Below are 68,677 nucleotides of genomic sequence, written 5' to 3'. Positions count from 1 at the left end.
TTCTCTTCCCCTGCTCTGATGCTATCTTGAAATAAAAACATCAGAGCAGGGCTCCTAAGCAGCCCTGAGTCCCTTGGTTCTTTCTAATCTCAAATTTGATTTCAATTCCTCAGCATCAGTCCCTGGTCATTCTTGATAATAACCATAGCCATATTACATGGGTAGGAGAGAAGACAGTGATCCAAGGACTAATACTTTATTTGTGTAAACAGTATGTGTGTGTAAGGGGGGTGCATGCTTGCCTGGCATTCATGTGGAGATTGCAACAGGCCCCCACACCTTAGCACACCTAACTCCATGATGGAAAAAAATGTCATTCTCATTTGGGCCATAAAATTCAGTGCATAGACAGCAACAACAGGCAAAATGAAAACAGGCCTAATGCATCAAAGTCCATAGTTCTGGGAAAGTCTCTAAACGCACTGACTTCTGCTTCTGGCTAACTGTTCCTGTTAGCTGGAGTGTGTTAACCCAGAACATGGTTTTCTGTGTTTACATACTCACCCTGGGAATGGGATGGTGCTGCCCTGAGATCCCACGTACTCAGCGTGTTTGCCAGCTGGCTAGCGAAGGCTTTCCCCTGGCTTAAACCGTGTCTGAGCAGCCCTCGGCAGGAGATCACAGCACAACTCCGAGGAGGACTTGAGGGAGCCTCGTCTCTCCTTCCACTGTGTGCAGTCCAAGAACGGAACTCAGGACTGGCAGCAAGTGTCTCTGCCCACTGAGCCATCTCGCTGACCCACCGTCTGAGTTTTCCACGAAGGTATCTTAGTCTTCCTCCTGAGTGCCGGGACTCCAGGTATGAGCCCATCCTGGTGTGCGTGTGTGGTGCTGGGGACCAAACCCAGGGCTCCGTGCACGCCAGGCAAGCACTCTATCAATGGAGCTTCTTTTGATGAGTTTTTTTCCTAAGACAGGGTCTCTCCGTGTACTTCTGATTGGCCTGGAACTCGCTCTGTAGACCAGGGTGGCCTCAAACTCACAAGAGAGTGGCCTGTCTCCCCAGTACTTAAAATTGAAGGTGTGTAACACAGCGCTGGGTTCTATTTTTATTTAGATTTCAATACTTTAGTATTTTTGTGTTTTGCCTGCATTTAAATAGGTGCACCATGTGTGTGCCTGGTGCCTGAGGAAGTCAGAAGAGGGCTTCAGATTCCCGGGACTGGAGCTACAGCGGGCTGCCAGCTGTCACGTGGGTGCTGGGAATTGAAGCTGGGTCCTCTGAAAGAGCCACACAGTTTTTAATTGCTGAGCTCACTCTCCAGCTCTCTTTTTTATTTTTTTCTCTATTTATTTGTTTGTTTTTCCAGAGTTTCTCTGTGTAACAGTGCCCTGGCTGTCCTGGAACTCACTTTGTAGACCAGGCTGGCCTCAAAATCACAGAGACTCTCCTGCCTCTACCTCCTGAGTGCTGGGATTAAAGGCGTGTGCTACCATGCCTGGCTCTCCCTCCACCCCGGGGCCCCAACAGAGTTTCTCTGTATATAACCCTGGCCATCCTGGAACTTGCTCTGTAAACAAGGCTGGCCTCTACCTTCCAAATGCTGGGATTAAAGGTGTGTGCCACCACTGCCCCGCCCTCTTTTCTGTTATTTATTTTTTGAGACAGGGTCTTAACTCACACTGTAAGCCCAGGCTCTTTTAGAATTTGAAGCAATCCTCCTGCCTCAGCCCCCAGAGTGCTGGGATTACAGGTACCCCCACCACTGTGCCTCTCTTCTTCCTGAGGCAATTCTAAGTGAACAAGACAACAGTAAATCACAGCCTGGAACAGGAAGTTGGAGTTTGGAGGGAGAGATTTTGTGAAGCTGGCACAAGGCATCTCATGCAACAGGACAGAGGCAGCTGGGCCCCATTTGAAATCTCAGCACGACGGTGTCCAAACGTGTTATGACCCAACGTTCAAGGCAAACACGTGACTCTTAGCTAGCTTTGGCATGGGATCCCCGTCATCCCAGCACTCAGGAGGCTGAAACCGGAGATCAAGAACTACGAGACCCTATTTCAAAACAGAACAAAGCTGGGTATGGAAGCACTCGCCTTCAATGCCAGCATTTGGAGAGGCAGAGGCAGGCAGATCTCTGTGAGTCTGAGTTCCAGGACAGCCAGGACTACATAGTAAGACACTGTCCACACACACACACACACACACACACACACACACACACACACACAAAGGCACGCACACACAGATAGACATACTACCGCCACCAAAAACGTCTCACAGAGACATGTGGACAATGACTTAACACATCAGAAGGTTCCTGCACAGTGAAGACACTGACGCAAATAGAACATAAAGCAAAAAGTTCTTAGAGTCACTTAAAAAAGTGCTGGGGGCTGGAGGGATGGCCCAGTCAAGAGAACTTGCTGCTCTCCCGGAGGACAGTTCAGCTTGCGGCATCCATGCCAAGACCACGACCAGCTCACGACCACATGGAACTCCAAGACACACACGATCCAACGCCCTCTTCTGGTCTCTGAGGGCACTTACAAGCCCAAAGCCACACTCAGACACAAATGCATATACAGAAATAGAAGTAAAGTCTTTTTGTAAGTGCTAGAAAGCCAAATTACATACAAAGAATAACAACAACAAAAAGCTGCTGTCACACCCTGACAAACCCCTGACCTCGGGTCACCTTTTCTGCTTGACAGGGCTGTTTGTATTCCACTGGTCCCCCTGTCATGACATGGGCTCCTCAGTGGCGAATCAATCAGTGAGATACCTTCCCTCCCGTCTCAAAGATCTCCTTTTGGCCAGCCATGAGACTGGCACTCATCTTTTTGCCTTTTTTTTTTTACTCCCCCACCCCAGGGTCTCAAGACCAAGTAGACCTTGAACTCACAGAGATCTGTCTGCTTCTGCCTCTCCAGTGTTGGGATTAAAGGAATTCTAAAATTTATGTTATGTGTGTGTGTATACGCACACCCATGCCTTCACCAGCCACGGTGCGTGTGTGGAAGAAGTCAGTTCCAGGACAACTCGGGGAACTCTGTTTTCTCTGTCTACCATGAGGTCCTGGGAAACTCAAGTTGGAGGGAAGTGGCTTTATTCACCCGGGGGCTCCCCAGTCCTCTTCCATCTTTTTTTTAAAACCTTTTTTCCAAAACAAGCTGGTCTCTAACTGGGACTGCTGTTTGGCTCCTTGGCCAGAGTGTAAGTTTCAGGGAGGCAGCAGCCTTAGCTCCCTCCCGCCTCAGTCTTAGCCGCTGTGCCTCTTGAGGAGCTCTGTTCTGATTCATCTAAAGCACGTAAAGAGCTGAATAGGAGAGATGGCTCAGCAGTTAAGAGCAGTTGCTGCTCTTGCAGAAGACCTGGGTTCTGATGCCAGCACCCACAGGGTGACTCACAAACATCTCTAGGGCCAGTTCCAGGGGATCAGGGGCCATATTCTGGCTTTCTCAGGCCTTGCATGCACATGGTACATACACATGCAGTCAGTGAAAACAGGCCTAGAGGCACGGCTCTCCCCATCTTTAAAGAAAAAGCACCCCAGTGCCGCAGGACCCAGCTTCATCCTTGCAGGTTTAAGTAGGAAACCCTGGAATTTGTCTCCACATGGGGGTTCCGATGGCTGTCGGTCACTGACAGCAGCTTTGGTAGGGAGCCCTTGTCCTTGTTGACATCAGCGGATCAGCACTGAGCAGGAAGCCAGGGGCAGGGCCTGGCTCCAGGCTGTGGTGGCTCTGAGGTCTGAGATGCTCTCTCAGCTCTGGCTACGCCCGACGACAGAGCAGAAGGATGCTTTGGGAGCCGGTCAGAGGGGTGTGGTCCTACTTTTGGCTTCCAGGGCTGGTGACTGCTTTGTGGTCTTTGTAATGCTAGTGCTGGAACACAGCCTCACCTATGCTGAGTAAACTCTGCCAGGAGTCACACCCCAGGCCATTACCTGTATTTACTTATGTCTGACAAGGTCTTTTTGTAGCAGCCCCAGCACTGTCCTGGAACCAACGACACAGACCAGGACTGGTGGCTGTCCTGAACCTCACTGTGATCCACCTGCCTCTGCCTCCCAAGAGCAGGGATTAAAGGTGTGTATTCCATGACTGACCTAGGTCTATCATTCATATTTTGAAGGATTTTTTTGTTTGATTGCTTTTGAGAAAGGGTCTTCTATAGCCCAGACTGGTCTAGCACTGGCTACGTAGCTGAGGCTGCCCTTGAAGAGGTCCTCCTACCTCAGTCTCCTGAGTGCTGGGTCTGCAGGCAGGAGCTGCCATGCCTGGCTTTAGAAGATATTAATTTTTCAAAGGAGAGGGCTTGAACTAGATCCAAATTCCTGCAGCAATCGCTTGTTTACAAGAGGTACAGAAAGGGCATGTGTCAGCAGAATATTTTATAACGTGGAAAATTCCAAGACAAAAGCACCCGGTTCTTCAGCAAGAGCCCAGAGGGAGGCATTAGTCAGAGAGCTGTGGGCACTGTTCGCATCCTGATGAAACAACCTGGCTATAAATGTTTTTGACTAATAAGGTACTTGAAGATTCGTTTTGGGACCTGGGGAGATGGCCACCTGGTCTGCAGAGTGAATTCCAAGACAGCCAGGGCCATGCAGAGAGACAGATGCTGTCTCAAAATAAATAAATAAAGATAACAGCCAACCAGTTGTTCAATCAATTGACCTACTAACTGAAGATCTGCCTGTGATTTTTTTTTTTTTTCCTGAGATAGGGTTTCTCTGTGTAGCCCTGGCTGTCATGGAACTCGCTCTGTAGAACAGGTGGCCTTGAACTCAGAGATCCACCTGCCTCTGCCTCCCAAGTGCTGGGATTGAAAGCACGTGCCACCATGTCTGGCCTCTTGTTGTTTGAGACAGAGGCCCCAGGGACTTCCATTTCTTTTGACCCTCCTGCCAGCTCTCAGTGCTTAGGACTACAGACGTCCACCATTGCACTCAGCCTTAAATCAGGAGTACAGCGTGTTAAAGCTAGAACGAACCTCCAAAGATACACAAAGAGGAATCATTTTTCCCCTGGGAGAACAATGAGTTCGCGTTGGCTGTGGTGGCTGCTGACTGTCCCGGGTGCATTAGGTGACAGAGCAGGCATGAAACTTTTCACAGGGTTTCCCAGATCCTGAGGCTCTGCCTTTGTTGAAAATGACAGTTATCCTGACTCTCCACTTCACAGGCCGTGAATCCGCCTGAGTCTGAAACCAGGGCTGCTCACTGAAGAGCAAGCCTGTCGTTTATAAACTGGCAAACTTGCACCCTAAAAGGGCGTGAGGCTGGGAATGAACATCTCTTTTGGCAGAAAGATGGCAAAGCTCCCACGGGGTGGGCAGGTAATCAAAGCGCCCCTTGACCACTGTGGAGCATGAAGGAAGTTAGCCTTCAAAGTCAGGGCCGGCCAGAACTAGCCAGCGTCTTCCGGCTAGGAAGAGTACTTCAAGTACAAAGAAGGCAACTCCCAACTCCCAGCGGGGTCAGAAAGGAAAGCAGTTCCTACGGCAACGTCTTTGGCCAAACGTCCCTATCTTCCTCAGCCCAGAAAGTCGGCTTCCAGGGCGTCCCAGTCCTGGACCAATTCTCTGTCAGCTCTCGGTGGTGAGAGCAGGGACAGCCAATGAAAGAGCCAGGAGCCTGTGGGATGGTCCCTGAACCAGGCCGGAATAACCAGACGTCAGGCACACGTGAATGTTTCCATGGTGACCGCCCTTAGCAACCCTAACTGATCCTGCTTAGGAACTCAGGAAAATTCCACTCAGCCTCTAGCCTGGATTTTCATCTTGCCTCCTGCTCCAAGACAGAAATAAAGCAACTTGAAATGTTTAACCCTTTCTTGAGGCGGCTCCAGTCAGCTCTGGGAATCTAGGGGGGACTGGCGTCTCTTGGTGATCCATGGCTGTAGCCAGCTCCGTAGCCTACTGCTGGGATCAGCGGTGTGCCCCACACCGATTCTTGCTGGGAGAGGGTGGGCAGACGGCAGGAGACAGGAGTGACAGCTCATCCCCTGAGCCGGGGTCTGTGCTCAGCAGCTCACAGCTTCATAGCTCCGTCCATCAGGGAGGAGGCGAAGCTTAGTGCAGAGCTCCCTGAGGGGGACCCTGGGACCACGTGTGTGGGGCCCTTAGGGGACTCTGGGACAGCCAGGGTGGGATGGACAGATCTCAAGTGTGGAGGATGGTGACATTCAGGCTGAGTAGAAGGAAGAGCTGATATTCCTACTGGCTCCAGGACACCCAAGCCCCCAGGCCTGTCTGGGGCTCAGAACCCATCATTCAGCCTGTAGAACTGGCCACACCGGAATGATACTGTCTATAAACATTCCTGTCTGGCCTCTGCAGGACACGGTGCTTGCTGGCACTGGGCGATCTGTGGGAAACCACTGGAACCTAAGAGGGCCTCTGAAGGTCCCCGGCATGGAGTCAAGGCCATGCCAGGAGTGACTATGGTTGACACAGGAGCCTCGTGCAGAACTATCTCATCAGAGCTGAGACTGGACTCCAGGAAGACAGGGGGCACTTTTAATTGTCAAGTTGGGTTGCAAGCAGTGATGCAAGAGCCACAAAACACAGTCTGGGCCTGATGTCCTTGGTGGCCACAGTATACAGTCAGGGGCTCCGCAGTCAGGGAGAGCAGAACAAACACATCCCCACAGTAAGTAGCACTCTGCCAGGGGGTGGAGCTGGATAGAGAGACCAGGAGCGGGCACAGCTGAGGGAGGGTTTGGCCCTGTCTATGAGGTGGGGTAAAGAAGATAAAGGAGTTGAGGAAGGCCGACTTTTGTGACCTGGACTGCCTAGTCCCTGTCTCTGTTGACACCTAGTCCCCAGCTTAACATTTATGGAAGTTTCCATCGGTTTTCCTTTCTCAGTGTTCAGTCCTCAGCCCATCTTCTCAGCCGGCTCGGTTTTGAGTTCTCAGTGCAGGCTGAAAGCCGGGCGGGGCAGCCGGCTGCCTCTCCCTCACTCCTACCAGCTGCTGCTCAAGGGTGGCTTTCCTGGGGTGTGAGGTGGTGGGCTGGAATGAGCCAGACCCAGGAATCCTGTGGGTGCTCATTCCGTGGGAATTTGTGTATCTATCTAGAAGCTTCCAGCGGAAGAGTGACGTCTTCTGTGGAAAGGCACAGCTGCTCCAGGCTTGCTGTAAGGAGCTGCCTGGCCACAGCAGCCACAAGCCTAGGCCGGAATGTGCTCTAGCCTCAGGGCAGCACAGTCTCCAAGCAGAAACAGGCTTACAGGTGGGGAGGGGGGTCCCCTACCCTTTGTTCATGGGTGAGAGCTGGGGTTCCCCTTAGCACAGGTTCCCCTTTCTTTTATGTCTGTACAGGAGCCTGGGGCTTTTCTGGCACAACTTCCTCTCCAAAGTCAGGAAGTCAAGAAGTCACCTCTGACCCTTAGGGTAACACGGAAGCCAAGTTAACAGCTATACAGTCATCCCAGGCGTCACTGTAGGCGGTGCTGAGGGATGCCTGGAGGTGCTAGTCAAGGGTCATTTCTGAGGAGTGATGCTGGGCACGTGACAAGAATAGCGCTCTGCCCTTTGAAGGCCAGAGCAGAGGGGACATTCCAAGCTGATGTGTCTTGTTGAGCCTGGGTGGGGCCAGAATGAGGACAACAGGATACAGGGAACCTCCACACTTGTTTCTCTCTCTGCCCCATCCCCTATTGTTCTCCTCAGTCCAGGCCTCCATGTTCTCTGGCCTTGGCCTCTAGTGCTGTCCGAAAGCCGGGGCCTCCCCAGGTCAAAGGTGGCCCTTCTGACTGGGTAACCGTCCAGGTGCCTCAAGCCCTCACTCCAGGCCCTACTCCCACTTTTATTTCAGTTCAAACCTCACCAAGCCAGCCTTGCAAATTGTGAGGGCATGGAGCCTCTTGCTCACTTGTTCTGTCTAGGACACTTTCCACGCTGGCTCCTCATGGACTCCTGGCGAGTCCTGCTTAATTGGCTTATTTCTGAGACATAGCCCATCTTGAGGTCAGAGGACAATGGATTAGAATTAAAGAATTTCCCAAGACAGGGAGGAAAATGTCAGATTTTCTTAAAGAACTCTGTTTCGACGCAGGAAATCTTGAGCGAAGCTGCCACTTGGCCCCTGCCGGTTTCCCCGCAGGAGTATGTTGTGGCTGTCACAGGCCCACTGCGCCTCAAGCCCGGGAGAGCGCCACCTCGGTGCTTGTTTTTCACTTGTCAGTGTTGTCAAACACACTTCTGGCAAAGACCCCAGAAGCTTCACTCCCCAGACTTGCTTCTGTGGCATCGGATGTAGTTATATGAAGAAGGGAGAAGAGTGAGTGTGTGTGTGCGCGCGCGTGTGTGTGCGCGCGCGCGTGTGTGTACACACGTGTGCGCATATCTGCAGGTGTACAGTGGTTAATGAGCGTCATGCTGGGACTGGGCAGTCTGAGTCAACATAAATATCCTCCAGGGATCTTAAGCAGGTGACTGCACACGTCAGGGACAGAAGAATTCGGAAGTAATCACTTCAGAAGCCTGGTTACTACTCTGGGCCTTTCCAGAAGGTCTATTCGGGGGCCCACAGGGGCCGGGACACAGGGACGAGCACAGTGCACCCACCACTCGGCAGCAGCAATGAACTTTGGAGACCCTCCATGGGTGCATGCACCATGTCTGGGTTTAATTTCCATTCATGTGGGACACTGCGGGACAGGGACCCCACTGTCCCATCACAGACACCTCCCACATGGGTTCCCAAGCACAGCCTACCCATTCTTTCAGCTACTGTGCTGGGCGCCTCTGTATTTTATTTTATTTATATATTGTTGTTATTGCTAAGATGAAGGCTCACTACGTTGTCCAGACTGGTCTCAAATTCTGGGCCTCAAGTGACCCTCTTGCCTCAGGCTCTGAAATGGCTCTGAAATGGCTGAAAACTCCAGGCATATACAAGCAGCTCAGACTTTTGTAAGTCTCAAAAGAGCTACCATTCCAGTTTGTTGGGAGACAGGACCTCTAGCTCAACACCCCCCAACCCCCCCCCCACACACACAGCTTCTTCATGTGGTCAATCCTCAGCATGCAGGAGCCCCTGCTATGTGCTAGGCACGGCTGACACCTTAACAAGAACTCTGGGCCTCAGGGTCTTCTTGGTCTAAGAGCTATTCGCAGCCTCTGCCTCACAGGTCGCAGTGAGGGCCGGAAGCACTCTGCACAGGGCTCCCACGAGTTAGGGACAACACACTGGGTAAATGCCCATGTTCCAGGGATGGCAGCGGGACCAAGGGAAGCCAGGCAGCTGTCAGACGGGGAAGAGAAGGCGGGTTACTCCTCCATCCAAAACCAACCGGCCCAAAGGGAGTGGCGACTGGAGGGAGCAGCCTAGAAATGAGAAGTTCTGTCTTGGAGCTTTGCAAGGTTTTAGCTGGAGGGTGTCAGGACCTCACCTCTGGAGAGGCTCATTTTGCTTTTTCTTGTCAGTCATCTTCCCTTATTGACTCTGGCTCCACAGCTAGGCCTTCTAGAAAGATCTACACAGATGCAGGGCCTCCAGCTAATTACACAGATAATAAACAAAGGAGCTGAGACTCTGGGTGGGGCTTTGTCCTCCCAAGGAGGGGTCTATTTTGTTTGGAGTCTTTCCTTATTTGTTTGTTTGTTTGTAGAAACAGGGTTTCTTCCTGGAGCGTAGGCTGTCCCGAAACTCCCTCTGTAGACCAGGCTGGCCTTGAACTCAGAGATTGACTTGTCTCTTCCTCCTGAATGCTGGGATTAAAGACGTGTGCCACCATCACCCAGCTATATTTGCTACGAACATTTTGAACATTTATCTTGTGTGTGTTGGGAGGTCAGAGGGCAGCTTACTGGAGTCCGTCTCTTGGGGTGGGGCCTAAGGATCAAAGTCAGGCTCAGGAAGCACGCCTGTAATCCCAGCACTCAGTGTGCCAAAGGCTGGTGGATTGCAGTGAGTTCGAGGCCAGGCTGGTCTACAAAGTGAGTCCGGGACAGCCAAGGAGAAACCCTATCTAGAAAAACAAAACAAAATGGCAGGCTCAGGCTTAGCAGCCTTTAACTGCTCAGCTGTCTCAGCCTGTCAGCCTGGTCCTAAAACCCTAAAGGAGAAATGTAGAAGACAGTTCTTTGTTTTTGAAAGAAGACAAGGGGTCCATTGCCTCTGTTTTTCCCCGTGGTGACTTCAGTTCTGGTGATGGGGAAGCTGCTCCTTCCCCAGCTCATCTTGGGGAACTGCAATGAGACAGCAGCTTTCAGTTCCTGTAACTTGTTTTGCTGGGCCTGGCTTCTCTGTGTGAAGTGGGTGTGTCGGGTGGGAGTCGGTGATTGACTTTTACACTCTCTCCAGGGTACATTTGTTGGCTGTCCAAAGCCCGCTGAGAAATAATGCTTTCTCCTACATAACAGAGTTCTGCTTCATCATCGCCATAGGGTTTTTTTTTTTTTTTTTCTCTTGCAGTGGGAGCAGCCCAAATTGGTGCAGCAGACGTAAGAGGCTCATATTTTTCAAAGACCTTTAAAAACTCAGCTCTGGGAAGCTGGGCAGCTGGGCAGCTGGGTGTGTGGGTGGAAACTGTAGCTTCAGTCTTTAGAAAACAAGAAAGTTGTTGGACCACAGCCCCCTCCCCCACAGCCTGTGCCTTACAGATAAAAATCACAGGATGGGATTACAGTTTCACAGGCCTGGGAGGAATGCAGGTGGGCTTGCATTCCTCTGGTCTCTGCTCCCCCTCCCCCCATTAAACCCCAGCAGCTGCCACTCCTTTGACTAGGTCTGAGGAGCCTTTGTGACCTGCAGAAGGCCGGTGGACTCCAGGGTTCTAAGGGGATTTCTGGCCTCGTCCTAAGCCTCAATTATTGCTGCTTCAGTCATTGGCAGGGTCCGAACTCCTCCAAGGCACAGTCAGGAAGTCTGAAATCTTCCATGTTCTTCCCCTCACCCCTTTGTTTACTGTATTTTACAGAATCAGCGTCACCCATCTATTCTCTCATCCTGGCTTTTTACACATTAGGAAATTACCACTCAGAAGTTACTGGGTTCATGCCCAAGGTCACAGGGATGCTGATCAGTGATGTGCTCACCTCACCGGAAAGCGAGAACTCAGAGCTTCTATTTTCGGCCTGAGCTCCTTTGAGGGGAGCAGCAGATGACTGGCTAAAAGGAACTGCTTCTCCTCTTGTATTCGCGGTGTCCTTTGAGCCAACCAGGACTCTACAGTGAGACCCTGTGTAAGAAAATAAAAAGTAGGCTCTTGGAGAGCTGGCTCAGTGGTGAAGAGCACTGGCTGCTCTGCCAGAAAACCAGGGTTCAATTCCCAGCAGCTACATGGCAGCTCACAGCTGTCTGTAACTCATTCCAGGGGATCTGGCACCCTTACAAAGACATGTAGGCAAAAACATCAATGCAAATAAAAATAAAAAGTAAAAGAGGGTTAGGTCTGGAGCTCAGAAACAGCAAGCTTAAGGTCCTGGGTTCAATCCTCAATATTCGAAAAAGAAATACCCAGAAAAGACCCACTAAATAAGAAGAGGCAAGAACCAGAGTGGTTTGGAAACTACCGAAGCCTGTTTGTGAAGTAAAAACTAGAAAGGGGGACACAGCGGCTGTTTGGCCCTAGCAGTAGTCCAGACTGTTCTCACAGAGTGACACTGCGAATTTCCTCCGCCTTTCCCAAATGTCTTTTAGATCAGTTTCCTGAGTGCCTCTGGTGCCTGTGTTTCCCTCTCCAAACCCAGCGCTGCACAATCATTTCAACAGCAAGGAAAAAAAGATCTGTAATATGTGAAGGAATAGAAACGATGGGTTCGAGTTCATGGATTCATGGGCAAGCATGTTAGGGGATTGAGGGAGGGCTTTGGTGGGAGGCTCGCCTACTTTACCCAAGGCCCAGGGTCTTATCTGCCATGTTTCCAAAGAGAGCCAGAGACAGAGGGAGAGAGAGAGAGACGGACACAGAGGGAAGGAGAGAGAGACTTTAGTTTCTAGCTATTAGAGCCATTAACCCCAGCACTCAGGAGGCAGACACTGACAGATCTCTGAGTTTGAGGCCAACCAGGGGCCAATTTGGCATTTTTAATTTTATTTTTAATGTAGGGTCCTAGTTCTCCTGGAAAACTCTATGTAGAATGAAAGGCTGGCCTTTCATTTTCCAGGCTCCAGAGCATGTCTTAGGCCCTTCCCCCAAGCCCAAGAAATCCAGCCGCTGCTGACAGAAACAGAAGGTGGGGGGAGGAAGGGGGCGTGAGTTGAAAATCAACGATGAAGAACACCTTCTGCCGGTTAACTTCCCTAATTTTAGACGAATCACAAAGTCCCTAATCACTGCCTATAAATTTAGGTGACTCAAGTTCTTGTCCTTTTAGAACTAAAATTCTACTAAAAATTTCCAGACCCAGAGAACATCCATCAAGCTTGCGTCTACAGGGAACCAGTTGCACTCAGTAACATTCCATTCTTCAGGGCTTTTTAGAGACAGAAAAAAAAAAGAGAAAACTAGGGCAGCTTCCAGAGGGTCAGCTGAAAGGTACTCGAACAAGCGCTTGGGCGGCAGAGGGAGTTAGACTTAAGTTCGAGGCCAGCCTGCAGAGTTCCAGGACAGCCAGGGCTACACAGAGAAACCCTATCTCGGAAAACCAAGACACAAACAAAGAGAGCTTGGACTGGCCATGGCTTTGGGATGAAAAGGGAGGCAAGGGGGCCTGGAGGTCTAACGCTGCCCAGCGCCCAGCCTTGCTAAAGCCCCATCCCAACCTGGGGTCTCTTTTTCTTTTAGTTTTACGGAAGAGTCGTGTAATTCTGGCACTCGTGACCACCTCAGCCTGTAGGCCATTATAGTTCATCATCCAGCCTCTTGTAGCTACTGCCCAAACCTGCCTAATGACAGGTCCTGGAACACAGCTCTGTGGAGAGATGGTGTCACCAGCCAGGCCCTGGCTGCAAGCTCAGTACTTTTCTGAAAATCGAGGCAGCCTCCAGCTCCCAGGCTCAGCCCGAGAGTCGCTTCCCTCCGACAATGCTAGGGTAGGAAGTAAACGGGCAGGCATCCTGAGTATGCGTGATCACTTCTAATTAATGGATGACACAGAGGTCAACAAAAGCCGGGGCGGCCCCGCGGGCCCCGCAGGCCGCACGAAGAGGCGACCAGGAAGCTGCGGCCCCGCTCCCAGCAGCCGCCCTGCCCCCACGCAGGCCAGCCCGCACCTAGGCCCGGCGCTGGGGGGGGGGGGCGGGGCGCGCGCGCCTGCGCAGAGAGGCTCTGCGGCAACCAGCGCTGCCCAGACCGGCTGGAACCGGTTAGAACCGGCCGCGCCCGCCCGCCCTCGAGTCCTCGCCTCACAAAGGGAGGCGGCGGCTCACCGCCCGCAGATCCTTGCGCGGCGCGGGGCCGCGCCCCTCCCCCGGCCTTTGTCCGGGCGGCGCGCGTGGCCCCGTCCCCGCGCGCCTCGGTCGTTCCGCCCGGGCAGCCGGGGCCCGCACGCCGACCCCGGCGAGGGGAAACCAGTCAAAAGCCAACGGAGCCCTCCCTGAGCCCAGCAGCGGGCCCGGGCCGCTCGGGGGCCGCCGCCATCTTGCTGCGCGCGAAATGGCCGCCGCACGCCCCGCGGGTTGCAAGATGGAGCCGAGGGCTGGGGCCCACCCGTTCCGCCCCTGCAGGGACGACCGCCCGCCGTCCTCCCGGCCCAGTACACGTATTTGAATGCACGTATTCGAAATCCTAAGCGCCCCCTCGTGAGCCGCCATTGCACGGCCTAAAAGCGGTTGTCGTCTGGGGACCGAACGTTCCAAACTCATTCGCGCTTTGCTGGTGCATCTGAAGTACTCTTGGCAAATGCACCGTCCTTGGGAAAACTCGAGAAACGCGGCCCCCAAGCTCTATTTTTAACTCCCCGGGGGACTACTTTTCTCCCCCCCTCCACGGCGGCGGAGGGACACCGGGTTCCTGTGGCGTGATTCGTCCCTTCGCAATAAATGCGGGCGCCCGGGGCCCGGCGGCAGGCAGTCAGGCAGCGAGGGCGCAGGCGGCGAGCGGGGCTACGGGGAGGCGGTCGCAGATAAGTTCCTGCTTAAAAAGACGAAGGAATTTTAAAACTTAGTTCTCTAAACTTAAACCGGCCAGAGTAGCCTGTCTAGATTAAAATGCTCGGTGTTAAAACCTTAAAGTAGCTTCTTTAACTTAAAAAAAATTCGAAGAGGAAATACGAAGGCCTGTTTAAGGAGGTTAGGAAAGGAAAAGGAAATATTTATACAGTCTGATGGAGGTTGATAACGAAGCTTTTATGCGGAGTAGTTTAAAAAGATCGTAAAGGGAGGGATTGCGGAGTCTTTAAAAAATCTAGTTTGAAGGTCAAACTTAGACTAAACGAAGGTTAAACAGAATCTAAATGCCATTTAAAAAACAAACAGTAAAGTTAAAGAGAATAGCTTGAAAACGAAGTGTAGCCTAAAAAGATTGTAAAAATAGGATAAATTTAAAATAGTTATTAAAACCCTTCGTTTGATGGCGCAGAAAAGATTGCGTCATTTAAAGCATTTGAGTTGGAAACGGAAGATAGTGTGGTAGCTTAGTATTTGGAGAAAGAAGATTAGAAATTGGAAGTGGAAAACGAAGACAATTACAGGAAGGTGAAGAAAAGCTGTAGAGAAGATAGGAAAATAGAAGACGAAGCATCTTTAGAAGACAGAAAAGGTATTTAAACGCTCAAGGTAGGAAGCAGAAGAAAACTAGAAGATAGAAGCAAGATAGAAAAACAAGCTAAGACAACTTTGGATGCACAGAATTCAAAATAGGCAAAGAAGACGGAGACGAAAAGGTTGCATGAGATAAAAAGTCTAAAATAAGAAAGAAATTATCTTTAAAGCCATAAATTTAAATTTCTGACGGAGCAGTTTTTAGAAGAGTCTGATGTAGACAGCCACTTTACAACAGTCAAACTAGAAATCAAGGCTGCTAGGACTGAAATTAAATGAAAAGTTAAGGCAGAATGTGTTTGAAGAGTTAGAAGAATTTTAAAGGCCTTAACTTGTATCTTAATGTTTGAAAACCATACGGACTTTTGCTAAAATTTGAAGAGTATCAGCATTTTGCATTGGACTTTGAGCTGAGGTGCATTTAAAAACCCTAAGGACTAGCATTGGCAGCTGATTGAGGTCAACGCAGAAGTGGATTCAGTGAGCCTAGGAAGACAGGAGCAGCAGACAGGAGCCCGAAGCCAGTTTGGTGAAGCTAGGAAGGACGGAGGAGCCAGCAGCAGCAGTGCTTGGTGAAGATAGGAGTCCAGGAAACGGTGCGGTTCGGTGGAGGAAGCTAGGAAGAAGCCATTACCATGTGGTGGTGAAGCTAGGAAAGAGGATTCCAGGAAGGTGGTGATGAAGCTAGCTGGCGGCTTGGCTTGTCAACTGCGCGGAGGAGGCGATCAGGCATTGTGGAGAATAGATAGCGGCTCCTAGACCAGCATGCCAGTGTGCAAGAAAGGCTGCAGGGAGAGCATGTGGTGCGGTAACATTCCGTGAGGTCGGCAACCGGTGTTTTTCTGTAACTTGAGGATGGTAATTTGTTTACTTTGCCTTATTGGGGGAGTTGCAGGCTTCTGTGTAAAGGGATTCATCTGGGGCTGTAGGCCGTTCCGGGTGTCGTAGGTTTTTCTTTTTCAGGGTCATGTCCTCTTGCATCTTGTCTGAAGCTTTTGAGGGCAGACTGCCGAGGCCCAGAAGAATGGTAGATGGCAAGTTGTCTTAACCGATTTGAGGGAAAATGAATGGTAGAACCAGCAAAATTTCACCAGTTTTGTAAGAACTTGTAGTTTTGTGAACAGATGGACCAACTGCAGTCTTCTGCAAGTCAGCTCTGCTGTGTAGGGGAGGTAACTGGGCAAAGTGCTTTTGTGGGGGGGGCAAAATGTTTTGAGTTTTTTTTTTCCCCTTAGGTCTGTCTAGAATCCTAAAGGCAGATGACTCAAGAAAGAAAATCCAGTATCAGGATAATCAGAACTCAACAGGTTTACAGTTCTAGCAACTAGAGGATGAATAATAGCTTAATAATTCCTAATCTTTTAAGCATTTTTACTTGAAATACTTGGGAATGGTCTTAACAGGGTGGGGAAAATGTTTTTTTTCCTAAGACTTTCCACAGATGCTATAGTTGTATTGGCACACTGGGGTAGAGAAGGCGTGTACTGCTATGCCGTTGGCACGACACCTTCAGGGACTGGAGCTGCCTTCTATCCTTGGAGGAGTGTCCCCAGTGCAGCTGAAGTGCAGCACAGTGCGCCTTTGTTTCACAGTCCTTCAGGAGAGCCTCAGGAGCTTGACTAGGCCAGATGTTGAAGTTAAGTCCAAGCACCATGACTTACTATTGCATTAAAAGGGGAGGGGCAAAACTTAGTTGGCCATGGCCTCTTGTGTGGGTGGGTGGGTGGGGTAGGTAATTGTTTAGTTTATGATTTCAGATAATCATACCAGAGAACTTAAATATTTGGAAAAACTGAGGAAATCTCAGCTTTCAAGTTGGCAAGTAACTCCCAATTCTCCAGTTTTTGTTTCCAATTTTTGGTTTGGAGAGCCGAGGAAGATTGCCCTGGGTTTACACCACCAGCCCATTAACTTGGGCAAGGAAAGTAAACAGTTGTCTGTTCCCTGGAAAAATGTGTAGGGCTGGGGGTTGGTCTGGTCCACTGGAATGATAAGAAAGCTACAGTGTTGGGATTTTTTTTAAGCTACTGGATGTAGATTGTAGTGTGGTTCTCTCTTGAAATTTTTTTCAGGTGACTTAATGTATCTTAATAACTACTATAGGAACTTCAGAGCAAAGGAAGTGGCTTAATGACCCTGAAGGGATTTCTTCTGGTGATAGCTTTTATATTATCAAGTAAGAGATTTCATCTCAGTTGTGTATAAGCAAGTCTTTTTCCTAGCGTAGGAGAAATGCTTTTCCTTTGTGTGACTATCTAAACAAGCTGTAAAGGTATGATTTTTTTTTTGTGCATTGTATGCTTTATATTTGTTTGTAATTCATAATCTAAGAATTGTGATAGTTAGCCTGAATGTCTTTAGAGGGTGGGCTTCTGTTGATGAGGGAGGGGAAACCTTTTTTTTCTGTAGACTTTTTTCAGATAACACCATCTGAGTCATAACCAGCCTGGCAGTATGATGACCTAGATGCAGAGAGAACAGCTCCTTGGTGAATGATAAGTAAAGGCAGAAAAAAAGATAATGTCATGTCTCCATTGGGGAATGAGCATGAGCCCGAGATTCTTACTGCTGATGAAAAGTGTCTGCAATATGCAAAAAATTAAGCAAATGAAAGCAACCAGGATAAAGTTATGGAAATCTACCATTTAAAAAAAGTTAATGGTTTATCAAGCTTTATCCACAAAAGTAAAGAATTGATGAAAACAATGAAGATCAAATGTCCATCTCAAAACACTGCTTTTACAAAAGCAGAATAAAAAATGAAATGAAAATGCTACATTAATCCTGGAGTAAAAAGAAGCTGAAAATTTTGAGATGAGTGGGATCAAGTGGATTCAGAGGAGGCTGTGCAGTGTGCCAATCTTTCGCTTGCCTCAGACAGGTTCTCTTCATAATCAGAAGTTGCTTCATTCCATCTCGGAGCAGGGACAGCAGACTGCTGTTAACAGATAAGTTTTAACTTGATCTGCAGTGTTGCATGTTAGGGATAAGTGGTTATTTTGTAAGGGTTGTTGGAGGTATTGGCTATGTCACCTACCTGGCCCCTTCCTTAGGGGATTTCAGGGTTGTAAGCAGGTTTTCCGTCTAACCTTTAAAAATTCTAGGCCTTGTGCCAGTGCACTTGTACGACGGGATAGTAGGTGACAGGCTTTTGCATTGTAAATAATTTCATCACAAAAGCCTCACGATTAAGTGCCTGCTCTGATCACATTGCTAAGGAATCTATCATTTACATCTCTGAAGACCCTGTGAAAGGGACATAGCATTTCATCATATCATGTGCTGAAAGTTAGGTATGTTCATCTTGCAAAAATTTAAATGTGTTCACTGTACTTGTGCTTAAAACCATTAAATCATACAAATTAATAATAAAGTACTTCAGTAGAGAATGTATGTATTTAGAAGGCTGTCTCCTTATTTAAATAAAGTATTGTTTGTCTGTAGTTAGTGTTGGGCAATCTTGGGGGGGATGTTCTTCTCTAATCTTTCAGAAACTTTGTCTTCGAACACTTAAAATGGACAAGATCAGGACTTGAGCAGAAGACCGAATTTAACTTTAAGGCAGGAAAGACAAACTTTATTCTCCATACAGTGATGAGCATTTAATAATTCCAGGCGTGGCATAGAGGCCCTCTAAATAAGGAATAAGTACCTTAGACAGGTGGGAGATAATGGTCAGAGTAAAAGGTAACTACATATTTTGTTTCCAGAAAGTCAGGGGTCTTATTTGACAATGGCTAAACATCTAGGGTAAGATACTTTCCCACATTTCCAAATTTGCATGTTAAGTTTAAATGCTTATGACCATCTCATCCACTGTTAGCCTTTTCTCACCTCACTTGAGTTAGGCGTGGGGTGGGCATGTGGGTTTTTAAAGAATTTTCCTTTTCAGAGGCTTCATTTCATCCTTCATGAAGCTGCTCAGGATTTTGACTTGCATATGAGTGCTTGGCTCTCTTCTGTTCTGCTATTGAGTGTGTGAGACACTGCAGTGAGTTTGTTTTTCCTGGTTTTGGAGGGAAGGGGGGAGGGGATGGGGCTTACTTGTTTTAGCTTTTTTTTACAGACTACACAGAATGCAGGTGTCTTGACTTCAGGTCTTGTCTGTTCTTTGGCAAGTAATATGCAGTACTGTTCCGATCTGCTGCTATTAGAATGCATTGTGACGCGACTGGAGTATGATTAAAAGTTGTGTTTCCCCAAATGTTTGGAGTAGTGATTGTTGAAGGAAAACTCATGAGTGATACAGGCTGAGTGTTGAGGAAATGGCTCTGCAGCTTTAAGTAACACGTGTTTGTGATTGAAGCCAAGTCCCTTTTGCTGTGCTGCTTTAGGTAAATGTTTTTGTTCATTTCTGGTGAGGGGGGTTGGGGGCACTGAAGCCTTTAGTCTTTTCCAGATTCAACCTAAAAGTCTGACAAGAAATAAATTCAGACAAGCAACATTCTTGAAGAAATTTTAACTGGCAAGTGGAAAAAATATTTTAACAGTTGAGTGGTCTTTAGTGTATTGTCTTGTGTAGGTGTCTCTCTCCCCTCCCTTGGTCTTAATTCTTACATGCAGGAACATTGAGAACAGCAGACACCTATTCGAGGGGCCAGAGAAGCCAGACCCAGTAAGGAAAAATAGCCCATTTACTTTAAATCAATTAAGTGAATCAAAAGTCCATTTTCAATGTGGGGATTGGGAAGCACTAGTTCTTTCAGATGTACTCTTCAGACTGTAGAAGGAGCTTCCAGTTGAATTCACCAGTGGACAAAATGAGGACAACAGGTGAACGAGTCTTTTCTTGTTTAAGATTAGTTATTGGTAATAAATAGTGTTAAATTTCTTCAGCTTCATGCTGGAGTAGCTAGCATGATACCAAGCGGTTTTGTTGGCCTTGGGGTGGAGGGGTGAGGTGGGCGCTAAGCCTTTTTTTAAGATTTTTCAGGTACCCCTCGCTAAAGGCACCGAAGGCTTTTACTGTAGGACAGCGGAGCCTTCCTGTGGCAAGAGACGAGCAAGCACTATTGTACCAAGGTCAAAAGTGGTGTCCTGGTCCGGTTTTGATTAGCAGTGAGGACTGCCTCAACACCTTGCTGGAGTGATGCATCCAAAGAATGCTTGAGTGTCCCTGGGCTTGCTTTAACATCCAGAGAACGCTGTTTTTATAGCAGCTGTTACCAGCCCAAACCTCAAGTTGCGCTTGAAGGGGAGGGAAAGGGGGAAAGCGGGCAACCAGTTTTCCCTAGCTTTTCCAGAGCCTGTTACAAGGTCTCCCCACAAGTGACTTCTCTGCCACATCGTCACCCTGTGCCTTTGGCCTAATCACAGACCCTTCACCCCTCACCTTGATGCAGCCAGTAGCTGAAGCCTTGAGGGCATGATGCATAATCGGTTTCAAGGTAACCACGGTGCCAAGGTCCGGTGGGTTGCACTAGAAAAGGCCATTTTTTTCCCTGCCTGTAAACAGAACATTAAAAGCACAGCTAAGTAGCTAAGGTGTGTTATATATATAGCACCTATTCAGTGACTAAACAAATTTAAAACTAGTAAAGGGTGTAGTGATGTTTTATACTTGAATGCTGGGTGGGACTGCAGAAAGTGAGCTGAACAAGGCAAGCCAGTTAGGGAGCTGCTGGGTGGGATTGCAAAATTTCTCTGCTAAGACTTTTTCAGGTGGACATTACAGATTTGACCAAGCTAGCATCTTAGCTGAAGCAGATTCTTCAGTAGGGCTATAAAGGTTTTTCTTTTCCTGGGAAAACAAACTTTTGTTTTCTCAGGTTTTGCTTTTTAGCCTTTCCCTAGCTTAAAAAAAAAAAAAGCAAAAGATGCTGGTGGTTGGCACTCCTGGTTTCCAGGATGGGGTTCAAATCCCTACGGTGTCTTTGCTTGCTTGACTCTTAGTATCATAAGGCCTTCACATTTTTCTTGGAGGGTTCAAGGATCAGGAGGTAAGAGCTGACATCACAAACTCTGCTTAGCTTCAGTGTTGAACTTATGGAGAATCACTGTTAACTGCTTTGTCTTTTTCAGGTTGTGCCCAATTCTTCTAGTATTAACAAGGCTCCATTATTGAATACTTTGATCTTGCAAAATAAAAGCTGAAAATCTCTCATTGGTGTGGTTCTTTGTGTGTGAGACACAGGCCTACTCTAAGCCTGGCTAGACTCATTTCTCATCTGCTTCAGCTTCCCATACTGAGTTACAAGGTCACCCTGCTTCCTTAGCCTGCATGGTTCTTTGATAGATACTATCTGGCTGCTGAAAGGATGACAGGTCCTAGGTGGCCCATTATGAATGTAGTCATTCTTGGCCTTGTATCCCTGAGGTTTTCTTCCTGCTGTTCAGGCCCTATTTCCATAGAGTAAACATCCTGGGTTGCCCATGAAAAGATGAATTTTAGAGTACTCTTTGTATACTCTGGAATAACAAAGGAGTGAATGATGGTAATGTTTTAAGTGCTTGAAGAATGCCTAGTAGCATTCCTAGAATTGAAGCTAAGCACAGTTACGTGTGTTTGGAGGTGGTTCCAGACACCAAATTAACCCTCAAGCCCTGGCTCAAGAATGGGAACATGTGCCCTGCCCTATTTTGCCACTTTAAAGCTGTGGGGAAGACTTCCATCCTGGGTTCCTGGCCAGCCTAGTCTACAGAGTTCTAGGACAGCTAGAAACCCTGACTCCAAAGCAAAACCAGCTTGGGTTTCTCAGGCTTGAAGGGCTGTGACTAATGGCTGCTGTAAGGACAGGCCTGGGTCCCAGGTGTTCCATCCTGCATGTGCCCTGCCTGCTGCTCCGGCCTTACTCCCTGGGCAAAAACATCCTGAGTTGAAGGTTATGGGCCCAGTTCGGGAACCTGTGGTGACATGTATCTAGCCTAAAGGGCCTCAGATAACTAAGCCAAGTCCTCGTCCTCCGGTTAGCAAAACTTGAATACTTGGTTGACTAATTTTCAAGTAGTTAAGGAAAATGCAGGGAATATAAGTGGTCGTGTTTAAAGGCCCAGTAGCCTTCTCCGTCTCTGCCAAGGCAACCCTGCCTAGTCTATCCCAATGCTCCAGTTCCTTCAGTGCCGGACAGCTTCACAGCTGAAGTGACCCAGACAAGTCTGCAGACCACGCTAACTCAGGCTACGCCCTGGGTACGAGCTTTCCCTGCTAGGGGAAAAGCTAAACTAGACTGCCACAATTCAGTAAGGGCCCTTTCTGAATTACCCACGGGTCTGTGTCTCAGGGACAAATTTGTTTGCAGAGGTGAGGCATGAAGATTTCCGTTGGAGAGCACGTGATGTGAGCAGAGATCAGTCCTCATGCTTCCTGATTTGGGGCCAGGATTGGGAGCAAAAAGAACAGAAAGCAGGCTTAGAAATTCCCCATAAGGTTAGGTTCAAATCTAGAAATTTCAGCGTAGGTTTCACCGTGTAGCCCGGTGTGGCTCTGAATTTGGGTCCTTGGGCCTCAACTTTTGGAGCGCTAGGGTTCCAGGAATGAGTCACTGTGTTCTGTTCCCAGGAGTGCTGTCCACATGCTCCTATTTCATTGTCCCGATAATCCTGATTATCATTCCCTAACCAATGCCTTTTGACGTCTAGCCTCAGCCGCAGGCCCAAAAGCTGGTTGATGCAGATCCAGTGTTGAAGTTAGGAAGGGAAGGGCTTGGGGAGGGAACTGGGAAGATGGGATTTTTATTTTTAGGTTAGGGTCATAACCAGGCACGTTCTCCAGGTGCCCCGCCTCCTGGGTTAAAGGATTACACAGTGCACCGTATGCCTGGGCACCTGGATTGTTGACTCTGAAGCCCAGGTCTAGTTGACAAACGTGAGAATGGCTCTCAGCCTCTGCAATGCTGCCCCTTTAAGCGGACGCCATGCTTCGTTGGCCACGACAAGGGCAGATAGGCAATTGAGTAGAAGGGACAGGATTTTGCTGCTACCTAGTGTACAAATGTGGCATTTGCAGGTAATGTCCTTGAACTGCTTCGGAGTACTATATATATATAATTTTTATTAATTTTTAAATAGAGTCTCTCTGTAATTCTGGCTGTCTTGGAATTTGCTTTGTTGACTGTGCTGGCCTTGAACCCACAGAGATTCTCCGGTCTTTGCCTCTTTAGCAAATCTGGTCAGCCTACGTCTCCATGGGAGGCTAAACATTTTTTAAAGGTTTATTTTTAGCTGGGTGTGGCAGCACATGCCTTTAATCCCAGAATTTAGGAGACAGGCAGGTGGATCTCTGCCAGAGCTACATATTGAGACCCTGTCTCAGACCAACAATGTGTTTTTTTTTCCTGAGACAAGCCAACAATGTTTTATTTTTTAGTTCTTTTTCGAGACAAGGTTTCTTTGTGTAGCTGTTGTCTATCCTAGATTCACTTTGTAGACCAGGCTGGACTCAAACTCACAGAGCTCCACCTGCCTAAGCCTCTCCAAGCGTTGGGATTACAGGCACGTGTCACCGAGCCAGTTAAGCCAACAAATTTTTAAACCAGGCTTATTTTATGTGTATGAATGTTTGCCTTACATGTATGTATGTATGTACAACACATGTATGTATGTATGTATGTACAGTGCCTGTGGAGGTCAGAAGGGGGCCTTGGACCCCCTAGAGCTGAAATTACAGACAGTTGTGAGCTGCCATATGAGTGCTGGGACTCAAACCCAGGACCTCTGGAAGAGCAGCCAGTGCTCTTAACTGCTGAGCCATCTCTCCAGCCCCAACTTCTACTTTTTAAACACAGGATCTCACTGTGTGGACCAGGCTGGCCCTGAACTCACAGAGATCTGCTTGCCTCGGTATAGTGAGAATTTTGGTTTCTTAAAAAACACAGAAAAAAAAAAAAACTGTTTGTAGTCATGGCCGAAGACAATGGACTAGAAAAACAGAGAAGGGGCTGGAGAGAGATGGCTCAGTGGTTAACAGCACTGTCTGTTCAATTCCCAGCACCCACATGGCAGCACACAACTGTCTATACCCCAAGTCTAAGGGATTTGACACCTTCACACCAATGCACATAAAAGAAAATTAAATAAATTAAAAAAAAACACAGAAGTGTTATGGGACTGTTTCTGGTTTAATACTAGGTGTGGGATATGGAGCTGCTTCGAAGCAGCTGACTCTGATTTGCCTCGTGCTCTAGCAGGGTCATGGTTTTGCCAGCTGCAGATTGTTTCTGCGAGTGTGTGATGTTTGGAATTCTTTGTGGACTTTTCATAGGATGTATAAATGCTAGAGCCCCATAGGTGCGTGGCTGCTTGGTGGCTGGATGCTATTGGTTGAGGATTGTTAAGGAGTCATGTGTGCTGTAACGGAATTTTAATTCAGAACATGGCTGTTTGGCAAAAGATCATATCCAAAGACCTTCCAGGTCTGTGTGATCCGGATGGAATACAAACACACCTTTAATCCAGAAGACAGAGGTAAGCAGATCTGAGTTCAAGGCCAGCCTGGTATAGAGAAAGTTTCAGGTAAAGAAAAAGGTTAGGTCCACTCATGGTGGTGCGTGCCTTTAATTCCAGCACTCAGGTAAAGAAAAGCTCAGGTAAAGAAAAGTCCTCGTGTGGTGGTTTATGCCTTTAATCTCAAACCCAAACAATGAAAGTAAAGTTGGTTTGTAAAGGAAGCACTCATGTTTAAAGTGATGTCTAATTGAGGGGCAGAAACTGACAAATCAGAAAAAGACTTGACAGATTAGGCTATGCCCCACTCTCATGAGAAGAGAGGGGAGAGGGAAGCTACTTCAGGGGCAATGACAGAGAAGAGGCGGTTTTACTGGGACAGTAATAAAAAGGGCCCAAGAGAAAGGCCGGATTGGTCACGTCAACTGGGAGAGGAGTTTTAATCAGAACAGCTGAACTGTATGAGCCAGCCCAGAACTCAGTAAGAACAAGAAAGGCAGTAAGTCTCAGAGGCTGAAAATGTTCTCGGCCTAGGTTAGATTGTAAGGAGGCTACAAGCTCCAAGGACTAGGCCTAGGTTAGCCAATAATTGAAGCAGGTGAATAAAAGTTTCTAAAAGAGTGTGCAAAGAAGAAACAAGGAGAGCTGGAGAGATGGCTCAGAGTTTAAGAGCGTTGACTTTTCTTCCAAAGGTCCTGAGTTCAACTCCCAGCAACTACACGGTGGCTCACAACCATCTATAATGAGATCTGGTGCCCTCTTCTGGTGTGCAGGCTACTGAGTAAATAATAAATAAATAACTCTTAAAAAAAAAACAAAAACAAACAAACAAACAAAAAAAATAGAAACAAGGAGAAGAAATTAGATATCCTGGCAGACTGGCAGAGAGGGTCAAGGAACTCCAAGGAATTCTGCGCTCCTCATCAGCAGGAAGTACTCCAACCATAACTTCGCCCTTTCCCCTCTATCCTTTTTTCTCTCCTGTACACTGTCAGGGGGTTAGTAAGGGTGGAGAAGGATGGAAGAGAGAAAAAGGAAGCCACAAAGTAGCAGATGAGGACTACACTTCCGCCTTCTGAGTGCTGGGATTAAAGGTGTGTGCCGTGCCCAGCGGTGGCACGTGTTTTTATTTCCGAGGAAGGTGGTTTGCCTTTGAACGCTTGGCCCTAAGTGGGTGGAACTGTTTGAGGAGGATGCAGACTGTTTGAGGAGGTGTGTCGATGAGGGTGGGCTTGGAGTTTCCAAGATGCCGGACCATCTCTTTCTCTTTGCCTCCAGCTATAGATAAGATGTAAGCTCTTAGCTTCTGCTGCCTGCCAGCCTACCTGCCACCATACTTCTCCTCATGAGGATCACAGAGTAACCCTCTGAAACTGCAAGCAAACCCAATTAAATGCTTTCTTATAAGCTGCCTTGGCCATGGTGTTTCTTCACAGCAACGGAACAGTGACTAAGACAGACACTGTTACAGTGAGTAGATATTCCGTATTTCAAAACTTCCTTTTCTGTGTGTAACTGTTGTGCCTGAATGCGTATTTGTGCACCGCATTCATGCCTGGCTCCAGTGGAGGCTAGAAGAGAGTGTTAGGTCCCCTGGTTCTAGAGTTATAGACAGTTGTAACCTGTCACGTGTGTGCTGGAAACCACCCAGCTTCTCTGGAAGAGCTCTTAACTGCTGAACCATTTCTCTGGTCCCTATTTCGTTTTTCTTTTAACCCATTCATCCATTACTGTCAATTTGACTACAATTAAAAACATTTGTTGGATCTGGGCACGACGGGGGCATGTCTGTAGTCCCAGCACTCTGGGAGGCAGAGGCAGGCAGATCTCTGTGAGTTCAAGGCCAGTCTGGTCTACAAAGGGAGTCCAGGACAGCCAAGGTCACACAGAGAAACCCTGTCTCAAAAACAAAAACAACAACAACAACAACAAAAAAACAAGCAAAAAACCAAACAAGCAAAAAATGCCCAAAACAAGCTGGGCATACTGGCGCATGCCTTTAAAATCCCAGCACTTGGGAGGGAGGCAGAGGCAGGTGGATTACTGTAAATTGGAGGCCAACCTGGTCTGAATGAGTTCCAAGACACCCAAGGTTACACAGAGAAACCTTGTCACAAACAAACAAACAAAAGCCCCCCAAAACAAACAAAAATATTTTGAGGTAGTGATGTATGCCTTTAATCCCAGCATTTGTGAAGCAGAGGCAGAGGGGCCTCTAAGTTCAAGGCCAGCCTGGTCTACAGGGCAAAGTTCAGGACAGCCGAGGCTACACAGAGAAACCCTGTGTGTGCCACTACGCCTGGCTCCGCCAGTCTTTCAAGGACAGGTGCAACCACCAAGCTTGCATCAATTGTCTTGTCTTTTTCTTTTTAGAGCACTTATTAATTTTTAACGTCTGAGTGTATTTGTGCATAGGTAGCTGGTGCCTGAGGCAATCAGAAGAGGGTGTCCAATCCCGGGAGCTGGAGTTAAGGACGGTTATATGAGACACATGTGGGTGCTGGGAATTGAACCCAGGTCCCCTGCAAGAGCAACAAGTGCTCTTAACCACTGAGCCCTCTCTCCAGAGCATGTATGTTTGCATGGGTATATATGAGTCTATTTGCGTGAGTATGTGCTCATGTGTGTGAGAAGAATGGACACTGGGTGTCTTCCTCGATCACATCTCTCTTCATTTCCTGAGGCAAGCTCTTTCCCTGAACCCAGAGACTGAGAGTTTTGGTGGGTCTAGCTGACTAGGGTGCTGGGGGAGGGCCGGTCTCTGCCTCCTGAATGCCTCCAAGCCTACCCAGCTGGTAAGGCTAACTCGGGTCAGCCTAACTGCATCTGGGTACACCTGTGGGGGATTCTCTCTCTCTCTCTCTCTCTCTCTCTTGTTTTTGTTTTTCGAGACAAGGGTTTCTCTGTGTAGCCTTGGCTGTCCTGGGCTCGTTTTTGTAGACCAGGCTGGCCTTGAACTCACAGAGACCCACCTGCCTCTGCCTCCCCAAGTGCTGGGATCACAGGCACATGTCACTGTGTCCAGCTCTTTCTTTCCTTTATTTTTATTTTTTAACAGATTTTCTTTTTTTTTTTCTTTACATTATTTTTATTTTATGTGCACTGGTGTTCTGCCTGCATGTGTGTCTGTGTGAGGATCTTGGAGTTACAGACAGTTGTGAGCTGCCATGTGGGTGCTGGGAATTGAACCCTGGTCCTCTGGAAAAGCAATCAGTGCTCTTCAGCCATCTCTCACCAGCTTTCATGTGGGAATCCAGACTCGAGTTTTCACATTTGTATGACAAATGCTTCATCTACTGAGCCATCTCTCCCACCTTAGAATGACTGCTATCATTGATGATGGTGGTGGTGATGACGATGACTTTTGGGGCTGCCCCAGCTTGCCCCAAACTCTCCATCCTCTTGCTTCCTCCATGTCAGACTTGGGATTACAGGCATGTGCTGCCATGCTTTGCTTATGCAAATGTTTGAGGCTTACTCTGCACGTGCTGGACAAACACCCTACCAAATGAGCCAGGCCTCGGGGTGTGCGCGTGTGCGCGCGTGTGTGCAGAAGTGTATGCATTCATGGAGGACGACCTTATTGTCCCTCAGCTGTTTTCTGAGATGGGCCTGGACTGGTCTGGAGCTTACCAAGTATGCTTGGCTGGCTGGCTAGGGAGCCCCAAGGCTCTGCCTGTCTGGCCTAACCCCAACCCCAGCATGGAGGCCGCACATTCGTGGACTCCAGGTCCTTCAGCTTGCAAGGCAAGCCATTTATCCACTGAGCCCCTCCTCTAAGGTCTGTCCTATTTATTTTTTAAGACTTGGGATCAATATGTAGGATTGGTCCTTGGGCTCAAGGGAGCCTTGGGCCTCAGCTTCCTGAGTGCCACTACGCCTGGCTTAGAATGAATTGATTTGTTTCTTGTTTGTTTTGGGGCATGAGGCTGGTAGAACTCGCTCACTCACTGAATAGCTTAGTGTACTGGTTAGTTTGGTTGGCTTGTTTGCCAATGGGGCTCATGTTAGGGTCATCTGGGAAGAGGGAATGCCAATGGAGAAGATGCCCCCATCAGACTGGCTTGTAGGCCACCCTGTGAGGGCAGTTAGTTGATTTAATGATAGATGTGGAAAGTGTCTGCATGGTATATTAAAACAAACAAACAAACTGAGGGCTAGAGAGGTGGCTCAGAGGTTAAGAGCACTGGCTGCTCTTCCAGAGGTCCTGAGTTCAATTCCCAGCAACCACATGGTGGCTCACAACCATCTATAATGAGATCTGGTGCCCTCTTCTGGTGTGCAGGTGTACATGCAGACAGAACTTTGTATCTATTAAATAAATCTAAAAAAACAAAAACAGAACAAAACAAAAACCAAGCTGAGCAAGACTTTGAACAAACCAGTGAACATTCTCCATCTTCTCTGCTTCAGCTCCTGCCTCCAGGTTCCTGTCAGGTGTTCCTGCCTAGACTTCTGTCCCCGATGGACAGAGACGTGGAAATGTAGATAACTCCCTCCTTCCCCAAACTGCTTTTGGTCCTTGTGTTCATCACAGAGAAAGCAAACCAGAACACCAAGGCTAGCTGGGAATCATGGTCCTGCTGCTTTGAGCTCTCAGATTATAAACATGCCTGGCCAGGCCTGATTTGGTGGTGGTGGTGGTGGTGGTGGTGGTTGGGATGCAGCTGGAGAAATAGGAAATAGCTCAGGGGTTAACAGCACTTGTACTTGCAAGGGACCCACGTCTCCAGAGCCCAGCACAAGTTCGCTCATAAGAGTCCATAGCGGGGCATCTGACACCCTCTTTTGGCCTTCCCAGGCACGGCTTGCTTGTGGCACACAGACAGGAAGGTAGGCCACACTCCTGTACACATTAAAAAACAAAATAGCCAGGTGCACGCCTGTAAATCGGGCACTCAGAGAGGCAGAGGCAGGCGGCTCTCCGTGAGTTCGAGGCCAACCTGGTCTACAAAGTGAGTCCAGGTCAGCCAAGGCTGCATAGAGAAACCCTGTCTCAAGAACAAATAAACCAAGAACAAACATAAATAGTACAGGGGTGGCAGCTGCTGTGGCACTGAAGCGCCGGGGGTTGATCAAAAACTGCCAGCGTCCTCTGCGGGATCCTCTCAGGAGCCAGGACTGACAAGGCTTCCAGAACAAAACCAGAGCCCGGAGGAGCCACAGCTCGCCTGAGGGCACACAGGAGCCTGAGCCCCTCGCCCCTGAGTTGGGATACATCCTCAGAAAGAGGGTCATGAACCCCGTGAAAGCTGTGGGATTGGCCCTGGGCCATTAGCCTCCTCTGTGATAACCATCCTGGTCCTCACCAAGCAGGAAGTGGACAAGGACCATTTGAAACAGATGAAGGCTCAGCAGAACATGGGAGCGTCCAACACGGGCAAGTGTGAGAGTCAGGGGTTCGGGGCCTCCTCTCAACAAGCCGGGTTCCTTGAACCTGGGTCTGGAGGACAGACCTGAGGAGCATTGCAGCCTTGGGGAGGCTGGGACCCAAGTCCGGTGCGGCGGCTGTGTCATTGCCCCTGAGGTCCACCAGAGGGCGCATGATGCCCAAGCTGCTGCCGTAGCAGCCTCTTCACCCAGAGGAACAAGCCAAACCAAAAAAGTTACTAAGTAGCGGGGGTGTGGCGGAAACCAAGCATAAATAAATAAATTTTATTTTTCTTTTCTTTTATTTTGAGACAGAGTTTCTCTGTGTAGCCTTATCTGTGTCCTGAACGCTTTCGTAGACCAGGCTGGCCTCGAACTCACGGAGATCCTCCTGCCTCTGCTTCCCAGAGCTCTGGCATCACAAAATCTTTGCAAAAATTTTATTTATGAGCCAGGTGTGGTGGTGCATGTCTGTAATCTCTGCACTCCGAGAGGCAGAGGCAGGAGGATCTCTGTGAGTTTGAGGCCAGCCTGGTCTATAAAGTGAGTCCAGGACAGCCAGGGCTGCACGGAGAAACCCTGTCTCAAAAAGATAAAACTAATTAATTATGTATATAAGTCAGATCCCATGAGAGATGGCTGTGAACCGTATGTGGTTGCTGGGACTTGAACTCAGGACCTCTGGAAGAGCAGCTAGTGTTTTTATCTGCTGAGGCATCTCTCCAGCTCTCCCCTTCCCCCCCCCCCAAAAAAAAAAAAAAGAAAAAAAGAAAAGAATGGCTTTGGACTTAGGAAACAGGTTGCAAGAAATAGTTCGGCAGTTATGTGCCTTTTTAGAAAACCAAGCAGCACACAGGGTGAATTTGCTCTGCTACAGATGATGTTTTGACATTGTTTTCAAGCAAAAGCACACGCTGGGCTGAGCCGAAGCTGAGCTGTGCAGGTGGCCCTGCCAGGAAGGAGGTGTGGGGAAGGGGAGTCCCGGTGGGCTCCGGAGGAGGGTCATCTTCTCGCAGGTAGTTAGGACGGGCTGCTTAGGAGCAAGGACTAGCTCTCCCTGGTCCTCTCTGGTGCTGTCCCTATGGGTAAAGACGGAGGCAGGGGCTAGGCAAGGGCGCAGATCGCGGGGTGGATGAGGTGGGGGGTCTGGGGTGGTCCCCAGAGCCGTGTGGGTGACCCGGTGGAGCCTGTGAGGAAGTGCTGCTCCGGCCATGTGGCTCTGACCGCTGCTGACTGATGATGGGACAGCAACCTGGCAGCCAACCCCTCCCCATTACCCGCCTTTGTTCTTCAAACCCCCCTTTTTGCTCCTCAGACCCTGCAGTTTTCTTGGGAAAGAAAACTCACCAGCACTCCCCGAAGATGGCATCAGAAAGGAATGGAGTGGCCACCCTGAGACCCAGTCTCCCTCCTGAGCCCGAGGGACAGTGGGGTTCTATGACTTCTCCCGCAGAGTCCATCCAACCCCGGCAGAGAGGGCAGCGACCAGAGCATCGATTCCACCCGAGTTGGAGACTGTGTTGTTATTGTTGTTTGCTGTATTTTCGTCTTTGGGGTTTTTGTTTTGCTTTGTTCTCTTTTCGTTTGTTTGTGTTTATTTCTGAGAGAAATAACATGAAGTTGGACGGGTAGGAAGATGGAGATCCAGGATGTGAGGATTTGAGAAGAAACATAATTAAAATGTTGTATATGAAAAACTAAGCCAGATAGTGGTGGCACACACCTTTGATCCCAGCGCTCTGGAGGCAGAGGCAGGTGGATCTGAGCTTGAGGCCAGCCTGGTCTACAGAGTGAGTTTCAGGATAGCCATGGCTACACAGAGAAACGTTGTCTTGAAAAAAACAAAACAAAAAACACCAAAAAAAAAACCCCAAAACCACCACCAACAATTAAAACACATTTAAATATAACTACGTCATTTCCTGTTCACTGTCCTCCCTCAAATACTTCCCACACATCATCATCTTTACTCAAAGAATTCATGGCCTCTATTTCTTCAATGATTGTTACATGTATATATGTTATGTAAGTGTGTGTGTGTATTCGTAGGTATTTACCAAGTAGGAACTGAATTGGGGTTCCGTACAGGAGTGCAGGATCGTACAGACAGCGACCCCACCTTCCCTGGGCAGCTGTTAAGTGACCATTCGTCCCTGGAGAGGGGCGGCCCCTTTGTGCCTTGTAGGCTGTCTCTCCGCACCCCTTCCCCCAGGGACTGTTGGTGGACCCAAGCTTGTGAGGGTCTTTCTCAGATACCCACAGGTTAGTGATTTATCCTGTGGGGCACAGGGAGCATGTAGCCAGTGTGGAGGTCAGGAGCCATCCTGCAGGAACCGGCTTTCTCCTTCCACCGCGGGAGTCTGGGGATTAAACTCACACTGGATGACAAGTGCGTTTACTGAGCCAGCATACTGGCCTAATTAGAGTTCTCTGATGCCCAGGAGACAAGAACTTCATGTTACCTGAGAAGAAAACACGGAGAGCCTGCAAGATGGCTCAGTGGATTAAAGGTGCTCGCTGCTAATCCTGATGACCTGAGTTCAATCCCTGGGCCCCCGATGAGAGGAGGGACCAACTGCTGAAGGATTTCGTTGACCTACACACAACAGTGGCACATGTGTCTACACACATACAAACACAGACACACAATTTAATGTGTGTATATGAAAATATATAGTGTGTATATAAAAATGTTTAATAAATATTATATAAAAAAGTAAATAAATTTAAAGGATGTGGAGACAGGGAACAGGGGACAAGGGTGCCTCCTTTATCCATCCTGGCTGGATTACTCTCCCTCAGAGAAGATGCTGGGAGGTTTGGGAATCATTGGGTTTCCAGGGTGAACACACAGTGCTGGACCTGTTTCCTTCCGTGTGGATTCCATGTGGATCCAGGCCGGAGAGAGACGGTTGTGGCCTCTGTCCACACAAGGCCGCGCCCATTCTGCATGCTTCCAGTTCTCACCAGCTCTCTCTGAGCTACAGCGGGAGCCCAGATGCCCAGCACATTCCCCTCACCCTGGGCGCTGTCTCTAGCCTCCTGGAGCTGAGCCTAGTGACTGTTGGCAGTTAGATGTCAGCTAGGTGAGCTCATAAGACTTCCTAGAGAGGGTGTAGGGAACCTCAGACACCTCAAGACCAAGTTCTCAGCACAGGGACAAAGAAAGGGAAGGGAATAAAAGACAAAGAGAAAGGAGAAGGGGAAGAGGCAGTCCTCTCCCTGGGGAGGAGTAAGGTAGGGGAGACAAATGTGGCCCATAGGAAAACGGCAGTTTATAAGGGTAAAATGGAAAACACCATGTCAGGATGAGGTGTTTAATTTTTTTCTTCTTTTTCTTGAGGCAGGGTTTCTCTGTGTAGCCTTGAATGTCCTGGACTCACTTTGTAGACCAGGCTGGCCTCAAAGTCACCTGCCTCTGCCTCCTCAAGTGAGTGCTGCAAATACAGACATGCACCACCCTGCCTGGCACCAAGGTGTTTAATTTTAACTGGGCATGTTAAGTAGGTGAGAGAAAAAAAATGGGGCTTTTGATTGCTGGACTTCAATACTCTGATAGCTGGACCTCGGTGGTCAGCCTCAGGAGGAGGAAGTGGCCAAATAAGGGACGTAATCTAATGGTTTTTTAGCAAGGCAGAGAGAATGGGGAGAAGGGCGAGGCCAGCCAGAGCTGTGTTTGCTAGCTGGCTGGTGTCCCTTCAGAAGGCACCTCGGACAGACTCACACATGAGAAGATGGGCGAAATCGCCACAGTGAGAGGACAGGAGACGCTCAGACAGGCTCCTCAGGACCAGCTGTCCACCCAGCCTCACTTCCAAGTCCCTGCCCCCTTCTATTTTTTATTTGTTGAGACAGGGTCTCACTGTGTAGTTCTGGATAGCCAGAACATGGTATGTAGACCAGGCTGGCCCTGAAAGCACAGGTCTGCCTACCATTGTCTTCCGAGCGCTGGGATCAGAGTTAAGAGTGTTTACCTACACCCGACTCACCATTGCTTGCTCGACTCTATTTATTTCATGTTTAATCAGTGTACCGGTTATATAAGGGTTTATTATTCAGCAATGATCAAATTAAGGTAATTAACAGGCTCAGCAATTCCAACAGTCATTTCCTTGTTGTGATAACATTCAGATAGCCCCATTATAACTGGCCTTCTCTTCTCTTTTTTTAATTTAAAATTTAAAAATGTATTTGTTTTGAGACAGAGCCTGACCCTCTACGCCAGGCAGGCCTTGAACTCACAGAGATCCAGCTGCTTCTGCCTCTGCCTCTTGACATACATCAACATACCTGCCTCTTTCTTCTTTTAAATTAAAGCTTTATGATTTATGTTCCTGTGTCTGGAAGTTTACGCCCTGTGTAGTGCCAGGGAAGGCCAGAAGAGGGCGTTGGAACCCCGGGAGCAGGAGTTTCAGTGGTTTGTGAACCGTTTGCTGAACAATACGCCCCTATGTCAACCGGCACATACATACGTGCAATGGTTTCGTGGCCGTTATACATGAAGTAGATAAAATCAAGCAAGCAATGATGAGGAATCGCACACACTCTGTTCTTCTGGAAGAGCAGACAATGCCCCGAACGGCGCCATCTCTCCAGGCCCACCTCTCACCTGCGTTGGCCGTTGGCCTTGGCTCTGGAAGCCCGTCACCTCTGCCCAGGCCTAGCCACAGGCCACGGAGCCGCTCCCGACTGCTCTCCGGACTCCAGTGTTCCCATTTCTGCCCCTTCCCAGGCCGCCCCTGACAGATGTTTAGAACTTTCCGGTCTCCTCACAGCACACGATTTGATGGCTCTTCATCTCCTGCTCAATGATCAGCCGGATCCTGAGGTGACACAACACTGTCCTTCCCCACCTCCAGCCGAAGCGTCCTTCCACCTCTCCTCACAAAAACCACCGCCAGGAAAGATTTTTATGTGCAAACAAGTGCCATTGGCTAGTCCCCTCCAAAAGAGATGTTGGCATACCATCTGCTGTGGGTAGGTATAAGACTCTTCGGGGACCCGTGGGGCACGCTGAAAATGAGTGCCTTGGAAAAATTCTGCTTTGGGCTTTCTCCCTTTGCATTAAAAGGAGTGTGCCGTTTTGTTTTAGTTTGAGAAGTCCTGGGAGGCCTAGAACTTGACGTATGGACCCTGGCAGGTCTGTGCAGGTGTGTGCAGGTGAGTACCGCTGCCCACAGAGGCCAGAGGTGTCCGGTCCCCTAGTGCGGGGAGTGGATGAAGTCCTGAGTGAATGTGTGTTGTTGGCATTGACAGGAGCGTGGCCATGTCAAGGACTCCGGTGCCTCAGCCCCGTGGAATTGCAAGACCTTTCCTGGGTCAGACTCAGAGGAATGGCAAGGCCTTCCCCTGGTCTGAGGGTGAATACTGGTGAATGGTGTGCCTTTGGCTAGCGCATGGCAGAGGGAGTCACCTGCTGCTTCCTCAGTCCAGATGTTGACACCGTATGCAGAATTGTCTTCCTAGACGAGTGCAGCCTGAGCCCCTGCAGAGACCTCTTAGAGAGGCTGGAGAGAGACTGCCCCCTCTCATTGGTGCTGTGAAGAGCAAGCACGCTGAGTTTCTCAGCTGCCCTCTGTGTGTCTCCATCAGAGAATTTGGCCTGGGCTACATCCAGGCACTAAGTAGCTGAGGGAAAGTTGCCCCTGGCGATAAGAGATGAAAAAACGCCAATTTCTTTCTGTTATTGATTTGTGCGTTTGTGGTGTGCGCATGCATATGGAGGCCAGAGGTCATCGGATATGGCTGTCTAGCTTTTTATTTGGCTGGAGCTGGCTTGCTGGTAAGTCCCAGGGATCCTCTTGTCTCTGCCTCTCCAGAGTTGGGATTCCATGTGAGTCCCTAGGCCCCTATGATTGATTTCTTATTTTTAATGATTTATTTTTTAAGATTTATTTATTTTATGTATATGAGTACTCTATCTGTATGTTCACCTGCACGCCAGAAGAGGGCACCAGATTTCATTATATGTGGTTGTGAGCTGCCATGTTGGTGCTGGGAATTGAACTCGGGACCTCTGGAAGAGCAGCCAGTGCTCTCAACCTCTGAGCCATCTTTCCAGCCCTCTATTATTAATTTCAACTCTCCTGCATTTGGAGATTGCACCCAGCATTACTTCTACAATAGTTATTTCCTTCCTTCCTTCCTTCCTTCCTTCCTTCCTTCCTTCCTTCTTTGGTGTTTTAAGACCAGGTCTCCCACAGCTCAGCCCAAGTGAACTCACTCTGTAGCTGGGAATGACCTTGAATTCCCGGCCCTTCTGCCTCCACCTCCTACCACACTCAGCTCTCTTATTTCTGGGCTTGGTTTATAAATTATTCTCAGGATTGTTCCATATGCATTTGAAAAGGACATTTTCCCACGCTGATAATTTTTTTTTTTTTTTTAGGCTTTTTGTTTGTTTTCTTTTTCAAGACAGAGTTTTTTTTCTGTGCAGCCCTGGCTGTCCTGGAACTCGCTCTGTAGACCAGGCTGTCCTCAAACTCAGCTCCCTTTGCCTCTGCCTCCCAAGTGCTGGGACTAAAGGGTGTTCAACACCACCGATGGCCTGGCACTCATCTTTTAGTTGTAGACGTGTGTGGGCTGGGGATATGCCACAGACGGTAGAGGACTTACAAGAAGACCCAGGCTTACGCCCCAGGGTCAAATAAGGTCCTGGTGGTGCATGCCTGTAACCCCAGCATCTCAAGACTCCTGATAGGAGCAGAAGATTGGGCAGGCAAGATGGCTCAGCCAAAAAGGGCACTTTCTACCAGCTCTGATGACCGTACTTTGATCCCCGGGACCCTCCTGTGGAAGGAGAGAACCCGCTCGCTCCTGCAAGTTGTTCTGATCTCTACAGAAATGCTGTGAGGCCCATGAACCCACACATGTACACAAAACACACATGTACAGAACTAAATAAATGTAATAAAAAATCTTAAAGAAGTTCAAAGCCATCCTCAGGTCTGTGTTGAGTTTGAGGTCAGCTTGAGCTACCTGAGACTGTCTCAAAAGCCACGTTTTTTCCTTCATCACAGGATGGAATGTTAAGTTTTGCCATCAGAGTGCCACGAGAGACATTTCTAGAAGTGGTTGGGTTTCTGGCTTTGCTGTGTTCCTTCTGCTAGCTTAGTGACCGGGTCATCTTCCAGCTCCAATCTCCTGCAGGAGGGCACTGTGGCCAGAACCCATGCTCAGCTTGGGGATTTGGGGGGCTTCTAGAGATGCTTCCTGTCGTAGGGTTACTATTGTGGTTAAACCATGACCAAAAGTGACTGGAGGAGCAAAGGTTTATTTGGCTCACACATCCTGAGTCAGTCATTGAGTGAAGCCAAGGCAGGAGCTCAAACCAGGTAGGAGCTGGAGTGGGAGCTTTGGTGTCTTTGAAAACTCAGTTATGTTGTGTAAACATGGTTTTGTTTTAATCCCAGGTGTGGATATGAGGCTGCTTTAGCTTGTCCACGGCAACAGACTATTTGTCTCGTGCAGACTCTGAGAAGGGCGCGATCTTTGCCAGATGCAGAGAGTTTAATTTTGAGAACTCTGGAGAGGAAGAAAATGCCAGATCCAGGAGAGGGGAGGGGGTGTGGGATGGGGGCAGAAGTCTCTGAGAAAGAAGAAGACTGCGGATGCTTCCCCCTGCTGCTCCTGGTTCCTGTTGATGCCGTTTGATGAGAAGCTGGAGATATCCTGAAACAAAGATTTGCCCCAAGGAACCCAAAGACCCTAGTCAGTAGGAAACAGCTAAAGAGAACTACACCCCTTCTCCCTACTAACCTTCTTTCTCTCCTACCTAGTTTGGGGTGTTGGAAGAGATTGGGGTGAAGAAGGGAGGTAGAGGCATAAGGAAACCAAATAAAACAACAACAACAACAACAAAATACAGTCCAGGTAAGCTGATGCAGAGGGCTGTGGAGGAATGCTGCTCACTGGCATTCTCCTCAGACCTTGCTCAGGCCTTGCTCAGCCTGTTTCCTTATAGAACCCAGAACCACCAGCCTCGGGATGGCAGTACCCACAGTGGGCTGGGCTTCCTCCATCAATCATTAATTAAGAAAATGGCCTATTGGTTCATTTGCAGCCTTTTCTTTTTAAGATTTATTTATTTATTAGTTTTTAGGTTTGTTTTTGTTTTTGTTTTGTTTTGAGAGAGGGTTTCTTTGTGTAATAGCCCTAGCCGCTTTGGACTCACTTTTTAGAGTGGGCTGGTCTTGAACTCACAAAGATCTGACTACCTCTGCCTTCTGAGTGCTGGAATTAAAAGCGTGCACCACCATGCCCAGCAGATTTATTTCTTTTTCTGTGCATTGATGTTTTGCCTGAGTGGATGTCTGTGTGAGGATCGGATCATCTGGAACTGAAGTTACAGAGAGCTGTGAGCTGCAGTGTGGGTGGTGGAAATTGAACCTGGGTCCTCTGGAAGAGCAGCCAGTGCTCTTAACCCCTGAGTCATCTCTCCAGCTCCTACAGGGTTTTTCTTAGGAAGGCAATTTCTCAATTGAGGCTCCCTCCTCTCGGATAATTCTAACTTATGTTAAGCGGACCTAAAACTAGCCAGCATGCTTCCCTCACAGTTTCCCAAGAAACAAAGATCATTTTCCAGCATGTTCTCCTGGGGCCAGCACAGCACACAACCAGCCATTTTGTCTCTAACAGGATCTGAATTTCTGACTTGGGGGTTGGAAGAGGTTCTATGTCTGTTTCAACTTAGAGGCTACTCCCTCTGCTCTTCAGGTATTTATTATTTATCTGAAGAGAGGTATTGTCTAACACAGGCTGGCCTCAGTGAGAGTGTTCAGGCGAGAGCTTGACACACGGGCACTTGGAAAGTATCACCACCATCGTCACTAACACCAGTATCACTGTCATTGTCATTATCCTCATCATCACTACAGTGTGATTAAAGCAGGCCTACGGGTGCTCCAGAAGAATCTGTGTATCTTGCATATGTCTAATCCCATTGACATAGGTACCCTATTCATAGGTTACAGGTGTTAGGATGAGAATATCTTGGGTAGCATTTTTTAGCCTATTAATCTTACGGGATAGGTAGTACTATTCTACCCATTTTCAAGCAGAGAAAACACACATAGAATAAATTACATCAAGTTTTATTTACTTATTTTTAAAGATTTATTTTATTATGACTATCGTGTCCTGCCTGCATATACAACTGCAGGCCAGAAGAGGGCACCAGATCTCATCATAGGTGGTTGTGAGCCACCATGTGGTTGCCGGGAATTGAACTCGGGACCTCTGGAAAAGCAGAGTGCTTTTAACCTCTGAGCCATCTCTCTAGCCCCCTGGCTTCAAGTTTTAACAACGAGACATGCTCTATTTTATGTGCTTTGAAGAAGAATATGTGACATGGTATAAGTGCAAATATTTGACTGTGTGAAAGAAGAGCTGAGGCTTCTGGCTGTCTGTATGTCTGCCTTGGGTGTACAGATGCCCACGGAGGCCAGACGGGGGTGTTGGATCCCTAAAACTGGAGTGACAGGCAGCTGTGAGCCCGCAGAGGGAGATGAGAGACATTTCTGGAAGAAGAGGTTTTGTCCCTGGCTTTGCCATGTTCCCTCTGCCAGCTCATTTCCAGCTCCAAGCTCCCGCAGGACACTGTGGCCAGCACCCATGCCCACCTCGGAGATACGGAGTGCCTCTAGACGCCCTAACAACAGCTTCCCAGGGGTCCCAGGCCTGTCAGGACGTTTGCAGCATCCCTTGCCCGCCTCAGCCTCGACCCCACTCTCAAGGTCACCTTGTACCTTTGCTGTAGTAACTGCTTAAGTCACGCCCGAGCCCGGAATCTGCCTGCTGGCTGGCTGAGGAGCTTCTCTGGCTTAGACGCAATCATTTCCCCTCGCAGCTCCTACTTCCCCATCTTTCCTATCTCTCTATCTCTCTATCTCCCCCCACTCCCCGTGCTTAGATAGGCTCCGCTGCCACCCTCCCGTTGTGATTCAGCCCCCTCCAACTGTTTCATTCCATTTTTCTATCTCTACAAGGCCACAAGCTTGGAGAGTTCAGGCGACCAGCCACCGGGTTGAGCCCACAGCGGGCGGGTCAAGGCTCTGACGCCCGTTCCCCGACGCCCATCCCACTACGCCCCGCCCGGGAAGACCTGCCTTCAGTCCCGCCTCCATCCCCAGAGCCCCGCCCACAGGCCAGAGTGGCTCCGCCCTCGCCCCGCCCCGCCCCGGCTCGGGCGGCCGGAGGACCCGGAGTGGAGGCTCCCGAGCCCACGGCGGCGGCGACGATGTGGTTCTTTGCCCGGGACCCTGTCCGGGACTTCCCGTTCGAGCTGATCCCTGAGCCTCCCGAAGGCAGCCCGCCTGGACTCTGGGTTCTGCACCGAGGCCGCAAAAAGGTGAGGTACGGTGCTGCTCCGCAGGCCGCGGCCGACCTCGGTCTTTCCTAGTCTGTGTGCCGGCCCCGCTGCGTCGCGCCGGGCCTGACGTGGCGACGACTAAGGCTCCCGGCAACGGGCTGGGGAGCGGGGCGAGCAGTGACGACGTGGCGGGCGGAAGGACCGAGGGACGGACAAGCAAACTGGACGGGGTCACGTGGGCCTGGCCCGCTCCGTAAGGGCCGTCCTGGGGCGAGACCGGCTGGAGTCCCTTCCCTTCTGCTCTGGAGACGGCCTCGGAGCTGGTGAAGCCCAGGAAGGCTGGAGTGGTCACCTGGTCCGTGCCTCTCAGGTTGCTGTGTTCTCCATCAGGCCACAGGCAGCGCCGTGTCCATCTTCGTGTATGATGTGAAACCCGGAGCTGAAGAGCAGACCCAAGTGGCCAGAGCTGCCTTTAAACGCCTCAAAACTCTCCGGCACCCCAACATCCTGGCCTATATCGATGGGTTGGAGGTACCTGTTGCCTGATCTGCCCATCTTACTCTCCTCTGGCCCTCACTTTGTACCCAAGTGCTTCAGCACCCTCAGATTTGGTATCTTCTCCACTACCTCTTTCCCTATCACGCTCCTCATCTTCCCTCCCTCGTCTGGGAGCTGTACCCTGATACTTTTTTCCTTACCCAGACAGAAAAGTGCCTCTACATCGTGACCGAGGCTGTGACCCCACTGGGAACATACCTCAAGGCAAGAGCAGAAGCGGGTGGCCTGAAGGAGCAGGAGCTGTCGTGGGGGTTGCACCAGATCGTGAAAGCCCTCAGCTTCCTAGTCAACGATTGCAACCTCATCCACAATAATGTCTGCATGGCCGCCGTGTTCGTGGACAGGGCTGGCGAGTGGAAGCTTGGGGGTCTGGACTACATGTGCTCGGCACAGGGCAACGGCGGGGGACCGCCCAGCAAGGGCATCCCCGAGCTTGAGCAGTACGACCCCCCGGAGCTGGCTGATAACAGTAGCAGAGCTGTCAAAGAGAAGTGGTGGGTGCCTGAGGCCATGTGCCTTGATCTGCCCTGCGCTGGAGGCCCCCTGCAGCCCTGGGACCCCTAGGCTAGATGGGAAGCCCTTGGCCTTTGCTGCCTGCCTGGGAAGGGAACCAGGGTCTCAGGAGGACATAGTCTAGGGGTTCTGTGCCTCTGAATTTGTGTGTTGGAAGCAGATGTCCGTTCTTCTCTGAGCTTTGCCTTTTGTCGTTGTTGTTCAGTGGGGCCGAGGGGTCGGTGGGGGGCACAGCCGGGGCCTGTGACCCGGTGGGTACCAGGCAGCTCAAGCAGTTTGGAGGTGGCACTAATGCCGGGGATCCCTGAACAGCTCTGGGTTACCGCCACAGGTCAGCAGACATGTGGCGGTTGGGCTGCCTCATCTGGGAAGTCTTCAACGGGCCCCTTCCTCGGGCAGCCGCCCTGCGCAACCCCGGCAAGGTAAGTGTCCAGCCCCTGCTGCCTCTTCTGTGCCAGGCCCTTCTTCCTTGCCACACGGCCACCACCCTTTCTTTGACATGGAGCTGTCTCCCACAGATCCCCAAATCCCTGGTGACCCATTACTGCGAGCTGGTGGGAGCTAACCCCAAAGTACGCCCCAACCCGGCCCGCTTCCTGCAGAACTGCCGGGCACCCGGTGGCTTCATGAGCCACCGCTTTGTGGAGACCAACCTCTTTCTGGAAGAGATTCAGGTGAGCTCCCAGCTGCTGTGGCCTCTCACCTGTGTTCTGGCATCTCCCACGCCTGGATCGTGTGGGGACAAGCAAGGACAGCAGAGTTACGCCCTTTGGGTGCAAACACTGGCTGTGGCCTCTTGTCACCTTGTGACTTTTCATGCCTGAAGTGATCATAATGCCTCCTTCACAGCAGCCTGGCCAGGCAGAGAGTGTGCATTCAAAGCACACAGCACAGTCCTCCTTGGCATCTGTGGGTGTTCTAGTTTGCTTTCTGTTGCTGTGCTAAAACCCCCTGGCCAAAAGCAATTTGGTGAGGGCTTACACAGTCACAGTCCATAATGAAGGGCAGTCAGGGCAGGGACTCGAGCCAGAGAGGCCAAGGAAGGATGCTGTTGACTGGCTTGCTTCAGTTTGCTGTCTTATCCAACCCCAGGGCCACTGGCCCAAGAGCGGCACTGCCCACAGGGGACCGGGCCCTCCCACATCAGTCGTGAATCATGACCATGTCCCCTACAGGCATTTTCTGATGGTGGCAGTTTTTCAGTTGAAGTTCCCTCTTCCCAGATGTCAAAAAACTAACCAGCACGGTGGGGAGTTGGCTCTCGGACTCCTGAGAATTGGCAGGTGTTCCAGTCCTCGATAGGAAATGGCACAGTATTTGCATATAATTTATATCTTTCCATAGTCTTGTGTGTGTGTGTGCATGTGTGTGTGTTGTGTATACACGTGTGTAAGGAGGTGGACATGCCTGTGTGCAAATGTGCCGAGGCCAGAGAATGATACCAGGTGTCCTGCTCTGTCCCTGTTGCCTGGTCCGCATTACTCAGGGTCTCGCTCAGGCTGGAGCCAGGCTTTCCCAGTGATCCTTCTGTTTCCACCTTCGTAGCACTGGAGTTAAAGGTGTCTGTGGCTTTTTACATGGGTGCTAGGGTTTTGAAGCCAGGTCCTCACGTTTGCACAGCAAGCGCTTTTACCCACTGAACCATTACCCTACCTCCCCCCCCATATTCTTTGAATTATCTGTAGCACCTTAGATGCTTCCTGTGCTGTGTAAATAGTTACTGCACTGTGATGTCTGGCGTATTGTGGAGAAAAGTGTCGTGTAGTGTGTGGCACAGACAGTGCTTTCTTTCCTGACGTTTTTGATCTCTGGTTGTTGAATCAGCTCATGGCGGAGGCAGATAGGGAGGGCTGCTGCATAGAGTCGGGCACACAGCAGGTGCTTAATGACTACCCAGTCACCTCAGCGGCTCCCCGCCTACCAGGAACTCCATACCTGCGCTGTTGCTCTGTTCCTCTGTTCCTCTGTTACTCGTGGGTGCCCCACAAAGTGCTGGGGAGGAAGGAGAGTCAGACCTCCCCTCAAGGACCCAGCAGGGAGTAAACAAACAGGTCCCCATCTCTGGGAGCTCTCATTGCGGGAAGGGAAAACGTAATGAGACGTTAACGAGAAGGCCCGTGCTGTGCTCCCCGAGTAAGCGCTGAGGGAAGTGACCAGGTGCTCGGAGCGTCCCCTCAGAGAAGTGTGCTAGGACCTGAGAGACTCGGCTAGGAGCCATGTGGGGAAGATGGTCCTGGGAGAAAGAAGACCACATGGGAAGGGGGCGCCCTCTGCGTCACCTCTGAATCTCTGGCCATGCAAGGGAGAGAGAGCATCCAGCAGCTCTTATGGCACCATAGTGACGAAGGACTGAGGCCGTCCTCTGAGTCAGGAACTGGGCCGGAGGGTGGCAGGCCTGCCCAGGAGCAGGAGCAGAGTGAGAGTTGGGGTGCAGCAACAAAGGAGGCTGGTATCTTTTCTTGTTTTCAGGCAGCGTGTCCCTGTGTAGCCTTGACTGTCCTGGAGCTTACTGTGTAGACCAGCCTGGCCTCAAACTCGCAGAGATCCTCCTGCCTCTGCCTCCCCGAGTGTTGGGATTTAAGACCTGATCCACCATGTCTGGTACCGAAAGTTTTGTATCTCAAAGAAGCAGCTGCGTTTGCAGAGCCTGCTGTCCCCTGGCCAGCCTGGGGGCAGCGGAAATGTTACACGCAGTCCTCCTCACATGGCTGGCTCTGCCAGGCCACCTGTCCCCTGAAAACGTGCCGCAGAGAAAACGGGCTGTTTCTGGCCAACCCCCAGGGGAGTGTGGGAATTTGGTGCCAGGGTAGACTGTGAAGAGAACCCTCTGTGACTCTCTGGAAGCATGGCCTTGGCTGTGATTCGGTCTCTTTGAATGGTACTTGTTACCTCCCCTGGGAGTGTGTTGGGTGGGAAGAGCTTCCTCCCACACTGGACTAAGCAGCTCTAAGCTGCATGGCATCCCTCACCTCAGGGTCATGCCTCTGGGCCAGGCTGTTCCTGAGGGTGGTGGTAAAACAGAGGGCACAGGGGGTTTGAGGTAATGGCCACCCACCCATACACTTGTTTTCCTTCTCCCTGAGGCAGGGCCTCATTGTGTGTCCCTGGGTGTCCTTGAAGCCTTAAGCCTGCCTTGGTCTCCCCAGTGCTGGGAAGACACGTGTTCCACGCACAGCTTCTGGCTATGGTGCCCTCAACCCTCATCGTCTTCTTTTGTAAATGGGGGATGACAGCGTCTTTCTGAAGGATGCAAGGTTACGGAGGCGTGCTGGTCATTCTAAGCTGTGTGTCTTTAAACAAGCTTCCTTTCTGTCTGTGCTGCAGCGTGCTTGTTGGTAAAATGTTTACCGACATTTTCCTTTCCTTCCTCATAAAGCTGTGGGGAGAGTTATCTGAGATACTGTGTGTGAAGATTTTAGCTTTCAATCTGTGCTAGGAAATTTGCATGGTAGGTATTACAGCCTCAGGGTGAGGGTACCCAAGAGTAACAGGCTGTTGAGCCTGGCTTGGCTCAGGTCTGGTGGTGGACTGAGCCTGTTCCCTGGCTTTTTCTATGACTCTCCAGAAACTCCACCCCCTGCGCACAGCCAGGCCAGGGAGCCAAGTAAGACCCTTCCCAACTTGAGCTTCAGTTTCCTCACATGGGTTGTTGTGAACAGCAGAAGACAAGCAGATGAAGGGTTTAATTTCCCGAGTGATGGATTACCTTACAGGTTACCTGACAGGGATAGCAGGGATGTTCACTAGAAGACTCTGGCTGTGCGTCAGGCCCTGGGTTTAACGCTATAGCCCAGGCTGCTGTGAACTCATTGTGTTTGCTGTGGTGGCCTCCAGCTCTAAATAACCCCCCTCCCCTTTTGGTGTTTTGAGACCTGTTTCTCTATGTATCCTTGGCCGTCCTGGACTGCTCTGTGGACCAGGCTGGCCTTGAACTCACAGCGATCGACCTGCCCCTGCATCTCTGAGTGCTGGGATCAAAGGCGTGTGCCCCCACATCCCGTTCTAGATACTCCTTAGCACTGGTGTCAGGGTGTGGTTGGTCAGACCTGGCTTGCTGGCAGCTCTTATGAACATTTTCAGAGTGGTAGTAGAGCTGGTAGGCCATTTTACAGCTGAGGAGGCCACCCATGATCACCCCCTAGGAGGAGAGCTGGGCTCCTGTTGCTCCTGTCCCTTCAGGCTGGGGTGAGCCCTGCCCTCACCCAAATGTGGAGAGTGTATGGTGTGGCTGTCCCCATCAGCCCTGTCCGTGCTCCCCCAGATTAAAGAGCCCACTGAGAAGCAGAGGTTCTTCCAAGAGCTGAGCAAGAGTCTGGACTCCTTTCCCGAGGATTTCTGTCGGCACAAGGTGCTGCCCCAGCTGCTGACCGCCTTCGAGTTTGGCAATGCTGGGGCCGTGGTCCTCACGCCTCTCTTCAAGGTAAGAGGGGCCAGGAGCTGTGGGATCCAAAGACCTGGGGGGGGGTACAGCTCCGGGTAAGAAGCATACTCAGGGGAGACTCAAACCCAGTGCCCTCAGGACAAGCCCAGGGCACCTGGCCAGCAGCAGGGAGACTAGGGGACTTCTTGCCTTAGGAAAGGACAGTCCCTGTGCTTCCAAATTAGTTTGCTTACAGACCCTTTTCTTCGGAGCTGTTGCTCCGTGTCTCCAAGCCCCAGTAAACTCCTTGCACTCCACCCTACTCTCCTCACGGCACTCAGCTCTGACTTTAGGGGCTAGATCGTCCCTTCTGCCTTAAACTCCAGCTAGCCAGTGCCCATAGGCTCCTCCCCATCCCAGGAGACTCTTTACCCTCGTCAGGACTTGCTGGAAGAGTCTAAAAGGCAGCCATCAAATTCTGTTTAATTGGAACCCTCAGAAATTGTGAGCAGAATTCTGTGTGCATGTGGCAAATAGGCAGCACTTTATGGGGGGGCACCGAGTTTTCAACAGCTGCCTAAAACACGGAGGACGGTTAAAATGAGAGTTGCCTGACACAGAGTGTGGGCCAAGGGCCTGCTGAGGAAATGCTTCCTCCACCATCAACTCATCCCTATCCTGGGAAGCCAGCAGTGAGCCCAAGCAAGTTGAGGGAAGTTGCCGTAGCCCAGTGGGTGTGAAGCCCCTTTTCTGCTCCTTCCTCAGGTGGGAAAATTCCTCAGTGCTGAAGAGTACCAACAGAAGATCATCCCCGTGGTGGTGAAGATGTTCTCCTCCACTGACCGTGCCATGCGCATCCGCCTCCTCCAGCAGGTATACGCCTCAGCCAGCTTCTCTGCCCAGGTCCCCTTCCCAGACCCCATCCTGGCTCCCACCACCCCAGCCTTAGGCAGGCTGTCAGAGCCTGTGCTTTGGCCACACAGGGACGATAGAAACCCCTACTGTGAGCATCACACAGGTGAAGGGCCAGGAAAGCTCCCAGGAGATGGAGTGGGCCCAGGGTTTCTTGCAGCCTTGGGACAGTCCAGACGCAGTCACTTAGGTCCTCTAGAGTAGGACACAGTTTCTCTTGTCAGCCCCAAGAGAGCTGGAGCAACAGATTGTTGACATCTAGGTTAGAGAGTCCTTATGAGCCAGAAAGAACTGGTGACTCCCAGGGGCCAGGGACCAGTTCCTGTCCAACTGTCAAATGCACGTCCCTCCTGAGGACACATGCATGAGTGGGGCTCAGGAGGCTGCCTGGTGGCCAGTGTCTGTACCGGAACAACCAAAGCCAGGGTGGCCCTGAGACTTTGGTGAGGGTACAGCTATCTTCTCCTGCCCCACTCGGGGCCACAGATGGAACAGTTCATCCAATACCTCGACGAGCCAACAGTCAACACCCAGATCTTCCCCCATGTCGTTCATGGCTTCCTGGACACCAACCCCGCCATCCGGGAGCAGACAGTCAAGGTGGGTGTAATTAAGCCCAGAGTGGCTACTCCTTGTCTCCCAAGACAGGAAAGTGGTTCTCCCTGGAACACACACAGGCCTTGGTTTGAACCTAAGGGTGTGGTGGGAGGGTCCATATGTATGCATGCTGCCAATCCAGGCCCTGGGGACAGCCCTGAAAGCAGGAAGGATTCGGGGTACTCAGCCTGTAGTCCTCTCAGCCGACGCCAAGCAGCTCCCAGGGCCTGGCTGGCCCCACACTGGGACACAGAGCACACTGGCAGTTAGTTCTGTCCTTGAAGGGGACAGACAGTGGGGCCTGGCAGACAATACACAGAAGATGTGTGTTTCATTAGAAAGTGAAAGGGATGAAAGACTCTACCCATCAGGGCATCGAAGGAGATACTGAGACTCATAGCCAAACTTTGGACAGAGTGCAGAAAACCTTATAGAAGAAGAGGGAGATAAAAGGACCTGGAGGGGACAGGAAACCAACAGAGCCAAAAAACCTGGGCCTAGGAAACCTGCAGAGACTGATACTCCAACCAAGGACCATGTATGGAGAGGACCTAAAGTCCCTGCTCAGAGGAAGTCCATAGGCTGCTCTGTTTCCAAATGGGTTCCCTAGTAAGGGGAGCAGAGGCTGTCTCTGACATGGACTCAGTGGCTGGCTCTTTGATCACCTCCCCCTGTGTGTGTGTGGGGTCCATACAGTCTTGCCAGGTCACAGAGGAAGGTGATACAGCCAGCCTTGATTAGACCTGATAGGCTAGGGTCAGATAGAAGGAGAGGAGGTCCTCCCCTATCAGTGAACTAGAGGAGGAGCAGAGGGGGAGAAGGTGGAGGGTAGGTGGGACCAGGACAAGACGAGGGAGGGGGCTGCCGCAGGGATACAAAGTGAATAAATTGCAATAAATAAATAAATAAGTAAATACATTTATAAAAAAGAAAGTGAAGAGGAGTGTAAAAGGAGAATTTGTAACTTTAAATATAGGAGTAACTGCAACACGGAGGCACATACCTGTAATATCAGGAGGCACTCAGGAGGCACAGGCAGGAGGATGGCTGAGTTCTAGGCCAGCCTGATCTACATAGGGTGTTTAAGGCCAGCCGCACACACACTTATATATAGCAAGACCTTGTCTCAAAAAGACTTCTTTAACCCAATGTTGAAGCTCATGTTTGTAATCCAGTGGCAGGGAGTCAGTCAGGAGAATCCTAAGCTCAAGGCCAGCCTGGGCTACATGAAGAGACTGCCTCAACAAAGGGGAGAGGGGGGCTGGAGAGACGGCTCAGAGGTTAAGAGCACTGGCTATTCTTCCCAAGGTCCTGAGTTCAATTCCCAGCAACCACATGGTGGCTCACAACCATCTATAGTGAGATCTGGTGCTCTCATGCAGGCACACATGCAGACGGAATATGTATAAATAATAAATAAATCTTTAAAAAAGAGAGAGGGGGGAGAGGATGTAGTGGAGAAACTGCTTTGATCCAGTCTGCCAGGTGACATGGAAGAAGCACGCTCCTTGTGGAAGGCTCAGCACTTCTGGCTCCGAGGCTGGAAGTTTCTGGCAGTGTAGCAAAGGGGGCGTCAACATGCAGGAGGGGCGTGGCTATGAGAGGGGGAGCCGGTCCGATAACGGTTGTTGGAGCTGGGCCTTGTTGGCACGCGGGGCACCTGGCACACTCACCGGAAGTGAGGCTGGGGCATTGGCAGGTTCTTTGTAGTCTTTGTGGAGCCCTGACTGCCAGGCAGAGTGGGGGCTGGGGTGCCATGAGGGGTCGTTGCAGGCTGGGGTGATGGTGGCAAACGCGGGGAATAAGCCATTCTGAAGCTGGGCTGACAGTAGTTTCTGAGAGTTAAGGGCGACTTTGAGGCTCCTGAAGGTGAAGCGTTCTCACTGAGAAGACTGAGGCGCGGGGCTGTGGGAGGAGCTGGGCTGCAGTGGTTTGCTGTCGGGAGGAGGTTGAGCTGGCTGGAGTTGGTGCTCGGGTGAGGTACAGGGAAGGAGTCTAGGTCAGGATGGATACCAGGGGGCTGTGCTCAGGTTCTACCGCCACTGTGACAGAGGACCTGAAAGGACCCAGGGAGGAAAGGTGTAGCATTTTGGTCAGTGTCAGGTCCATGGCCACATAGCTGTTCCATCTGGGCTCATGGGGATAGGACATTCTGGCAGGGGCCATGAAGGGAAGCCTCATCACAGACAGACAGAAAGACAGAGGGGAGAGGGCCGGGGCAAGTGATACCTTCCAAGGCTATGGCCCCAAGGATCAGCTGCCTTGAACTAGGTTCACTTCCGTAGCTCCCATCACCTCCCAGCATAACCCGTGGGCAAGGCCAGAGTGCTCTGGGTCAGTCCTGAAGCCTCTCCTGAGCACTGCTGCTCTGGGGCACAGACCTAGCCTTCACTGTGGAGCCATTGGGCCTGTAAGCCGTGCAGAGAGAAAACTGAGAAGGGCAGGGGTGTTAGATACAAAAGGAGCCGAAGAATGTACTTTGAGGTTTCTGATGACGCATAGCTTGGTGAAAAGAGTAGTCAGCCATGTTTGGGCAGAACCAAACAAGCTTAAAAGTGGTGGAAGAACTTGGGGGTGTCAAAACTCCTTAAGGTCAGGGGTAGTGGCAAGAGAAAACCTTGTTCTGGTTCGTTTTATTGTCACAGCCTGGAGTAACCTAGGAAGAGGGAAGCTCACAATGAGGAATTGCCGAGGTCAGATTGGCCGTGGGCATGTCTCTGGGCCTCGTCTTATTTCTAATTTATGAATTTATGTAAGAGGCCCCAGTCATCCCTGAGTGGGTGGTACTGGTCTGTACAAGAAAGCATGATCTGGTGAAAAAAGAGCAGCTTTCTCCTGCTTCCTGCCTCTGTGTTGTCGCCGTCACCCCCCACCCCTTACACATCTGCCACTGTGGCTGCCCTGGAACTCATTGTGTAGACCAGGTTGGACTTGAACTCAGAAAAGTAAACCTGCCTCTGTTTCCCGAGTGCTGGGAATACAGACATGACTACCGTGCCTGGCTCTCCCTCAGGTTCTTGCCTTGTGTCAGTGGTGGACCGTGACCCAGGAGCTGTGACATGAGACATACCCTTTCCTTCCCAAGGTGCTTTTGGCTAAAGTGTTTGTCACAGCAACAGAAAGGAAACCAGAAAAGCCATTAATTACATTTAGCAATTTGAAAAACAAGTAAATACATTTTATGGCCAAGTCCTGGCATGATGCATGCCTCTGATCCTAGCACTGAGAATGTCGAAGCAGAAGGGTTCCAAGCTCAAGGGCTGCTTAAGCTACAAAGCATAGTTAAGTTGAAAATCAAATTTAGCAAATTGGAGGTCATCGGTTATCTCAATTTGAATGAACCAGTTTGGTAGAGTGGGTGTCAGAGTGTACTGATATGTAAGTCTGAATGGAGCAGAATCAAGCTAGCCTCTGGGGTCTTGCTGTGAAGGGTAGCGGAAATAGGGGACTTCCTTTCTTAATATGCTAGTTGGGACAGGACGGGGCTGGATGGGCCTGACCGCCTGTGGGCTCTCCCAGGAGCCCTTTGTTGCCCCTGCTCACGGTACCCTCTGTCACCTCTACTCTACAGTCTATGCTGCTTTTGGCCCCAAAGCTGAACGAGGCCAACCTCAATGTGGAGCTGATGAAGCACTTTGCAAGGCTGCAAGCCAAGGATGACCAGGGTCCCATTCGCTGCAACACCACAGTCTGCTTGGGCAAAATCGGCTCCTACCTCAGTGCTAATGTGAGTGTGCGCAGAGCTGCAGAAGGATGGCTGCCTCCATTTGGGCTACACAGGCTATGTGGTTGGGTCCTTGTGCCATAGACTCTGCCCCTGCATCATTAGGCCTAATGCTTGGGCTGCTTGGTAGATTCAGCTGTAGATCATGCAGCTAGGAAGGGAGTAGATCTGGGTTCTGAACCCGGGCCTGCTTGACTCCAAGTCTTCACACATAAAACTCCTGCCAGGCCTAGACCATTATCATGAATGAGTGAAAGTTGGGCATGGTGGTGCACACTTTTAGTCCCAGCACTCAGGAGACAGAGGCAGGTGGATCTCTGTGAGTTCGAGGCCAGCCTGGTCTACAAAGCAAGTTCCAGGACAGCCAGGGCTACACAGGAAGACCCTGTCTTGAAAACAAAAAACTGGTTGCATACATCAGCAGATAGGGAAGAAGAGAGGTACACACCCCGCTTCAGGGTGGCTGCTCCAGCCCTACACCTCGAGGCAGTGTGGAACCCAGTTGTCCAGGAGAAGCCTTGGTCCATGTTTGTGAACTCTCTTCCTTTTTTGTCTTCCAAGGCAAAGTTTCTCTGTGTAGAAGCCCTGGCCGTCCTGGAATTCAAGGCTGGCCTTGAACTCACAGAGATCTGCCTGTCTGCCTCTGAGTGCTGGGATTAAGGGCGTGTGCCCCCACTGCTCAGCGTAAATTCTCTTTAACTTGTGAATGATAGGTTGACATTTTCAGGCTAGAGTCCAGTGCTGGCCCCTGTGCCTGGGAAGTGAGTTCCGGTAGTTTGGGGCCCCTGTTGATTCTGTACATTCAAGCGTCCTTTCCCCTATCCATCTGGGCTCCCAGACTAGACACAGGGTCCTCACCTCCGCCTTCAGCCGGGCCACTAAGGACCCATTTGCACCATCCCGGGTTGCTGGTGTCTTGGGCTTTGCTGCCACACACAACCTCTACTCGATGAACGACTGTGCCCACAAGATCTTGCCTGTGCTCTGCGGCCTTACTGTGGACCCCGAGAAATCTGTGCGAGACCAGGTAAGGCACACCCAGGGCAGACCCGGGAGCTGGGCTCAGGGATATTCATTCTCTCAGAGGCCTGGCCATCCCTCGGGAATGCTGGAGCATCCAGCTTGGCCTCTTGCCACTCCACAGGCCTTTAAGACTCTTCGAAGCTTCCTATCCAAATTGGAGTCTGTGTCAGAGGACCCTACCCAGTTGGCAGAAGTAGGTGAGTGGCCACACTTATGTTCGCTTCCCCTTTGCTATGTCCTTTACTGTCCCTTGATACGTCCTATCCCATGGAAGCATCTGAAAGCTGGAAAAACCTTAGCCAGTAGCCATAGATGTTCTACAGAGGAGAGGACTGGACTTGGGGAAGGGAGGCTTGGCTGTGGGTCAGTGTGTTGCAGAGCTGGCCTTTCTGTCATCTCTCCACGAAGCCTCTCTCTGCCTGTCTCTCACTGTCCAGAGAAGGATGTCCACGCAGCATCCAGCCCCGGCACAGGAGGAGCTGCAGCCAGCTGGGCAGGCTGGGCTGTGACTGGGGTGTCCTCACTCACCTCCAAGCTGATCCGCGCACACCCCACACCTATGCCGTCCGAGACTTCTGTGCCCCAGAGAGCAGCGCCAGAGGGTGAGTACCCCAGGCCCACTGCATCAGGACTGAGGGCTGCTCTGTCAGGCTCCCCTGATGCAGCAACGGGGGCATGAGGCATAGGCCCAGGTCGCTCTTGGGGCCTCCCTGGTACTCCTCTTTAGCCACGTCTACCCTGAGAACCCAGACTCTTATGTTCCCTAGGAAATCCTGCTCCAGCCCCTGCCCCTCCCCCCCTGGCAACCTCAGGCCACTGGGAGACTCAGGAAGAAGACAAAGACACAGCAGAAGACAGCGCCACTGCTGACAGATGGGATGATGAGGACTGGGGCAGCTTAGAGGTGAGCAGGGCTGGGAGGCCTCACCAGGGAACCCCAGATCGAGGTCACAGGCCATTCCTCAGAGGAGTACAGACTAGAGTTGGGCCTGCCCTCATCTGCATGGCATCTTAGGAGGTGAGCTTCATGGATTAGTCATGATTGGTCAGCGACAGCCACTAAGCTGTTCAACTCCAGGATCCCCGAGAGCTGGGTCAGAAAGGAGAGGGCTGGTAGGCCTCCAAACAAACAAACAAACAAACAAAAAACCCCAGCGGCTAAGGAGGACACACTGTACTTGCCAGCTTGGAGGTGAGAATATTGCTGGTCATGCCTTTCTCCTTCTTACCCGGCAGCAGGAAGCTGAATCTGTATTGGCACAGCAGGATGACTGGAGTGCCAAGGGCCAAGGGAGCCGCGCTGGACAGGTGGGCTGGGTCAGACAGCAGGTATCTATGGAGCATCTTGTGGCACTTCTGTCTACTAGCCTACCCCTCTCTCCCATTGCTCACTCACAGGTCAGCCACCCAGACCGCAAGTCTCTGGAGTCAGACTGGAGTAGCTGGGAAGCTGAGGGCTCCTGGGACCAGGGCTGGCAGGAGCCCAGCTCTGTGGAGCCACCCCCAGAAGGCACCCGGCTAACCAGCGAGTATAACTGGGGTGGCACAGAGCCCAGCGACAAGGGTGACCCCTTTGCTGCCCTGTCTGCTCGGCCCAGCACTCAGGTAGTGGCCTGTCGAGAGCATGGCCCTGGGTGGAGTGCAGCTGGGGGTTGACCCACTCTAGCTTGCATTTCCCTTTTCAGCCCAGGCCAGACCCAGACTCCTGGAGTGAAGACAACTGGGAAGGCTTGGAGGCCGAGAGCAGTGAGTATTTCTACTGACAGAGGGGCCTGGGCAGGGCAGAGAGCTGAGACCGGGCAACTGGGTCACCCTTTCCTTCATGATCCCAGGACAGGTGAAAGCAGAGCTGGCACGGAAAAAGCGTGAGGAACGGAGAAGAGAAATGGAAGCCAAGCGGGCGGAGAAAAAGGCCACCAAGGGGCCCATGAAGCTGGGGGCCCGGAAGCTGGACTGACAGCCCCACCCCCAAACCCCTGGGCATTTCCATGCGATGGAGAACAGCCCCAGTGGATGTATTTATTGTACAAACCATGTGAGCCTGGTCAGCAGGCCAAGCACATCTAGTGTACATAATCAGAGCCACAATAAATTCTATTTCACATCCTGGGTTCCAGCTCGGCCTAGCCCGCCCAGGCAGTAGGTCTTGCTGCTGCTGTCCCAACCAGCTTTGGATGTTAATATCCGTTTGCTTTGAAAGCCAAGAGTAAATTAAAGGGGCAGATCTGACTTGTATTTTCTAGAGTCCTCCTCAGGGAGGAAAGCAGACAGGGCTCTGCAGACAGCAGCACCCTTGGGTATTAGGGTGCAAGAAGGAGATCCGTGGGCCCCAGAAGATCCATGGGTCCATGCTCTCATTTGGACAGGAGCAAGGATGTGCTTGTCTCCGTTATCAGTGGAAAACTCCCTCGATGATCACCGATGTGCGGGCCGAGGCGGCATCAGCGGCGGCGCTGAGGCACGCAGGCCCCGTGGGGGCGGCTGCGCGTGAAGCCAGCTTTGCAGACGCAGCGGAAGGAGCCGCTGGTGTTCACACACCTCTCGCTCTTGCACAGCAGGCCGCGCTGGTTCAGCTCCCGGCACTCATCAATGTCTGCGGGGAGGGGCGACAGATGCGGCCTTTGGGTCAAGTGCCACTGCGGTGCCACCCGCTCCCTGCCGACTCGGCCCCTGTGCTCCTAAGGTCTTGCTCACCCACGCAGCGGGCGCGGGAGGCATCCAGCTGAAAGCCACCAGGACATTCGCACACCGCCCCGCCCGGCCTTGGCACACAGCGGCCGCTCACACAGCGGCACTCATCTGAGTCCTCCTCGGAGCTGTCCTCGTCTACACAGCCGGGAGAATGCAGACGTGAGCGCGCGCCCCCGCCGCTGGGCTCCGACCCGCACCACCACCCCCTCGGCCTCACCTCGCGGAGACTTCCCCAGCAGCAGGGGGCTCGTGTCCCAGAAGGAATTGCTCTCGCTCTGCGAGGTAGGGCACTGGGACCCTGGAAGTGGGCGCAGGCTCAGTAACACTGCGGTGGTCCAGTCCCCGCCCTAAGCCCCCCCCCCCGGGGGTGGCTCACCAGCACCGCGTGGCGGGCACGGTCGACACTGGGTGCCCCAGCCGCGGCCCTGGCGGCAGCAGCAGTCCTCGAAGGTGAGGGCCGGCCCGGTCAGGGGCGTCACACACATGCCGTCCTCCCCTCGCTGGCTCCAGCACACCTCCCGTCGCTCCGGGGAGTGCTCTGGGGGACCGGCCCGCGGCCGCAGGAGGGAGTCAGGGACCGCCCGTCCCACCTGCCACCCGGGGCCCAGGGGCTCCACCCTGACAGCACCCAGGGTGGGTGACACTCGCAGCGGTAGGAGCCCTGGAGGTTGACACGGCGGCCGGGGCGGCGCCCAGCCGGATCCTGGCCCTCACCCGCGGGGCACCGCGGGGGGGGGTGGGGGGTGGGCAGGGCCCGTAATCGCCGCTCAGCCTAGGCTCCGCCCCCCGCCCTCCCCCCCCCCGCCCCCGGGCCTCACCCATCTCCTCGGGGCTCAGACACTGGCGCTGCGCGGGGCTGTACTCGGCCGGCGGCGTGCAGGCGCAGCGGTAGCCTCCCCGCGTGTTCTCGCACACCCCATTCCTGCAGTTGGACTCGTCCAGGCACTCGTCCACGTCTATGGAGAGAGAGCAGGGCGGCTGCCGGGCGCGGGCCTGGCCGGGCGCTGCCTCCCGGGCCTCCTCCGGCGGCGGCGCTCACCCACGCACTCCAGCAGGTTGCCGTCGTAGTAGAAGCCCTGCTTGCAGTAGCACTCGTAGCCGGGCTGCGTGTTCACGCACTTGCCCTCCTTGCAGATCTCCGCCCCGAACAATACGCATTCGTCGATGTCTGCGTGCCGAGGGAGGCGTGACCACCCGACGGCTTCTCCCTCCCCCTGAGGCCCAGGCCCCTGAGGCCCGTGGGCGGGGTTTATCGGGAAAGTTGAACCCAAGGCAGATGATTGGCAGGGGTTATGGGGGGGGCGAGCTGGCGTAAGGGGCGGGGCTTACCCATCGAGTGGCAGATCCCACCTTAAACTGGGGAGGGGCAGGGAGGTGCCAGGCCAGAGCTTACCCCGGTGGGCGGGAATGCCGTAGTTGACGATGTTGTTGTCCTGCGTGTAGCCCTTTCCGTCAGGACAGAGGCTGTGGAACTCGGCTGCGGGTGGAGAGGAGCCGCAGGAGGGGGAGAAAGGCAGGATTGAGCGCGAGCCTGCCTGACGTCCGCTCTCCCCTCGGGGAGGCCCTTTGGTTTCCCCGGGAAGGGGTGGGGGTCCCTCCGACCTGAGCTGTAGACTGGGCAGGGGTAGATTTCGCAGTGGTCTCCCCAGCCGGCCCCCAGCGAGCAGCAGCACTCCTGCTGCGTGACGTTGGTGGCCAGCACGCTGTCGCAGAACACTGTGTCGTCGAAGTTAAGGTAGCACTCCTTCTTGTGGTGGGGCTGCTCCACCTCTGGGGGGGGACAGTTCAAGTTCATGGACATCAGCAGCGTTGGCCCTGGCTGCGGTACCCCAAACTGCGTCCACTCTCTCCTCCACTTGCCCTGGCTCTCCTTGTCACGTGGTGAGGGGCCTAGCTCCACCCACTGTTCCTGGAATTGAGAATCCCCAAGCGGCTGGAGCTCCCAGGGCTACCAGTGTGAGAGAAACCAAGGCGCTCACCCTCGCACCCATGCTGGTCCTGGGTGGGCGCGAAGCCCTCGTCGCAGACGCAGACATAGGAGCCCTGGAGGTTCTCGCAGGCCCCATGGGGCAGGCACACGCCTGGGTCCTGGCTGCACTCATCTATGTCTAGGAGGTGCAAGGAGAGCAGGAAGCAAGAACAAGCTCAGCTCTGGAGAGACCTGGCCCCTCTCTCCCTGGGGTGTGCCCAAAGGCCTCACACGAGCCCAGAACCTGGATTTCTGCTTTGGTTTCAAAGTGCACACAACTGAAGTCCCCTTGGGTTTGTCTGTGCAGGCAGGAAGGTTTGGCACTGTTGTCAGCCCTTACAAACCCTCGGTCCTCCCGGCAACGGAATGAGCTCCTGACCCTCGGCTGACATTCGGAGACCTCCCTTCTGATCTCATCACAGTTTTGCTATTCCTGGAAGCAACCTGTTTCCTAAACTAGCCTTGAACTTGATGTCCTGCCTCAGGCTCCCGTGTGCCTGGGATGACAGATACATGTCAATAAACTCAACTCATCACTCTTCCACCCCTCCCAACATTCTGCTCAGGGTAGAGCTGTCCCCCTCTCCTCCAAAAGACACAATGAGAACTTTGCTACGGCTGTTTTTAGGGTAGAATCCTACCCAGAGAGACCCCTTCCCACCCAGAGGCCCTGCTAAGTGACCCCCTTAGGCTTAAGTCCCAGTTCCACAGTCATCTCCCTGTAATTAACTTCCGGGCACCTTCACCCTGAACCTCAGACTCATTTTAATGCCCCCCCCCGCCAATCTAGGAGCCCCAGATCATTGCTGAAATACCTAAACAGCACTTGGTAAATAGGGGCATGCAGGTATGGTGTGATGGCACATAGGTGCATAGTTGAGGGGTCAGACTACTGTATCTGTAAGGAGCAGAGCAGAGGGGCTGGAGCGGTGGCTCCGCCCTGCCCTTAGGAGTGCCAGCTGCTCTCCAGATGACCCAGGACCCACATGTCCACTCACAACCATCCGCAGCTCCGCCCCCCCCTCTTCTGGCCTCCCCAGCCACGCGTGTCTACAGCGCAGAGACCTAACTCCGGCAAAGCCGCATATACAAAGTAAAAATAACTAAAAATCTCAAAAAATCTTTACAAAGCTGACAGAGCTCCAAGGTAGCAAGCAACGCGAAAACGCCGCCACCAGCACGGTGATCCACGCTGCAGAACAGACGCAAGCATGAATGAGGGTTAGATGGAGCTGAGGAAGGAGCGGGTGAACAGAAGGACTCCAGAGAGGCTGCGGCCTGTCAGACAGATTACTCTGCGCTGCCACTCCCCGGGAGCCCTCGGCCAACTCCTCCTACCTTGGCACTTCCTGCCGCCCACGAGCCGATGGCCCTGGGGACAAAGACATCTGTAGGAGCCATTGACATTGGCGCAGTCGCCCCCGATGCAGGCCGCTGGGAAGTCACACTCATCGATGTCTGTAGGAGATCGGGTTTGGAGACCCTTGAGGGTTGACCCCACACACACAGCCTGGGGTGATCAGGGTTCTCTACCCCCACACCCCCGGACAAACCACAGCTGCGGTCCAGCTGGGGACTGGACCTGGGCGGGACGGGCCCGGGGTAGCTGGGAGCAAGCAGGCTGGCGCCCAGGCTCTGGGACCGCTCACCCTCACAGTGGCTCCGGTCCCTTGACAGATGGTAGCCGGACAGGCACTGGCACTGGAAGGAGCCCGCTGTGTTGGTGCAGATGCCATTGTTGCACATGTCCCCGGCTGCGCACTCATCCACGTCTGTGGGGCACGGGGAGGGGGGGGTCAGGGCTGGGGGCGGCCTTGGGCCTACTGTTACTGTTTTCCCACTGCCCCCTTTGTCTGGAGCATGGAGCTGGGGCCTAGAGGCCTTGTGCATGGGCGTGTGTCCAACCCAGTGCTCCCAAGAGTCCTCAGCCGTGTCTGGTGTTAAACACCCCCTTTCTTCACCCATACTCACCAAACAGGAGGTACTGTCTCTTCTTCTTCTGTTTGTTTTTTCAAGACAGGGTTTCTCTGTGTAGCCCTGGCTGTCCTGGACTCTCTTTGTAGACCAGGCTGGCCTCGAACTCACAGAGATCTGCCTGCCTCTGCCTCCCCTAGTGCTGAGGTCCGCGACGCTCTGACAGACGCTCTATCGAACTCCTTGCATGGGTGAGCAGGCTCACCTCAACTCTCCATGACCCCCATAGTCCACAACTAACAGCTCCACCTGGACGTGTCTGGTCCAAGCCTCCCAACCTACATTGTTCTACCGGCACCTCCGACGGAGAGACCCAAAGAGCCCACCCTGCTGAGCTTACCTAACGCGGATAGGCTTAGCATCTCCCCTTTAAAGGGGCACAATCCCAGCGACCCTACTATGTACAGCCCCTGGAGTCATAAGGGCTCATACACATGACTGGGGTTCCATTTTCGGCACCCACTCGGGAGCTCACAGAGGCCAGTAACTCCAGTTCCCCGGTCACTCCTGTCCCGGTTTTTGGCTTCTGAGGGCACCAGCTATGTTTGTGGTGCACATGTATGCACACAGGCGAAACACCCACACACACAAAAAATCCACCCTCCAAGGTCCATGCTTCACTGAAAACATGAGCCTCGGTCAGCCAGCAACCGTCCCAAGCTCCGGTTTCACAGGGTGACCCACTCTCTCACGAGAGAACAAGAGCCTGGCCCGCCGAGCGCGCTGGAGCTCACCCACGCAACTGCGGCCATCCGGTGCGGGCTCGTACCCCTGGGCGCAAGTGCAGCGGAAGGAACCGGGAAGGTTCTCGCACCATCCGGGAGAGCAGGGGCTGCCCTCGGAGCACTCGTTGATATCTGCAGGGAGGAACCGTGCCCTGCTCACAAACTGCCCGGGCGAGGCACCCCTCCCCGGGGCTGGAGGCGGGGCGCTACTCCCAGGAAGCCCGCCCCCCACGTGGCGCCAGACCCGCCCTCACCACGGCAGGCTCCGCCCCCCTGGCTGCGGTAGCCGGGCTGGCAGGCGATGCACTTGAAACTGCCAGGTTTGTTTTCACACTTGCCATCCGGGCAGGTGCTGGGGTCGCGGCACTCGTCAATGTCTGCACGGAAGGGAAAAGGAAGGGGACAGTTGTGGGGACAACAGGGCTGATCCTGGCTCATATCCCTGGACAGGGCCTCCCTCCGTCACAAAGCAAGCCGAAGGAGACCGGTTTGGCCTCCCCTGACCCCAGCCTGAGAGGATCAGTGATGAGTGCTCTCCCACCCTACGTCGGGAACCGGCAGTGAGGCTCGCTTGGGTCAGCAGGGGTGACCCACCTTCGCACACGGGCGGTCGGGACGCTTTGAGCCGGTAGCCTGGGTAGCAGTTGCATTTGTAGTGGCCGGGGAAGTTGATGCAGAAGCCGCCGTCGCCACACAGGTGAGGCTTGGCACACTCGTTCAGGTCTAAGCGAAGGCGGGGCGCGTGACGGGCCTGGGAGGGGCCCTGGGAGCCGGTCCCGCCCAGGATACCCACGGCACCCCTGGGATGGCGGCGCTCACCCACGCAAGAGCGTCCCCCCGCGCCCACGTGAAGGCGGTAGCCCCTGTTGCAGTGACAGTTATAGGAGCCTCCGGTGTTCATGCAAATGCCTCTCCCGGGGCCGCAGGGCTCCGCCTCACACTCGTTCACGTCTGGAGGGCAAGGCAGGCCAGCAGACATCAAAGGCAAGTCGTAAGCCCTGGCCGGCCCCAGGCTGCCCTGCTCTCAGGCTCTCCCCACCCCCTTCGCCCAGCCCACCCCCACCCCCACCCCGCCCGCTCAGCTCACCCACGCAGTAGCGGTGCTGCGGATGTGACCGGTAGCCAGGGTTGCAGTGACAGGAGTAATCCGAGGGGCCGGGCACACACTGTCCGTGGCCGCAGATATTCTGGTTCAGTCGGCACTCATCCGTCTCTGGGGCATGGGGGGTGGGGGGATGGGGTCAAGGGGACCGATCAGGGAATACCTGCTTCCTGCCACATCCGAGGGGCAGATGCTGACAATCCAGCCCCACTGATTAGGAGAGCTTGGTCACACAGTGACCTCTTGCTTCCGCACATGAGTATCTGAATCCTAAAACTTTATCTCAAGTAACGCTAATGTCCTTGTTCCAGAAAGTCTCCCGTGTCCTTGACATCCCTGCCACCTTTGTTATTTCCATCCCTACCCAGCATTCCAAGAGCCTGACCCCTGTCACCTCACATCAAACCACATCAGCTAAGTGCCCTAATGTTTTCAATACCCCTTTCCCGACAACATTCTCCTCAGGTTTGTTCATGTCATCTACCCAGTGACTTTAACACCCCTTGCTCCAAAGACCTGGCTCCTCCATTTTCCAATGGTTGATTATCTCCCTTCTGACTGGCAGATACCAGTCAGTTCCTAGGAACCCAAACTTGTGCCAGGATTGTGTCCACGTGGTCACGTGGTCCACGTCCACGTGGACGGCTCCTCTCATTCTCTTGTTCGCTAAGCTCCAATTCCTCCTCTCCCCATTTGTTCCCCACCTTTTCCATGAAGGCCCAAGGTGCTAAACTCAGCTCTGCCAAAATACACCCGACCAGTGACTGGGCTTTTGTAGGCTGCTCTCTGCCTGGTGTAGCTCTCCACACCTTGACCAGCTCCACATTCCCACAATCCCCAGGGAAGTCACCCTTCACCTGACCGCTCGTCTAGACTCAGTCAAGTCCAATGACTGTGGCTTTGGAGGCCCCAGGACTTAGGCTTGATCTGGCTCCACTGCGACCAATTGTTAAACCTCTCTGAACCTGAGCGTTTTTTATTTTTTCATCTGGAAAATGAGGCAAGCATTTTTCCCTTTAGAGTCTGAGAAAGCGAAACAATATTCAGTTTGAGACACTCTTGACATATAGCCTGGCAGAGAGAGGCTTGGTCTGCGTTGGCAGTTATTCCGATGCCCGAGTCCTCGCAGATGCTTCTCGTAGCTTTTGGCATCAAACTCAAGCCTGTTATGGCGGCTTCGTGAACTGGCTTTCCCCTGGTTCTCTGTGGTTTCTCCCTCCTCCACCAATGATTCATAGTTCTCTGCACCTTCGCCCAGACTTAGCTCCCCTGGAATGTTCTCTTTCTGAATCTGCGTGCCCCTCCCTCCCCTCCCCACTTCTCCTGAACGTCTAGCAGTCTTCAAAATGCTACACACACACCCACACACCCTCTCATCGATACCTACTATCTCAACCTGCAGACTTCCTGTCTTTTCTGACTTTTCTCAGCATTTATGAGACACTCGGGACTTTCATTACTTATCTACTTTGTGAGTGTCATACCATAGGCCAGAATGACCTTGAACTCTAGGCAATCCTCTGCCTTCACTTCCAGAGTATTGAGATTACAGGTGTGACACCTGGCTTGATCTGTTTGCTTTGGTTGGGTTTATGTGGGAGGCACATAGTAGGTGCTCAGTAGATCTAAACTGAACAATGAATGCTCTCAGATGGAGCCGATCACACCAGCAGGCCCACTGGAAGGCAAAGCAAGCGAGGCCTCTGCTGCTTCCCAGCTCTGGGCAAGCGCTAGCCTGTTACCCTAGTGAGTGATGGATGTGTAGCTGACCCAGAAGGAGGCCCTGCAGGCAGGCCTTACCTGTGACCTGAGTGGGGGCGATCTCCACCGCGCTCCGGGATGGGGGCAAGTCGGGCAGGAACCGGTGAAAGGTGGGTGGGGAGGGGCGAGAGATCAGCTCTGAGGGCAGAAGCGGGGGGGGGGGGTATTCTCAGAGAGCAGGGTCAGCGAATGAGCCTCCTACCCCTGTAGGCCACACCCAAGCTTCCACACTTAGTGCTCACTGTAGCGAGCCCCCCTCTTCCCCCCTCCCAGCGCTTAGATCACCTGGGTAAGGCCGGGCAGGGGCGGTGGTGGCCGTGGGGTGACTCTGCTGCACAGACCGCTCCTCGCTCACTGGCTGCGGTTGATAGTAACGTAAGCCCTCCTGAGCTTCCTCGGCTCCCTACCCCTCCACCCGGGCTCCCGTACTCACTGGGTCCATGGTGGCTCCTAAAGGAAAGATGAAGGGTTAAATGTAAGGGTGGGAGGTCAAGGTCAAGGATCCACAGCTGGGGTTGCGTGGCTGGGGTGGGTCTCACAGCGGTCAAAAGTCATGCCTTTGGGTCAAGGGTCAAAGCTTCGATAATGGGGTTAGGGCATGTTCGCTATTTCCTAGCTGTGATTTTGCTACAGCCACGAATCCTAATGTGGAGATCTGCTCTACAGGACATCTGACATGTGACCCCAGAGGGGTCAGGGCCCACAGGTTGAGAACCACTGCCCACGAGAAACTCCGCCTACGAGTCTGATCTGTGGCTCTGGAGTCATTCATTAAGCCAGACCTCTCTCTTCCTCTGTGTCCTCGGGTGGTGGTGCCCGGCTGGGGCTCTCAGGAGGCTGCTGGGGTTTGGGCGGCCCGTCAGGGTGCAGGAAGAGGGAGAAGTCGCTTTCTCCCTGGATGGTGAGCGTCTGGTGGGAGGTGAGGATATGATACCCCTTCCCAGCCGGGCAGATCTCCTTGAAGGCCACTGTGGTGGAGATGTGGACCGGGCAGGTGAATCCCTGGGCAGGCCCGGGGCTCGTCTCCCCGCCCCCACCTCACCCCCACCCGCCTCTGGCTCACCTGTACCATCTGCGGGGCAGCGCTGGCACCGGGCGCCCCAGGCTTTACCCACGCTGCAGCAGCAGAGCTGGCGGGTGAGGCGGGTGGTCAGAGGATGCTGGCATTGGTGCTCGGTGCTCACCATGCGGAAACACAGGCTCTTCTCCTCCGGCTTGTCAGCTGCAGGGGTGGTGGCTGCTCAACCTCAACCCTGCCCGGGTCCCTCTGCCCGGCTGCCCCAGCCCCTGCTTCTCTGGTTCTGTCAACTCTAGATTCCGATGTGGCCCTGTGCTCATGTGACCCCACTGGCTCCTGATTCCAGGTGCTCTGAACTTCATTTGTCCTTCTCAGCAAACCAGTGATGGACAGGACCCTGATTTCATCTGACCTCGGGTGATCTCTAACCTCGGCTTCCGCTGATCGCATCTGCTCTGAGTCTTTCTGCTATCAGCCCTTAACCGGCCCTGACTTCTGTGACCTCTGACTGTGCTTGGAGCTCTGCCCCTCCCATCCACGCCTCGGGGATACGGGGACCAGGACTCTCCAAGTCTCACCAATGCACTGTGTGCGTGAGGGGCCCAGGCTATGACCCGGTGGGCAGACACAGCGATAGGAGCCAGGGTTGTTGAGGCAGTCACCATGGCGACACATGCCGGGCATCGCACACTCGTTGATGTCTGTGATAAGCGATTTGATCCTTGTAGCTGTGGCCGTGAGGTCCCAGCGAACTGCTCCACACACTTCAGGGTTCTGTCTTCGTCAGATTCCTTTCTCTCCCACCTTGGGGCCCCGACCCCCCTCCCCCATGACCACCGGCCCACCCTACAGTCCACAGGCCGGCCATACCCTGACAGTGGGTGCTGTTGAGCCTCTTGTAGCCCTGGGGGCAGTCAGCACCCACTTCCCCACGCACAGGTCCCGGTTTCTGCACCCCTGTATCTGCAGAGAAAGGACAGGCACAGCGTGAGGGTGGGGAATGCTCTGGGGAGAAGAGGGAGGGTTTGCTGGGCACCCCGTTTGGAGGCTCTTATGGCAGAGATGCTGGGTGACCCTTCACCCCACGGCGGACGCCGCACGGACCCAGGCACTCACACTGGAGCTGTGGGCACTTGTGGCACTTGCTTTGTCCCCAGGCGGTACCGATGCTCCCGCAGCAATCTTCCTGCTTGGTGAGGCCAGGCAAGGGGTTGCTACCGCACTACAGAGAAGGATGTGGAGAGGGATCAGTGGGCCCCGCCCCCTCCCATGGCCTCTCTCCTGAGGCTCATTTTTCCCCCCAGCCCCAGCCTGTGCCCCTCAGCCGCGCGCGCAGTCCGGATGAGTTAGCAGAGGTGACCCTGAGGTAAGAGGGTTCTTTCCGAGTTGTGGTTTCACTCACGGGCTGCTTGGGCAGCGTGTCCTGGAAACAGCGGCCTAGTGGCTTCTGGGTGGGTGGCCTCGGGTGCGGGGGCTTGGGGTGCGGCAGCAGGTGCTGGGAGGAGGCGGGGCCCTCTGCGTTCGGGCCCTCGATGCGGTGCACCTGAACGGAAGCTTCAGGAGGGTGATGGACGCGCACGTTCACCACGGGGGGCGGAGCCTGCACTGGGGGGGGCGGGGCGCGGTGGCCTCAGGGCTGTCCCGCTCCGGGAGGGTCGCGGCCGCTGAGCTCCTCCAGGGCCCGGCCCGTGCCCGGATCCGGCCACCCTTACTGCCCGCCCGTTCCAGCACCCCTGGGTGGCCCGTCTCCTAGTACCTTCCGCAGAGATTTGTCCTGGCCCCAGGGGCACCAGGAAGGCCGCGTGCTGTGCAGGGGGTCCTTCCCCAGGCCCGGGAGGATCCGCGATCACCTGAACCGCGTAAATAGCGTGTTTGCTCGCCACAGACTCGCTTTCCGGAGCGAGGGGTGGCAGCGGGCCTGTGGACATGGCCCCGGTCCGGGCCAGTCCGGGGCCTGAGCTGCCGGTACCGGCTCCAGCTCCTGCGGCAGGCACCTGGCAGAAGCGCCCAGTGAAATCCGGGGGGCACAGGCACTGGTTTCGGGACGAGCACTGGCCACCGTTCATGCAGGGTAGAGGGCACACCACTGGGGAGGAGACAGAGGTCAGGGCCTGGTTGCTCTGCAGGACATCATCACCCACATCCTGGCTCGCTGTTCCGACTTCCTAGCCACCCACTGCCTCTGCCCTAGCTGGGAAGCTGACTTTGATAACAGGTCACGCACATGGAAACGGCCTTCTGTCGGTCCCCAACACCTTTCTTTCCATGACGGATGGGTTGTGGAATCTTAAATTCCAGGCTTAAATTCTGGCCACATGCCCTCGGGTCTCTGAGCAACTTGCTTTCCCTGCCCATGCTTCTGGGCCTCATCCATGGCGGTAATGTTCCCTTGAAAGAGCAGTGTCTACACAGATTCACGGCCCAGTGTGGTAAAAGTGTGCAGAGGTAACCCTCCTCTCAGGTCAGCTCTCAAGTTTCTCCTCTAGCCCACCCATGTCCCCCTCCCTCCATCTTGCTACCTACCCCGGCTCCTACAGCTGCCCATGACACGCCATGTCTAAGCTCACCAGGATTTAGCCCAGGGGCCTGATGGAACCTCAGGACCCCTATGCACCCGGCCTCACCCCTGGGAATTCCTGATGAGCCACATGAAAGACTCCGGCACCCCCGTTACAGCCTCCCTGAAGCCATCTTTTATCCTCCCAGGACGCTCGCCTCTCTCCCACCCGTCTACAATCCAAGCCTGACTGGAGAAACCCACCTCGGGCAACGTTCTAGCAAAAGGAACCCCACCCTTCGCTCAGCATGCCGTTCCACTCCCCACCTAAATGTGGGAGGCCAAGCTCTGGAACCTTCTTTCAGCCTACTTCCCTCTGTTCTGACCCTGTGCGTCCCTGGCCCAGGACCCACCTCCCTCTTCCTGGTGTCCCAGCATTCTCGTGGCTTTAGCTCTACTCTTTCCTATATCCCAGAGTCCTTGTCGGTGGTTGCACATGCAGATCTGAACCTTCTGGGCCCAGCTTCTCTTCCAGAAAGGGGTGACCCCCTCCCCCCTCCCCAGGCTTGGCTGGCACCTCCCCTCAGTTGTAGTCCAGTCTGCGTCTCCCACTATAAAAAGGCATGTTTGGAGGTCCTCAGCCCTGTGTCCCAGAGCAGGCACAGGGGAGCAACGACAGCACACATACACCCAGCTCTTCTCCTGCCTGTTCCAAGGCTGCTCCACTTTCTGGAGAGGGAAGGTGGCTGTGTGCTGTTTTCCTGGACACTCACAGGGGCAGCCCTAGCTCATCCCTCACCATGGTTCGGGAGGGGGGATGCTAAGACCACCCCAGGCTAGCCCTTCTCCTCCTGCCTAGTCTCTGGAGACCAGGCCTCAAGGGCAATAGAGGTGTGTCCTGGGCCAGGGGAGGCAGAATCCTCTCCTTCCTGCCTCCCAGTGAGTCAGCCGTAGCAGTGAGAATGACCTCTCAGTGACACCCTCCCACTGTGGCCCGGGCACCGAGCCTGGGGGATGTGGGCAGCGTGGATAGCGAGAGCAGGTCATCCCAGGCAGGGGGCCTGAGAGGCTAGGCACACACACACTCACATGCACAGTCATCCGGTCACACACGCAGACTCACTCTCACACAAACACGGCCTCACTGCGTAAACAGTCCCAGACGGTGACTGGAGACACACACCCGAGATACACAGAACTAATCACAGTGTGCCATGCCACAGCCTGTGCACACCCCCGTAACACACACACACGCACACACACACACACACACGCATGAGAACTAGTGAGTGGGACTCCTTTGGTCTGGAGCTGTGAGTGAACATAAGGATGTGTGAGAGGGGCTGTTTTCCTGGCACCATCCTGGGCACGGCCTAATTACCCTGTCCAGGAGGGTAATTACCACTGGGACACCTCCCCCTGCCTGGCCCACAGGGCCCCACGGGAGGAGTCTTGAGCCCCCGGGCCTTCTCTTTAAAGGGGTGGGCTCTAGGCTGACCAGGAGGCCCTCAGAGGCTTGGCGTGGGGAAGGCTCTGAGGGCCTTTCGGATGTTTGGAACTTATGAGTGATATAGAAAACAGACTAGCTAATTGAGGACCCAACATGCCCCCCCGCCCCAGCAGGCCCGTACCACCACTTAGCACCCTACTTCGTAGGCCTCAAAGCCTCAGATTTTGCCAAGAACTAACTCTCCCACTTCAGTCCCGAGCTTGCCTTCTGCTTGGGAACACAGGTGTCTCCTTCCACCAGACCAAACTTCAGACAGCTTAGAAAGACTTCTGTTTCTTGGGGAAACATTTACTCCCTTCTCCACATCTTCCTACCCCTGCCCTCATCTCTCCAAGCCCCTGTCTGCTCCTTGTAGCTGCCTTGTAGCTGAGCATCTCCCAGGAAGCCTGTGTCTTATCCGGGACCCTAGCCCAAGCCTCAACCCTTATCCAGTGCTTAAAAGTCCAGGCTTCTAAGCAGCCCGTCAACTCTGGCTTCACAGGACTACAAGCCCCTGGTCCCCAGGTCTGCCATCGCTGCACCCCAGCTGTACCCATCTCTTATGCCCGAGGCTCCACTCTGTTTCCCGCCTGGCGCTGCCGCCCGCCCTTCCCTACGCCCGCAGCCGGAGCCCCCCGGCCCTCACCCACGCGGAAGCCAGAGCCGGTGAGCGTGTCGGTGCTGTGGCCGTTCTCTCCGATGAGCGTCATGTTGGAGCCCTGCTGACAGCTGTCCCGACACTGGCCCTTCAAGCAGGTCCGCTTGCAGATCACCGGCGCAAAGACCACCTTGAAGCGCTCGCGGGCCAGCGCCCCGCCCCCGCCCGCGCCCCGCTCGCCGGCCGGCCCCCCCTCGGCCCCGCCGCCCGGGCCCAGCAGCGCCAGCAGCAGCAGCGCCAGCAGCCCCGACGCCCCGGCCCGGCGCATCGCAGGGGCCAGGCCGCGGGCAGCCCCTCGGGGCCCGGGCATCCGGGGCCGCACGACCCTCGGAGGTCAGGGAGGGGGGCGAGCCCGGGCGGGGCGGGATCGAGTGTTGGGAGCCCCGGGAGAGGGCTGCAGAGGGCAGAGTGGGGGCGAGAAGCCGAGGCCGAGGGCAGGGAGGGGGCAGCGGGAGCGGCCGGGGAGGGAGGGCGAAGAAACTTCCCTGGCCGGGAGAAACCCAGCCAGGCCCCGCACTGAGGCCGGAGCGAGGAGGCCGGAGCAAGTGGAGGCGGAGAGGAGGAGCGAGGGGAGAGGAAGGCCGGGCGGCCAGCCCGCTCCGCGCCTCCCCCTGGCCGGGCTCCTCTCCTCCCGCGGCCGCCGGGAAGCAGGGAGCGCGCGGGGAGGACGCAGGGAGAAGTGAGCAGTTGTTTTCCCTGGCTGGAGCGCGCCGGCGGCGAGGGGGGCTGGGGCGCTGGCCCCGGGCCAGGGAAGCAGTTTTTTTTCCCCTCCCCTCTCTCTTTCCCCCCCTGGTTCAAGCGCTTCCGTTGCTGCCCGGAGGAGCAGGAGCGAAGGTGTGCAGCAGGGAGGGCACCCCGCTGGAATGGGGGTTGTCCCCCAGGTGCCCGCCCCGCGCAGACACCGAGCGGGTTGCTTTCCAGTGAGTCCTCACCTGGGACTCCCCAGCCCGGCCCGCCAGATTCCTCCGGGCGGGGTGCGGAGGCCTGCGCGCCCCCCTGCCTAGCTATGGGGAAACCGAGGCAGGTGGGCCTTACTTTGGATGAACATAGGCCTGTTAACTTTTGCCCATTGGCCTTTGTATATGTAGGGGTTCTTTAAGCCCCGAAGCCCCTTAATCCTGACCCTGTCTTCTCTCGAAGGAAAGGATTTAAGCAGGAGCACCTTCCAGCCAGGGTTCACCGAGGTCCCAGGAAGAAGCCTGTAGGGTCCGGAAGAACAGCAGAAAGAACAAAGCTAGAGACCTAGCTTCCCTCCCAGCCCCCCTTTTAGAGGGCTTCCTGGTGCCCACCCTGCCACCTCCCCCCTTCCCCTCGTCTGGCCTGGCTGGCGGCGCTGGCTCTGGGCCTCAGACACTCTGGAATCGCCAAGGTCTGAGCTCAGGGCCTGGCCCCCTTCCCAGGCTAACAGCCGGAGAAGGGGAGTGCTCAGGGGCTGGGGAGGA

The 68,677-nt window shown here is 52.9% G+C and overlaps 2 protein-coding genes and 1 long non-coding RNA gene across 6 annotated transcripts; 2 read left to right on the top strand and 1 right to left on the bottom strand.

The window, feature by feature from the left end:
* The first annotated feature begins 13,425 nt into the window (after positions 1–13,425).
* Positions 13,426–17,997, top strand: LOC132654594 (uncharacterized). The gene is made up of 2 exons (XR_009592226.1): positions 13,426–15,462; positions 16,035–17,997. It is a non-coding gene; the product is annotated as an uncharacterized LOC132654594 (long non-coding RNA).
* A 21,505-nt stretch (positions 17,998–39,502) lies between these two features.
* On the top strand, positions 39,503–53,455 carry Scyl1 (SCY1 like pseudokinase 1). 4 transcript variants are annotated; one of them, XM_021638366.2, is made up of 17 exons: positions 39,503–39,703; positions 40,055–40,195; positions 40,367–40,716; positions 41,067–41,157; positions 41,254–41,409; positions 44,997–45,155; positions 45,861–45,968; positions 46,494–46,607; positions 50,176–50,331; positions 51,167–51,355; positions 51,473–51,548; positions 51,789–51,953; positions 52,119–52,255; positions 52,591–52,659; positions 52,750–52,956; positions 53,037–53,097; positions 53,184–53,455. In XM_021638366.2, exons 1-17 carry the CDS (start codon positions 39,593–39,595, stop codon positions 53,306–53,308), a joined length of 2,415 nt encoding a protein of 804 aa, XP_021494041.1. In that variant the 5' UTR covers positions 39,503–39,592; the 3' UTR covers positions 53,309–53,455. The 4 variants fall into 4 exon arrangements, with proteins under 4 accessions (XP_021494041.1, XP_021494039.1, XP_060240757.1 ...); XM_021638364.2 differs by having other exon boundaries at positions 52,588–52,659; XM_060384774.1 differs by lacking the exon at positions 52,591–52,659 and having other exon boundaries at positions 39,516–39,703.
* Positions 53,357–67,944, bottom strand: Ltbp3 (latent transforming growth factor beta binding protein 3). The gene is made up of 27 exons (XM_021638363.2): positions 67,224–67,944; positions 64,348–64,677; positions 63,994–64,196; positions 63,708–63,813; positions 63,462–63,554; positions 63,170–63,292; positions 62,637–62,795; positions 62,356–62,541; positions 62,007–62,023; positions 61,859–61,931; positions 61,613–61,711; positions 59,798–59,923; positions 59,530–59,661; positions 59,305–59,433; positions 58,965–59,087; positions 58,720–58,842; positions 57,661–57,783; positions 57,350–57,469; positions 56,022–56,150; positions 55,645–55,812; positions 55,436–55,519; positions 55,082–55,210; positions 54,861–54,998; positions 54,419–54,580; positions 54,260–54,340; positions 54,046–54,177; positions 53,357–53,944 (listed from the first exon to the last, which is right to left on the bottom strand). The coding sequence occupies exons 1-27, from the start codon at positions 67,543–67,545 to the stop codon at positions 53,793–53,795; spliced, it is 3,762 nt and encodes a 1,253-aa protein (XP_021494038.1). The 5' UTR covers positions 67,546–67,944; the 3' UTR covers positions 53,357–53,792.
* Between the last annotated feature and the right edge of the window lie 733 nt (positions 67,945–68,677).

Source organism: Meriones unguiculatus, chromosome 1, assembly GCF_030254825.1.
Source record: "Meriones unguiculatus strain TT.TT164.6M chromosome 1, Bangor_MerUng_6.1, whole genome shotgun sequence".
In the NCBI taxonomy this organism is placed as follows: domain Eukaryota; kingdom Metazoa; phylum Chordata; class Mammalia; order Rodentia; family Muridae; genus Meriones; species Meriones unguiculatus.
The sequence above is the reverse complement of the archived record's forward strand: the minus strand, read 5'-3'. Positions and strand labels throughout refer to the sequence as shown.

Excerpts from the sequence above, each read along its gene's own strand:
- Scyl1 (XM_021638364.2), top strand. The coding sequence starts at position 39,593 with ATGTGGTTCTTTGCCCGGGACCCTGTCCGGGACTTCCCGTTCGAGCTG. Across the intron at positions 52,256-52,587 it reads AGGACTGGGGCAGCTTAGAG|CAGGAAGCTGAATCTGTATT; the intron begins GTGAGCAGGGCT and ends CTTACCCGGCAG. Across the intron at positions 53,098-53,183 it reads AGGCTTGGAGGCCGAGAGCA|GACAGGTGAAAGCAGAGCTG; the intron begins GTGAGTATTTCT and ends TCATGATCCCAG.
- Ltbp3 (XM_021638363.2), bottom strand. The coding sequence starts at position 67,545 with ATGCCCGGGCCCCGAGGGGCTGCCCGCGGCCTGGCCCCTGCGATGCGC. Across the intron at positions 63,293-63,461 it reads CAACAGCACCCACTGTCAGG|ACATCAACGAGTGTGCGATG; the intron begins GTATGGCCGGCC and ends CGCTTATCACAG. Across the intron at positions 57,784-58,719 it reads GGATGGCCGCAGTTGCGTGG|ACGTGGATGAGTGCGCAGCC; the intron begins GTGAGCTCCAGC and ends CGTGCCCCACAG.